The sequence below is a fragment of the Prosopis cineraria genome, unplaced genomic scaffold (genome assembly GCF_029017545.1).
Source record: "Prosopis cineraria cultivar Desert tree isolate PC_DT_omini unplaced genomic scaffold, ASM2901754v1 PC7, whole genome shotgun sequence".
NCBI classification, from domain to species: domain Eukaryota; kingdom Viridiplantae; phylum Streptophyta; class Magnoliopsida; order Fabales; family Fabaceae; genus Prosopis; species Prosopis cineraria.
Genome location: NW_026555338.1, coordinates 24,992,727 through 25,064,815, shown reverse-complemented (window position 1 = coordinate 25,064,815; position 72,089 = coordinate 24,992,727). Strand labels below are relative to the sequence as shown.

Sequence of the window (72,089 nt, the reverse complement as noted above, 5' to 3'; positions counted from 1 at the left end):
CCTTGTCGTTGCTGTTGATAAGGTCCTAGTGGAAGTCGGCCGTCTGGTCCCTATTGTTGTCGGTGCTATAGTCTCAATTGGAGTTTATAGTCTGATCTTGGTGAAAATTGGTCATTCGAATTGTCGATTTTGACTAAGAACGAATTACCAATATGGTCCAATTTTTTTTTAAATTTAAATATAGAATTTAAAATTTAAAATTTTACTTTAAATTTAAAGAAATGATTTTAATATTATAATTTAAAATTTAAAATTTTTTATATAATCTAAGCAAAGAATTTAGAATATATGAATTTTAAATATGAGATTTTAAATTTAAATTTTTAACTTTAATCCACCCATCTAAATACAAACTTATATGATTCAACTTGCCTTGATCTGGAATCATTGGAGCCCAATATGGTTTTTAGAAACTGGTTGGTGTTACCAATGAAAATAAATACATGTTGACTAAAATAAAGAAAAAAACAAATAAATATGCGAACATTTTTTGTGATCATAACAAAAGTATTATAGCACCACACTCCCAAAAAAAAAAATCCTAACCAAGTACAAGAATTTTTCTCTCTCATCAAATGTCCATCAAACTTGTATTGGTGATTTCTAATATCAGACCAAAAATCTACTGAATGAACAAAATTCAAACTATAAGTTGGGGATGATTTTATTTATTTCATGAAGGTCAAGTCTTTCTTTTTTTCCTTGACCTGTTGAAAGCAAAGTCTTTGCCATCAGCTCCACATGAACAAAGTGTATTAGAATAAGAAATGAATCTCAACCTCGTACCATATTCATGTTGACAAATTATTTCAAGTTTTCTTTCTCTTTCACCAATCAAATCATACCTATACACATGGGTTTTTGTAGCAAACACAAGAGAATCTCCATTCATTATTGTAAATCCACGAATACTTGAATCATTCTCAAGCTCCAATCCTTCCAAACTCAGAGTCAAAAACTTTGACCAAGAAGACGATTCATAATTAGTCAAAACCCACAAAGTAAATATGACATTAACTTGGTCCAAACTCACCAAACAAATGTCATCAATATTCAATCTTCCAATTTTGTCCCACTTGAAAATACCAATCTCATCAAGCTTATTACTTTTTGTAACTTCTTTAGGAAAAAGAATCCTTCTTGTCTCACCACTTTCAAAATTGTATGATAACATATAACTTGTCATCACTAAACTATTATAAAACACCATCTTCTTATGTCCAAAAAATGAGCCCTTTTGATCTCTTTCTTTCCACACACCTTCTTTTGGCATGTAAGCTTTACAAACAAAATACTCCGATGCTTTGTCTCTTTTATATTCCAAAAGAATTAATCGATATACCTCATCATTATCACTGCTATGAGGGTTGCATTCAAAGGCAAATGCGAATGTATGAAGATTAATTCCAAGCAAACTTGGTGGTATAGCAATGGAGGAGCATGTTTGTGTGGTTGGATTACAAATAAATAATCCTACTTTTGGAGTTGTATGTCTTATGATTGCACATAGAAGCAATCCATTGCTAGAGAAAACGATTCTCACAGACTTATTGTTAAGAAATTGAAGAAATTTTGTAGGAATACCAGAGGATGATGATGATAATGCATGAAACTCAGTTTTGTAGTCGAAACTATTCGTCCATCTACTGAATGCTTGAATGAAAATGGAAGAATCATCTTGTAGGGTCAAGTTTTGAGTTTGCTTCACTGTGAAACTTGGCTCCTTTGTGAATTCAAGAATTGATTTAGAACATGACTTGAACTTGAAGATGGATTTTGCAGGCAACCATGAGAATATTTCATATATCAGATCTTCAGGTAGCTCCATAGTTTTGATGAGCTGTAAAAATATTGAAGTTTTCTAAAAATAATTATAACAAAATGAGAACTTTGTTTGGCATATATTTGTGACACTGAAACTCAGATATATTATGCTATAATCTAAGTAGTTCAGATATGAGAACAAACATAGATATGATTTAAGGAAGAATTTACATACTTATTCTTATTAAGGTAGCTGTTTTCAATTAAATCATGACATGTATATCTTTTATATATTATTTATTCCAGGATTAATTCTTGTTATTAGTATTATTAACACATTAGTTAGAATCCACTTGTTTTAACTTGATTAGATATGAAAGTATATTTAGTATATTTAATACAACAAGCCAAGAGTTAATACAAAAGTTTCTTAATAATCATCTGAACTGTGTTAAATTCATATAATAGCAAACTAAACACCATTCAAATATTCATAGGCATTTTCCAAAATATCAGGATTTAGATTAGAGTGATATTTTTTTAAAATAAATAAATAAATGGACGTGGAAGGACCTATGTTTTTTTTTTTGGGGGAATTAGAGGGCATCCCTGCTAAAGTTACAAGCAAGATTAAAAATGTAACCTTCCACTTATACTAGAGTAGATTTGGATTTGATAAATGAGCTAAGGATGATTACTCAATGAGTGTTTTAGTTATAGTTGTTGAATTTAATCAATATTTAAAAATTGTCAAGATAAATTTTTCTCTAAAAATTTAAAACAACACAATCAAACCAGTCTTTATTCATGTTGTCCTTCTGAAAATTTGACATTTGATATTTTTTAAATATTATATAACAAAATCTTTAACAACTGTTTGATTAAATCAATTCGTTGTATTGTGATGGAACTTGCATGTCACCCAGCTACAAAGTCATCAGGAACTGTTTTTGGCAGCAACTGAAGAAATAAGCAAAGGTTGAACAAAAGATACCTTGGACGTCGCCACGTGGCTCTTCTCACCGTCGGCCACCTCTTCTTCTTGCATTACTATCGCCGCCGTCATCTTTCTTGCCGTCAAGGCAATGCACCGAAGTGTGCGGAAATTATAATGAGAGAATTATTAAAAAGCACGAGAATGATGAATTCTCCAGTATATATTTATAATCATCAAAACAAAGTAAAGCGATAAAAATTCAATAACATGAGTATCTTTTCTATTTAAAAATACAAAAATTATGTAAAATCAATGATATTTATCAATATTTTAAAATATATAATCATAATGATTAATTTGGGTTTCATCAGATAATTATAAATATGACCAAAAAATATATTGCAAAGAAATACTAAAAAAAATAGTTTATCGCATGGAAGATTTTTCTGTGCTATTGTTGGTGTACATAGCTAGTCTTATGCAAGAATAAATAAATATGCATATTAAAATAATACGTTAGGCTAAGAAATAAATACTAACACAAAACAAAATAACAATGTAGCAGAAAGTAAGAATTCATGACCAAAAAGAAAGTAAGAATTAATAATTCAATTGGTATTCAATTATAAAATACTAAAAATAATTATATGAAGTAATTATATATGTTATGATATCTGTCTTATTAGTTATTATTACCTCAGAGAATCTCGTAGCATTCTTAAGTTATCTACTTCGTTTTCTTTCCTTTGTTTTGTTTTTTCAAATGCTTGATCCCGGCCTTTTCTTATTATTGATGAATATTGGCTCAAATGATATTCTCAATTAATTTCCAAATATTCGTTGGTATTTGTAAATCTTGGAATTCATGAGATTGGATAATATTTATCCTCGCCTATAGGGGTGAAATAATCCAACCTTGATATTATTCAATTCCCTACTTCATAAAATTTAAATAAAACAAGTTGATTTGATATAAGAAGAAAAGCATGCGCGCGCCCCACACACGTATGGACAAAGTTTGTAAAACTTGCAAGTTTAAATAAGCTCGTGATAGAAATATAAACTCAGATCTTAAATTCATAAAAGTTTATTTTCATTAACAAATAATCATTAAAAATATATGCTTAAATAATTAAAATATAAAATATAATTATAATTTAATTTAAATATATTTTAAATATAAATCATTGAAATTAAATCTACATATATTAACAGATTATCATACTCAATATAAAATTTTAAAATAGGACAACTGATTTTTATTGTTTTCTTTTTTATTAATATTAATTTTTATTTTTTTGAGTTTTATTTTTCTTTGTACTGTTTTCTACTGCTTCTATGAAGTTAGTTCTACGCAGTATATACTTAATTTGCTCAACTCTATTAAAAATTGACAAGTTTAATAAATTTAACCGATTATATTTAATCTAAATTTATGAGTAAGTTAACACAATTTTATAAATTAAAAACATAAAAATGATAAATTTGGAGAGTTAACTTGTGAGTTTAACCAAGTTTCATATATTGTGAGTTTATAAGTGAGTTAATATAATTTTATAAATTTAAAATATAAAAATAATAAACTTAATGAGTTAACTCGAGAGTTTAACACTCCTAATATAGACATACACACACTATTTTGAGAAGTTTTCTTTTCTTCTAATTTTCCTTCCCATCTAAAAGAAGGGTTAGGGATGATTTTCAATGTCCTCCTAGGAGAAAAGATTAAATGCATATTCCCTACACCATTAGAAATTTAACATTTTTAATTGTAAAAATTATTAAATTAGACACTATGTTTTAATTTTAATTTGGCCCCCAATTAATAATTCTTATTCATGATGTTTCTAATTCTCTATGATTCTAATTCTGAGGTAAATATATTATATATATATATATATATCTATATCCTTAGAAAAGAGCAAGTTGCATCTAGTTAGACCATTGGAGATCCATGTGCCTGAAGTTATTGGGGATCTAACTTCGGTGCTGATCCTTTTTTTGGACGGATTAGATTTGATAAAATTTTATTTTTATATTTTTAATAAATTATTATTTTAATATGTACATAATTTAAAATAAAAATAATCTTATAATTTTCATTAATAAAAAATATTTTTCTCATACAAGAAATCACATGTTAAAAATTTTAAATTTGAACTATTAAAATCAATGTTAGATAACTCAAATTAAAATTGTCAATAAAGATTGGCTCTATCCTTATAAGGCTGTCTTTTGAGGGCTCAACCATAAGTTCTCTTATTTTAAAATTAGCACTTTTATCAAGCATGCGGCTCTTATTGACAAAGCGTAGGGTTGGACCAAAAAGCCTGCATAACTATTTTTTTTTTCAAAAAACTAAAATTTCTAATTATACTAATATATATAAATTACGAAGTAATTTAATTAAATATCTAAAATATAAATATTTTTAGTCCTTATTGTCATCAATCTTCATTTAGAAATAAAAATTGACCTTTTAGAGCAAGGTTTATTTGAAAGAGGTGGTGCTATTTCAAAAACTCACTAACTTCATCTTTATTTCCTAAAATAAATATTTAACAAGTTATGTCATTCTCATATATTAATTTTGAAGTTTAAGTAAATTAAATAAATAAAGTTACAAAAAAAAATTTATAAGGATATGGCTTAAAGGCCTTTTTATATTAAAATCTTCTATTTTTTCAAGCCTAACCTTAAAACATAATTAACTTAAAAGGGTAGCCTATCAAACCGGACTCTTATTGATGGCTCTAACAATTATAACTAGGTAAGTACCATGGTTCTAGCCTTTTATGTAGGATTTGATATGTCTACTTTTATGCTCATCGCATGATGAATAATTTGGACTATTTAGATTTATAAGTTTTTTTTTATATTTTATTATATATATTAAAATAAAAATTATAAATTTTAATAAATTTACTGTCATTAATCTAGACAATGTAGATTTAATCTGAATAGTCTAATTTAATATTAAATATTTTTATAATTTTTATAAATTAATTATCCAGATTTACTCTGAATAGTCTACATTTAAAGTTTTTAAATTGCAACTTTTTTTTTAATTTTTTAAAGTGTCAGTTTGAAGATTATCTTTATTATTTTTTTAATATTATATATATTAAAATGAAAATTTATAATAAATTATAAAAAAAGTTAATATTAAATCCAAACGCGACTTTGACCTTTCCACATCTTGGCACGCAGGACTTCGACCCAAAGCTCATTAATTAGTTTTAGTATTCAGTTGCCTGCACAATTTGAGAATAAAAGCCTTGTTTTTTAGGATTTAAAAACGAAAATCCAACTTAGGTTTCATAGAACAGATTTAATTATTAAGAAATTTCATGACATTTATAAAATACTTTTAAATTTCAAATTCTATATTTTACAATTTGGCAAAGGACATTTATAATTGCGCAAAGAAAAATGACAACTTGATATTAAATTCATACCCAACTTGTAAATGCCCTTTGTCTAATTATAAATACGTAGGATTTAAAATTTTAAAGTATTTTATACATTTTATGAAATTTCTTGATAATTAAATATGTCCTATGAGACTTAGGTGTGATTTTCTTTGTTTAAATTTCTTTATACCATAGCCTCATTATTGCTTCTAGGCTGTGTATGTAACTTCCTCCCCGTTAGCAAGATATTATCACCATACATACATACATATATTTGGCTTTCCAGGATGAAAGCTTCATGTGGGTTTTATCAATTTACAATTAGCCCACCAAACAGAGACACTTAGAAGCTTTTCCATAGATGAGTGGTTTATATCTCCAAGTATTTTGCCTAAGTGAGAAATTTTGTACCGTTGTGTCATGTCATCATTTGTATTCAATCCAATAAAACTGTACCAATTCAATCAGATAAAATTTTATATATTATTATTTTTGATAATTTTATTTTTGAAATAAAGCACCTCTTTGCTGTTGACTCGAGGCAGTACAGAATTCGATCATTAAGATAATGTCTAATAACATGCAATTGATCTAATTAAGTTTGCTTCGAGCAAAGAGTATCAAATCATTAGCAAAGAATAAATGAGACAAAGGCGTTTCTTGAAAACATGCAATCATCAATTTAAAAAACATCTTATAAATCAAAACGTAGGGAGTATTATCATATAAGTATAAAATATTAGTTTTCATTTAATCATTATATCACCAATTTGATGGTTGCTCTAACTGATTGGATCATGAAAAATATGACCCACTAATCTTTTCCATATTGACATTATTTGATATCCGACTTTTAAAACGTAACAAATGGTTTCTTATGAGGAAATTAGTTTTTTGGTTTCTTTCTCAAAAACAAAAATTAATATATATATCATAGCTGTTAATCCAAAAAACAATCATGCGCGCTTAAGGTGTTAAAGTATTATCATATAAGTATTTAATATTGTTTGGGCCCAAAATAGTATAATCTCATAACTTTCTTATGGTAATATATATATATATATATATATATATAACCCATTAAAAAAAGGTCAAATTATTTTTTTTTTAGATCGATCGATATCCTGAGAAACTAGGGGCATTACCACATTCTATCTAAAATTCCAAACCTTGGTAAATTATTATTATCAACAACGGCCTTATGGATATCTCAGGAATATTTTTAACATATTTATTTAATGTGATTGTATATATATCAGAAATTGAACACGATGGGGATTGCAATAGGGATACTGATTTTTTAGCCAAATTATCTTACTCTTCAGATGTTAACTTATGCTTATTTAATCATCATCCATGCTTTGATTTAGAGGTGAAAGTTTTAGGATAAGCTGATTTAGATCTTTTGATTATTGAACCAAGTGTCCTCGGTGAAAAACAGAAGAAGAAGAAGTCAAATTCTTCCTCTAAATTTAAACTAAAAATCAAGTACAATATTCTTTTACACAGTAATAGCCAGGTCTTTGGCATCAGCTCCACATGGATAAAGAGTATTAGAATAAGGAAAGGATTTCAATCCACAACGAAAATAATGCTTGCCGATTTTTTCAAGTCTTTTTTCTCTTTCACCTACCAAATCGTACCAATACACATAATCTCTCGTAGCAAACGCTAAAGAACCTCCATTATTTATTAGTGTAAATCCACGAACAATAGTGTCCTTCTCCAACCCCATTTCTTCCAAACTCAAAGTCAAAAACATTGACCGAGAACACGATTCATAGTCTTTCAAAACCCAGAAATTAAAGCAAAAGCAATCGTCTTGTACAGAATTACCAAACGAATGTCATCAAATTTTCCACTTGATGACGTTCCAATTTTAACCCTATTAAAAATTTGCAAGTCGCCATAAATCTAATCTATTGAGATCAAACCGGCCGCCGGTTTCTCTGACTTCTTCAGGAAAAAGAACCCTTCTTGTGTCACCGTCCCCAAAATTGTATGATATTATATAATGAAAACTTTCATCAAAATAAGGACAAATCATCATCCTATCATAACCCATAAGTGAGCTTTTTACTCTTTTTTCTTTCCACACGCGTTCTTTTGGTATGTAAGTTTTACACACATGATCTGATGATTCTGATTCTGATTCTTGGTCTTGATAGTATTCAAAAAGAGCAAGTTGATGATGTTCATCATTATGAATATCACCGTCAAAGGCCAATGATATGCATGCATGAGGATAGTTTTCTAGCAAACTAGGTAGTGAAACAATGGAGGAGAATGACTGTGTTTTAGGGTTACAGATAATTAGTTCTCTTTTAGGAAGGATTTCACAGAGAAGCAATCCATGGCTAGACAGAAGGATTCTCACGGTCCTTTTTGTTTCATCATTAAGAAATAGAAGGAAGGTCTTAGGAATACACGATGAAGACGAAGACGATGAAGAATCTTTTCCAGGTAATGCATATATTTCAGTTTTGTGGATGGAATCAGGCCGCCATCCACAGATCATTGAATGAAAATGGAAGAATCATATTGTGAGTTCAAATTTTGAGTATGTTTCACTGTGAAACTGGGATCCTTTGTGAATTCAAGTAGCTTGCGAAATGACTTTTGAAGATGGATTGCACCGGCAACCATGAGAATATTTCTTGTGTCAGATCTTTAGGTAGCTCCATTTATAGTTTTAATGGATGAGCTGTAAAAACATTGAAGTTTTTCTAAAAATAATGATAACAAAATAGGAAATTTGTTTCGCATATTTTTGCGACACTAAAAAAAGAAGAAGATATTTTACACTTCATCTTAGAGAACCATGAAATCCGTAATCAATCCTGCATTGTGCTATAATCTAAATAACACAAATAAGACACCAATCATAAATATGATTAATATATAGTCGTCTGAATACAAGCATTTATTCTTTCTTTCTAATTTATAAGATACTTTCAAATAAAATCACATATATTAATAAAGTTTATTGAATATACTTTACAATTTTATTTATTCAAAATAAAAATATAACCTTTTAAAAATATTCTTCATTTAAGAATATAACAAAGTCTTGCCATTAATATTATCAACGGACACAATTAAGAAAAGGACGAGTGAATTTTCACCCAAAATATAAACTGACACAAGAAAGGACTTGTGTGCTTTCAAATTAGAAGGTTTCAGTGTGTAATGTCACAAACAGATCTAATTCGTATACAAAAGAGCTTGCATGTTATACTAAGTTACATACCATGCCGGTAGCCACGTCGCTCTTCTCACTGTCCGTCAAAAGAAATGAACCGAGATGTGCAGAAATTATAATGAGAGAACTAAGAAGGTGAGAATGATCAACTCTTCATATATATATATATATATATAATCATAACGAAGTAAAGCGATAAAAATTCAATAGCATGCATATCTTTTCTATCTAAAAATATAAAAATTATATAAAATCAATTATCTTTATCTAATATTTAATATATATATATATATAATTTGGGTTTCTTCAGATAAATAAATATGACCAAAAATATATATAGCAAAGAAATACTAAAAAATAGTTTATCGCAAGGAAGATTTTTCTGTGCTGTTGGCATGTACATAGTCTTAAAAGAATATTAAATATGCATATTAAATAATACGCTCGGCTAAGAAATAAATAGTAACACAAAATAACAATGTAGTAGAAATTAAGAATTAATAATTCATTATTTGTATTCAATTATAAATACTAAAAAATAATTATACGAAGTAATTATGTTACGATATCTTCTTACAATCTAATAGAATATCTTAGCTTTCTAAATCACCCGCTTCTTTCTTTCTTTCTTTCTTTCTTTCTTTCTTTCTTTTTTCTGTTGAATTGATCCCTTTTCTTATTGTTGGTCTGAATATTGGCTCAAGTGATATTCTCAATTAATTTTCAAATATTCATTGGTATTTTTAAATCTCGGAACTCATGGGATTGGATATTGATCCTATAGCCTTCAGGGATGAAATAATCAACCTTGATATTATTCAATTCTCTACTTCATAAAATTAATTAAACTATAAAAGGTTAATTTGAGATTCTAGAAAACCTATATCATGATTAACGAAGATATAAGAAGAAATGCGCGCGCGCACACATATACAAACTATTTTATTTTTACAATTACATATATTCATACTATTTTTTATTTTTAATATAAGGTAAATTTAACCAACTTTGTATTTATTAAAAAATAGTGGTTACATCATTAATATTATTTTAAAAGTATGTAACTTTTAAATTTTGTCATCCTTTGCAATTACAAATTATAATAAATGGTTGTATAGGAATTTAAATGATAATAAATAACAGGGGTAAAACAAAAAAAATATTAATTATTCTAATTTTATCTAAGGGCTAAAAAGTTTCAAAGTTTGTCTGACCAAAGAGAGTATAAATTACGGATTTTAGTCAAACAGATGACGTTTTAGGGATTGAAGCCCCCCTGTGAAAGTACGGACATAATTAGCTAGTTACATTCATTATGCATAGATTTTTGTACACAGATATATCATATATATCTAATAGCCACTTTCAAGAAAAAAGATGTCTCCACTTTACGACACTTTACCTATTAGTTAGAGAGGTTTATTGGGTAGTCTTCTATGTGACACATAGACCTTTTAATGAAAATATTAATATAATTAGTATAAGTTTATAGAAAGAGTTCAAGTTAAGAGATTAGTATGTTAAGTGAAAAAACTCTTTATATTTATAAACTTCATTTTACTTGCGAGGCTTAGGATTGATGACAAGTAATCAATGATTCCAATGACTAACTATCTAACTCATCCTTTTATAGAATTCAAATCAAACTTCCAAACCATTATTATATTATATATTTAAGTTTTGTAAATATTTAAAAAAAATTGGCAAGGTTTTTCTTTAAAATAAGACCTCCTAAAATTTCAATAACAATTACGTTTAACTTAAATCTCAAGCAACTTGAAAATTAAATTAAATAAATTTAAACATATAACAATTTCTCTAAATAAATATAGATTTCGTTATACTATCTAGTAATTCATAGCAAAAAATTCATCATAAGAAATTTAATTCATGTAAACAAGTGCAAATTCCATTCCTTTATCCAACATTCATCACAACAAATCTAATTATCTTTCTAGAAAACATTTTACAGAAGAAAAGAATTACATTAGTTATAAAAAAATTAAAACAGCAAAAAGAATCATATATATATATATATATATATTTATAACCAGACAAGAAAATTTTTATAAATCAAATAAAAACTAAAAAAATAATGATACTTACTTTATCTGTTTCTATTTGTAGGAGAACCTATCATTTTTAGCTTTTTTTTAATATAAGCAAAATCATATTTTTTTAATATGCATTTATTACAAACTTCCTAAATTATCCCTTATAATTTTATCATTCATAGTCATACAAAATAATTAATGAAGGCTTGATTGACACAATTAATAAAGGATATTGTAGTCTAATTATTTTATTTTCAGACATAATTAATATAGTTAATTGATTTTTTTAAATTGTATGATATAATTTTTTCTTCTACGATAGAAATAGAGTGAGTATTTGGAATCTATGTTGACGAAAATGCAACCAAAAAACCAACTTCAAGCAACAGCCAACAATGGAGTCAGGAAAAAGCAAGCAAATGGAGACCCAAATCACTAAATAAGCAAATGGAAGAAGGAATAAAGCAAAATGGAGATCCAAATTAAAGAATAAGCTTGACTTATAAAGAGAAATGAGGAAAATGTACTCAAAAGCCCCACAATCACAAAAATGACGAGAGAAATAGCTTCAACACAGGGAAACGGATTGACGGGAGCGGCTATGGCATCAATGGCGCCAGAAATCATGACAGCGGCAGTATACAACAGCTTTGATGGCAACTTTAGTGAAGAACACGAATGGGTTTAGTCAAAGAAGACGCTATGGGTTTTTTAAAACTGACAAAAATGGGAAAACGATGGGTTTGTTTGGCGTGTCTGCGATTTTAAGAAAGAGGGAAACGACGTTGGCTCTACAAGGAAAACAACGTAGTTTCTGTTTTCAACATCGGTTCATTAAGAACTAACATTGAAAACATGACTTTTTTAATTTTTTTAGAAAACGTTTTCAACATTGGTTCTTAATGAACCAACATTGAAAACCATTGTTTCCACATCGATTCCTTTCAGAAACAACGTGGAAATAGAATTTGATGTCGGTTATTAAATAACTAACATCTAGAGCTGAAAATACGGGCGGGGCCTAGCCCATAAGCCTGGCCCTTATGGGCTCGGCCCTTAAAGACCTGAGTCCTAAAGTTCGGTTCTTCATTTCGAACCCCATCTCTCAAACCTGACTCTTATGTGAAGGGCTTAGAGCCAGGCCCGCAAGCCTTTTTTTAAAAAAATAAAAATAAAATTAAATATTATAAATTAATTAAAATATTTTGAAATTAAAAAAAATAAAATCCTCATAATTTTTTAAAAATTAAACAACACATTCAGAAGTCTAGTAATAAAATTTAAATCTTAGTTAAAAAATAATTCATTTTTTATAAATATACAAACATAATAATTATAAAAATAAAAAATATCAAGAATTTTATAAATACACTGATATTTATTAAATTAATTTTAGAATAAATTAAAATTAATAATAATATAATGCGTGTAGGATCAGGTAAGCAGATCATTGGCTTCAAACATATGTTCCACCAAAGAAAATAATAATAATAATAATATAACAGGGCTTGAAGGGCTATCCGAGTCCGAGCCCTTTTTTACAAGGCTTATCAGGGCTAAGTCCTCAAGCCCGATTACTTTAAAAGAAATTTATTTTTAAAGTCCAAACCTTTATTTAAATAGGGCCTCCAGGCCCAGCCCTCCAAGCCCGACCCTTATTCCCGACTCTACCAACATCAAATGTTACATAGTACTTGGGTAAAATTTTTATATATTTACAGTTTTGCCACCATTTTATTTATAACAATGCGTTAAAAAGCGAAGTAATTAAAAAACATAATTTTTAGTAGTGTCTTCACGAGCCATCCAAAGAAGTATTGAATAGTCCATTTACTGACTGCACAAAAACAATATAATTGAAATTGGCATGAGATGAAGCAAATGCTTGTTAACACCTTTCAATGATTTTGGGGCTTAGAGCTTTGTTAGCCAATCCTCTATGTATCATCAATTGACAATATTGTGAATTACACGTGTTGCATGCTTTTCTATTATTTGATATTAATAGATATCATATCTGAGTTGCTTTGCAATGGAATTGTTTCTTTTCTTTTTTTGGTTTCTGCACCATGAGATAATACGCATTATATAGAATAAGAAAAAACTTATATCAATCAATAATTTGTTCATGTTTAGAATATTTTATTCTATTACTTCCTTGCATCTTAAATAATATACTCCCTTCGATGTCTATGACATGGCACTTCTAACTCCCCCATCAAAATTAAAGAAAAAGGGGGTTAAATTAATTTTATTTGAAAATAGAATAAACTTCTTCTAATTTTACCAAATTAGGGTAATATTTAAGTAACAAAATTAATACCCCATCAAGTGTTTTATATTAAAGATCAAAGTATTATTCTAAAATGTGTCTTATAATAAAAACTGGAGGTTCATTTTTTTTTTGTAACAGAAACTATCATTTTTAGCTTTTCTTTTATATAAGCAAAATCATATTTTTTAATAGGTATTTATTACAAACTTCCTAAATTATTCCTCATAATTTTATTATTCATAGTCATAAAAAATAATTAATGAAGACTTGATTGATATAATTAATAAAATGTATTATAGTTTAGTTCTTTTATTTTCAGACACAATTAATACAGTTAATTAATTTTTTTAAACTGTGTGATATAATTTTTTTTCTATAAATAAAAATGGAGGGAGCATTATGTAATTAAAGATCTTTTCTAACATTTATTATGCAAATTACCTAGTTTCACAGATTTTCATAAAATTCAATCAGTTGGGCCGGCATTCTGTTTAAGAAAGGTCACATTCAAAATGTGATAAATTAAAATTAAAATTTTTATTGAAAGATATATTCATATTAATGTTTAATTGTGTCTCAAAGAAAATTATTTTTAATAGAATGATATGTGAGTAATAAATAAAAAAGGTCATGTGTTCCAGTCTCTTATGTGTATACAATTGCCGTCGATCAGGAGAGAGTTGTACAGTGCACACTTGCAGGACCTAACGTGGTTCATTTAGTTTTGCGAGTCGAAGCATGATGCATTTTCTCTGGAAACCAATTAGGTTACATAAAAAAAATGAGCCAGAATAAATACTTGGCAGAATGACGGTAATTTTTTGTTTTGGGTAAAAAATGACAGTAAAGTTTTTAAAGAGAGAATTAATAATAATTAGGTCTTCAATAAAATTACCTGAAAAATTATCTGTAAATATTGATTTAAATAATTGTGAAATTTTAATTATAAACTGAGAGTTATATTTAAAATTAAATGTCTTATTGCATTTGAAACTTTTAAATTTATAATTATTTAAATCTATTTTTACAGCTTATTTTTCCAGAAAATTTTACTAGGACGTAAATGTCATTAATGCCCTCCATTGACAAAATATAAGAGAAAACAAAATTAATGAAAACCTTTCAATAAACAACAACATTGATTACAAAACAACATAACATTCCTTTACTTGAAGGATAAAAAATTAAATCAAATCAGCACTTAACTTGGGTGATGATCAACAAACCCGAAACATTAATGGGGACTAAACACGAGGGATTATTCAATAACTTCACTAACTCAACACAATGACATGTGACCTGGCCTTTATATAGATTTTAGGGACACCATTTAACTAGGTGATCAATCACTAATTACACTAATATTCCAACACCCTCTTTTAGAACTTGACTGTTATTCTCTCAAGATACATCAAACACACAGAAATATACATATAATCATACCGGTAGAAAAAATTAAATTAAATTTCATAAATTCTCAATGTTTTCAAACCAGACCAGATATTAAACCAAAAAGGTTAGCTGTTCATGGTTCGCATAGTTCAACTTGGTTGAATCAATGGTCAAACCAGTAATATAATAATTAAATAAAAAAAATTATATATGTATATAATTATTTAAATATAAGAAATAAATATGAAATTATTATTTAAATTTAAAAAAATTAAATATTTTAAGTTTATCATGACTTAAAAAGTCACATGATATAATATAATATTAAATAATTAAAAAATTGTTCATTTAAAAAAATCAATAAAAAAATAAAAAAGTTTTTTTAATCGTCCGATTCTTGAAAACCGAATTCGATTCCCAACTTAATTCTAGTTCCCAATTTGACCACTGGTCTGAAACGGTCCAATTCCCAAAATGATTTTTATATATTGATTGAACCAGAATCTAGACTGATTTAATTTTAAAATCACTGTAAATTCCTTACTTTATATCATAATAAAATGTTACATAGAACTACATGAAAATAAATCAAACAAAATTCCCAGTCTCAATAATCAAACTACATGTCATGTATACAAATGACTTGTTTTTTTTTTTTTTTAAATCTAATTAAAGCCAAGTCTCTGGCGTTATCTCCACATGACCAAATAGCAATAGAATAATAATAGAAATTCAATTGGACATCTAATTTATGCCGACCAATAATTTTTTCAAGTCTTGTTCCTCTTTTCCCAATCAAATCACACCGATACACATCATCCTCTGTACCGAACACCAAAGAATCATTCATTATTTCAAATCCGCGAACAATAGAATCATTATTAATATTAATCTTCATTCCCATTTCTTCAAAACTCAGTCAAACGCTTTGACCAAGAAGACGATTCATAATCTTTCAAAGCCCAAAGAGCAAAAGCATGATCAACTTCGTCCCAAATCACCAACCATATGTCATCAATACTTGACGATCATGTTCCAACTTTGACCCACTTGATGAAAACACGTACGTCATAGAATAAGTTATCGAGACCAAACAAGGTTTCTGAAACTTCTTTTGGAAAATAAACCCTTCTTAATTCACCATTCAGAAAATTATATGATATCATATAATAAAATATTCCTTGAAAAATAACACAACGTTAGATTTTGCTATGACCATTAAGCAAACCTTTTTCTCTTTCTTTCCACAAACCTTCTTTTGGCTTGTAAGTTTTACACTCAACATAATGCGATCCTCCTTCGTATGGATAGTGTTCAAAAAGAAGTAACTCATAATTATATTCCTCATCAGCAATAGGGTTTTCTTTCAAAGGTGATTAATGATAAGTATGCACGAGGATAATTTTCTTCAAAATATTGAGGTAGAGGAATAATGGAGGAGAATGATTGTGTTGTAGGGTTACAAATGATCAATTCTCTTGTTGGCTTTTTCCAAAAAATTAACCCTCTTTTTGGTTTAACGACTTCACAGAGAAGCAGTCCATTACTAGAGAAAATGATTCTCACGGACCTTTCATTAAGAAATTGAAGAAAGTTTTTAGGGATACCAGACGGCAGCGGCACTAAAGAAAGAGGAAATGATTCTCACGGACCTTTTAGGAATAATGGTGAGTTTCCGGGTAATGCATGTATTTCGGTTTTGTAGTAGGCACTAAAGAATCCAGAGACTACTCCTTGAATGAAAGAGGAAAGAAGAATCATCTTGTAGGGTCAAATTTTGAGTGTACTTCATTACAAAATGTGTCTCATGTTAGCTGTATGGAGGTAAACCAAGAGTTGCTTGAGTCGTGCCAAAGTACATTGTCTTTAATAACTATTCTGGCACACTGAAATAATGGACCAGCAGTTCTTTAGGATTAAATAAACATTTTCTGCATAAGCAAGGCACCAAAATGGCAGCACTAATAGAAAAGAAACTCAGATGAAGCATGCAAACAAGGCAGAGGAGGAAAGAAATTGCTCAAAAACTCAAGAGCTTGGTGACTAGTTTAGTCCACATGCATGCTTATATATAGGTCAAGGTCTTGGACGAATGTTGGAGTAGCAATCATCGGATTAATTCACCATCAAACCTTGAACACACAAATATAAAATACATTTAAACAATTGGGGGGACAAACGCATTTAAGAAATTGATTCATCCATTTAAGAATTCGGTCAAACCCAAAAAACATTTAAGGTTTGAATTCAAACTCTAAGGTTTTTCAGTAATAAATAATTATGTATTTTTTCATAAAAATAATTCAGTAACAAATAATCCAATACCTCTTGGACTTGCATACAAGAAACTTACTTTTCTTCTAAACTCATTTTACAAACTTAATTCATTTCTTAGTATTTATATACTAAAAACAATTTTCATTTAAGCAATGTGGGACTTCTTTACATAATTACTATAACATCTCCTTTATGAATTTATATATAGATTTAGAACATGACTTGAATTTGACGATGTATTTTGCCGGCAACCATGAGAAGATTTCATATACCATATCTTCAGGTAGTTTCATAGTCTTGACAACCTGTAAAACACACACACACACACACACACACACACACACACACACACATATATGCATGGCATGTTAATTTTTCATAAACAAAAAAAAAGCTGTATTTTAGTAAAATAAGTCGATACAATAGTTGTGATTCTAAAAATAATAAGTATGGAAATCACTTTTTCACTCCTTCCACTCTTCCACCTTCATGCATGCCATTTGTATTGTAATAATTAATATAATATATACGACTAAATTTGACTTAACTCGATTTGAATTACTTGATCGTGATGCTCAATTAGTGATGTTTTAGATAGAAGATATATACCTGGCTTGCCGTTGCTTCACTTTCCCCCTCATTAGCCACCTCTCTTCTTGGCATTGCCGTCGACGTTGCCCTCATCTTCCTTATGCTGTCATCGCCGTCGTGGGATGGCAAGAGTTTGCCGGAGCTATCTGCCATGGCGTGTACATGTTCTTTCTGGCAACATTGTAATTATTATGAGAAAGAATTTAAAAGGATGAGTATGAGAATGAATTGTTCCAAATATAGTCCTATGACAAGCTAAGTATAAAACTTCAATACCATGTGTATATCTTTTCTATTTGAAAGTTATTAAAATTAAATAAAATCAATCATTATTACATCTAATATTTAAAAAATATAATCACTCAATTAGGATTTCTTCGGATAAATAAATATTAGCAAAAAAAAAAGTAGTTTATCTTGAAAGATATTAGTTCTTTTTTTAATCGGAGGAAATACTCATGTTCTAAAACAAATTAAATGAATATGCATATTAAAGAGTAATACAATAAGCCTAGAAATAAATACTAACATAGAACAAAAATAGAGTTAAAAAAAGGGGACAAAGAATTGGTATTTTAATTGGAAAATACTAAAAAATTAACCATACAAGTTATTCCGATACCTGTTTTACAAGATCCAATGTAATAATCTTTTGGTATTCTAAAATTTGCATTTGAAATGAATTCATCGGATTGGATTTTGATGCCACTAGGCCTTCAAGGGTGAATTAATCATAACCTTGACATTCTTGAATTCTTTATTCCATAAAATATTTCTTTTTTTTTTGGTTTACCGAACTATTCCAAAAAATAATTCAGACTATTTAAATATGATAAGTATTTGAGAGGACTATGTATGCCTTGATAATTGATAATAAAAAAACTTGTATAAAATTTAAAACTATGGAATATAGTACTGCAATGGTGTACTGGATTAATTATCCAGTATTAAAATTGTGGAAACCTAATTGCAAATTTTAAAAGATCAAGGGAAAATGATAATTACAGACCTTGTAAACATTAATGATAATTAAAGATTGAAATGTTAGAGAAGGGCCGAAATTTTTATTTTCAATTAAAATATTTTTAATTATTTAAATAACCAATATCATAAAATGTCACTTATAAAGATCACTTTTGAATATATAGAAAGTAATGAATAATATATAGTTTCATGAATACATACATTATCACTTATAAATTTTGATAAAGTTAACTGTGAATTTATGGAATGTTAATTGTGAATAGATAAAGTCCATAAAATTTAAAATCATTGATTTACCATTAAGATTATTTATATCTATTCACAACTGACATTCCTTATAATTATAAGTGACATTCCTTTTTTCTTTTAAAGTAGCAATTGACATTCCTTAAATTCACAATTGACATGTGTCTTTAATTATAAGTAATGCATAAATTTATGAGATTGTCTATTTATTTGACAGTTGAATTTCGATAAATTCACTAATGACATTATTCCTAAAATTCACACCTAATTATTGTTAAATTCATATATAATACTATACATAAATTCATAAAACTATATCTATCTATTCATAATTGATTTTTCATTAATTCACATGTAACATTATTTCAATTTACAACTAACTTTAAATCAAGTTACCGTTCCCATTGGTTATTTTGATAATTATTTATATTAATTAAAAATAAAGATTATATTTCTTTCCATGACATTGAATAATTTAAGGTCTTCAATTGTCATTAACATCTTTACAAAATATATAATTATCATTTTCCTAAATTCAATTGCAAATGAGTTATAATCATCACAATTGTTTGCAAAACAACTCAAATCAAAACCCCAAATTGACTATTGTCACTAGTGCAAACGTGAGTTTTAATGACAATTTTTTGCCACAATTTATTAAATAACTGTGATAATATTAAACTTAATGGCAAATACGTAAATAAGTTAAAAAATTAGCATTTATGGCCACAGTTTCATAAAAGAACTGTAGCCATAAATGCCTAAGTGACAATTAAATAAAATTAAATAAATTAATAAAAATTTTTAATTGAAATATATTTTTAATTAAATTTTTAATTATGTGTGAATTCAGAAAAAATTAATTCAGTCTAACTAAATTTGAATAAATTGACCTATTAAATTAAGTTATTAATTATAATTTTGATGTTTTCAAATTAAATTAAGTTATGTAACATTCCTTTTGTTTTTTTATTAAAAAAAATTTTATCACACAATTTAAAAAAAGTTGATTAACCATGATAATTATATTTGAAAATAAAAAAATTAAAATAAAATATCTTATGTTAATCAATTTCAGTCTAACTAAATTTGAATAAATTGACCTATTAAATTAAGTTATTAATTATAATTTTGATGTTTTCAAATTAAATTAAGTTATGTAACATTCCTTTTGTTTTTATATTAAAAAAAATTTTATCGCACAATTTAAAAAAAGTTGATTAACCATGATAATTATATTTGAAAATAAAAAAATTAAACTAAAATATCTTATGTTAATCAATATAAGCATGCGTTAATTATTTTTTATTAATGTAAATTATGAGAGGTGATTTAAAAAATGCATAATAAATGTTTATTGAAATAAGTGATTTTATTTATATAAAAAATAAGTAAAAAGTAGTAATTTTTCCTATAAATAAAAATGGAGAGAGTAAGTTTTAGTTTAGGGGTAAATCCGTCAGATATTAAAACAAAAATTATCTAAGGGGTAGATCAATTACTACCACATAACCTTTCACTACATACCATATACTTTCTATTATGAAAAATGCCTTTTAATTGTGGCAAAAAAATTCTTTTTGCACTAGTGTGTTTGAAAACAGAGGAAGTATGCTATAAACATGTTTAGGCTCAATGAGACATCAATTGATGGGTTTATTATGAAAGTGAAATGATGCTACTCATTTGCACCTTTTCTATGTTTATAGGAACATTAGAATCTTTGTTTTATTATTATTATTTTTTCTGGGCAAAAGATCATTTTATTGCTTTTCTTTGCTTTTAATTTACACACACACATTCAATAAATATACATACCATTTATTCATTTGTTTTCAGTCTTTGCCTTGTCCCTGTGGGTCAATAAAAGGATTATTTATCGAATAACCTTATATGTATCTTAAAAATTATAAAAAGAAAAAGATTTGAACAGAGATCAAAGGCGGGTTGTCATGTTCCCACTAACCGTCAAAACCGTCACTACTGATAGTGGGGACAACAATCCACTGCATCCCACACTAAAACGACCACCCAGTAACATTCCGCCACGTCAGAATTTACACAAAAAAAACCAAGTTAACTGGGCCCACTCATTCAAAATGGTCCGGTACACTCGCAAGTGCACAGTGATTCTACAAAATGATCAACACATGAACAGAACAAAATACAATTCTCGCAATCACCATTTCATGAAATAGAGAGCACTTTCCGAGAAACCCTATTGAGAAGAGGAGGAAAAAGCATTGGAAGAAAGCAGAGCAGAGCTTTGGACTATTTTTTTTTTTTTCCTCTTAGAGATGAAACCGAGAGACTCAGAAATAATGTTTCCAGAAGAGCAAGATGATGATGGAGAGAGAGAGTTCGGTGGAGGAACATACATAAAGAAAGGACCATGGAGTGCTGAAGAAGATGAGATTCTGATGAGACATGTCAAGAAAAACGGTCCAAGAGATTGGAGCTCCATTCGGTCCAAAGGGTTGCTTCCTCGGACCGGAAAATCATGCCGGCTTCGATGGGTTAACAAGCTTAGGCCAAACTTGAAGACGTACGTAAGATGACACCATTTTTGTGGGTATCTCTGTTCTCACATGCATGATCGAACCTTTTGAAGTGGACTAGGTTGTTGTTGCCTTCGTGTTTACTGTCTCTCGTAGTACTGAAGTAGAGCACTTCTTCTTTTGTGATATGTTGGTGTTCTTTTGATAACATTTTTCTGTCTTGGTTTCACTTTTTAGTTGCGTGACAACAAGATTGCTAAACTTTTGTATTTCTTTTCATTAATTTACTGTGTTTCGTTGTGGGGTTTTCTTTACTTTGTTAGAGAAGTGGACTAGAACCATTTTTTTTTTTGGTTGTAGTACGCTTGTTGCCTTCTGCAATATTTTAATAAGCATAATTAAGAACAAGTTGAAATATTGAGAAGTGGCTATTCTTTTGATTACTTTGTATACAACGTTGCTGTGAAGTACTTCTTCTTCTTGTTTCTTTGCTGTTTTTTTTTCTCTTCTTTGATATGTTAATATATTTGTGATATTGTGATCATGAAGGAAAGCCGTACTGAGTTCATAAGAGTATATCAAACACAAGGTATACTTGGACCCTCCCCTCTTATTTTTAATCAATTCGCGTGTGTGAGAGAGAGAGAGAGAGAGAGAGAGAGAGAGAGAGAGAGTGGTCACATCGCATGAAGTGTTTGTCGTGTCTGTGTATGAGATTCTTGTGTAGTATCCGTACAATGTGTTTGGTTGGCAAGAAAATGTGTGTGTTTGGCTAAGAAGCTATTAGTTTCATTACTATAAATCATCTCTTCTTCAAAAACTTGCTTATCTGTCAAACATATAACACAGACTATACTGCTCATATATATATATAATCATATCTCATGCCTATCCTGCATACATGATTTTTTGAGAGTCATTAATTGTTCGAATGAGATAGACAGATTAAAATGAGGTAGAGAGATCTTTTTAATAAGATTAATATGTCTGTTGAAAACAAACAGACACTGATGAATTTATCTGCGTGATTTACTTGTTTGGCTTGCAAGAAAATGATCGGTGTGTGTGTTGTGGTTGAATGAAATTTCTCAGAGGGTGCAAGTTCTCGGCAGAGGAAGAAAGAGTGGTGATAGAATTGCAGGCACAGTTTGGGAACAAGTGGGCCAAAATAGCAACATACTTAGAAGGAAGAACAGACAATGATGTCAAGAATTTCTGGAGTAGCAGAAGAAAGAGGTTGGAGAGAATGTTACAGAAACCATCTCCATCATCAAAGCCACTTAAGAATAACAAAGCAACAAAAAAAGCTCATATTCATCATCGTAATCTACCACAATTTGAAGAGGTATGTATGATGAGGTTGAAACATATGTTTTTACAAAGTAAACGGATAACATGAAACTTCCAATCACTCAAGTTTGGTTGAGTATCGATTTTTGGTCCCTAGATTTCATAATCATACATGATGAGTTCTTAAGGCATGAAAGAGAAATAACACAATAAATTTCAGGGACTCGATTGATAATAATTAAACTTCAAGGATCAAATATATAATTAGAGTAACCTTGAGGTACCAAAAGTTTTAGTCTCCCCAAAAGTTTCAGTGATTTTACAAAGTAAAGGAATAATAAAACTTTTGGCCAAAAAAAAAAAAAATTAGTCCTTGAATATCAAATTTTGTCAATCTAAGTCTTTAAAGTTTCATAACCATACACGATTAGTTCTCAAGAGGTATGAAAAGAAAATAACTTAATGCAATAAATTTTAGAAACTAAATTGATAATTGGGGAAATTTGAGAAACCAAAAGTTTTATCATCTTCAAAGTAACTATAAAAGAAGATCTAAACTTCTAATGATATTATTCTAATTTAGAAGCAAGATTGTGGATTTCAGGTTCCTTCATGCAGTTCAAATCATCTGGAGGAAAACCCATCGGAGAAATTTCAGAATCTGGAAGCACAGGAGGCCATTCCACTACACATGGTTCCATCATTTGAGTCTTCATTAGAGTACTACACATTTTCTCAAGTACTTCCCACTGAGTCCCACCAAGTGGACTATGGCCTCTTGCTGCCGGTCTGCCATGGCCTGATTGATCCAGAGCCATTCGATGCTGTCTTTTTTGATGTTTTCGAACAGCACAAGGTTCCAGAATATGTGTGCAGCAGCAGCAGCAGCAAGAAAGGTGAGAGCAGATTGCCATGTCTTGCATTGGGAGGAATTGCTCAGAGTTCAACCCCAGCAAGTGGCCTCTTTGAGGACTTCCCAAGTGAGATATTTGACTATTTTGAAGACATTCCAGCTTCATTAGAGAAATGAACTGTTCAATTGTCTTAAGTTTCTATGTTCCAATTTCAATGCCTGATGTGGAAATTCAGACCAAATTGTTGTAATTTGCTAAGTTTATTGATTTCACAACTCACAATCTTGTATTGGATACTTGAATTTACCAATTTAGATGCATGAACCATTAATTCAATGGTATCTAATCTAACCTTTCTTGCGGTATTCTGTACTTATGGGGAGCAAGTAAATAGACAACCTACACGAATATCTATGTCAAAATATCAATGGTATGCGTAAATAGATAAATTACTTGAATAAAAACTCTTGTATCCTAGTTGCCAAGTTCCCTAATCAGAATAACATCATTATCCAAATTATTTATCTAATAAAATCATGACAAAGTCCGTAACTATTACTTGAAAAAAAAAATTGAACTATCTATTACGCCTGCTTATTTTTATTTGAAAAGCTAAGCAGATATATAAGAGAATATATACATCCGCATGAATCCATATCATTAAAAGGTAAACCACATTGACCATGACAATTAGCTAAAATCAGTTTCTCTGTTCATTGACTATGAACAATAATCACATATCATTATGAATCCTAGAAATAACCACAATAACACATCCAAGCGATGTATAGTTTAGGGTCATTATTACACCAATTTCTCAAGCAAGACATCAACGAAAGCAGTACAACTCCCTTGCTTTTTATTGCTTTCTAAAGTAAAAGCTGCACAACTATATATATGTATGTATATGTATGTATAAAACTATGAAAATCCAAACCAAGAACAAAAGAACTAAGAAAATCAGAATAACTCCACACTAGCATCAGAAATCCTTCCCCAGCTTGGTGGCCTTCATCCAACTTCAAAAATATAGCTTGATAATATAATGATCTTTGACCAGATTGGAAAGAAAATTCAGGGTTGAAGGAGGGGGGAAAAGAAGCTCCTATTCTATGATATTCACATCATTGAATCCAGTGCAGAAAAAGAAGGAACAGTGTTGTTCATCTCCACACTGTTTCATTTGCATCGGTGAAAATTGCATTATGATGTTCGATGAGGTATTGAACCACCTCAATTGCAGCAAAGTCAACCGGGGTTCCATCATCCAAAGGAATGGGAGAGGATGCATCTAAGTCTTCACCCTCATCTGCACCACAAGATTTAACATAAATTGAAAAAAAGGCCATCAGCAATTATCATTTATTCCATACACCACAAGAAAAAATTATTCCCTACACCACATATTTCTTCAGAAAAAAGTACTTTGATATAAGCAGCAAAAAAAATTAAGCGTAAAATTAACTTCTTATGTATAAGATAAGATCTAGGTTGCATAGATACGGGTACGAGTATCCGATACGATACGGCATGATACGGGGATACGGCAAATTTTCAAAATTTTAGGATACGGGTACGGGAATATTTATAATGTATATTTCAACATTTTATGATGTAAGTATAGGTATTTTGATTTTTAAACAAGAATTTCTAAAGCAATATAAGGATATTTATAGTAATTAACTAAAATATTAAGTGTTTTTTCAAGTTTTTAAGTGATATAGTAAAAATTATTGAAAAAAATCATATAACAAATGTTAGAATATGGGATACGTATGTAGAAGTATCCTACAAGTATCGTATCGGATACGTATCGGATACGGGTACGTTTACTTTTTTGAAGTATCCGTGCTACATAGGATAAGATGAGAATGCAATTTTCAGAGTGCATAAAGTTCAAGTATTACACTTCTTCATGTAAAGTTTTCAATTATTTAACAATCCCCTGAGGAACGAAGAGCCTATACATAGTCAGTCAAATAGATTAAAAAATAAATAAATAATTAAACCTCACTCAGATATTTTGGTTATAAAGAAGAACTTGTTTCACATACTCAAAATTTCAGTAACATGTAAGAAGAAAATCTGGTTCATTAAAAAAATGCTTGTATTATTCCAGCTCTATAATTATTAAGAGATTCACACAGCTTGGGAAGAAAACAAGGGGCGTAAGCGTAACAAGTCCCCAACAGTTTCATTAATATATCTTAATCAAAGCATTTTCCCCTCCCTGATTTCTGCAGCTAGCGATAAAACTTGTTGCATCAAACATGTATAAGACTAGTTTTGATGCCTCATCTCCTTCCGTCTGGCCATACATTAGTTGCACTGCCAATAATAACAATTAATATTCAGTTCAGATGGATATCATTTGCAGGGTTGAATTGATCAGGGCGGTTTCTTGAAATTTCCTATATAACTGGAATCTTTTCTAGATGAAACCATAAATAGACCATTGCAACATTTTCTGTCAACTCAATTAGATTAGATTATAGAAGAAGATTTTTGTTGGCAACATCAGACTCACCATTAAGCATGTCCCAGGAAGCACCAGGTGGTGGATCCAAGCTCTTGTTGGAAGGACGTTTGGTCAGCTGATTCCAATAGTGACGATAAAACTCAGGATTTGACCCCTTTTGCCACATAATAACAGGAGCCATTTCCATTGCAAGGCTGTGAGCATCCATCTGCATAAAGTCAACAGTCACGAGCATACTTATCAAATGGGTATTAGCATCTGAAAACTGGGTGAATGTGCTGGATGTCAAACACTAAATAGAATCAAAGGGTAAGTAATTCATGCATCTAAGAAACTAGTTGTATTTTCTTCACATTTTTAGATGGAAGAAAAACCTAGAGATCATTGAAGAAAAGGTCAAAAGAAACCAAACACAAGAAATTCTCCAAATACTGAAAATAAAGATACTAAACAGAAAAAATATACTCCAATCCTTATGTAAATCAGAAGCAAAAGGACCTAACAAGACCACTAACAGAAATAACAAAGCTAGCAAATGATACTATTTCAGATAAGATCGGAAGATAGAAATATGTTGCTAAAAATTCTGGCATCTGCCACTGCCAAATCCACCACATTAGAGAAGAATCATGCTGACTGTTACCCACCTTCCTCCTCCAGAAGCACCACCAAGAAGGAGGAGGGGTAGAAAGGAAGAAGAAGAAGAAGAACGGAGCCACCTAAGAGAATTACAATATCTGTGACTGTTGTATGAGAGATTTTTTCTCACCACATTGTATTTAGTCAGAGCAAAAGGTAAATTCTTTTAAGGATATAAAATGCCCTCATGTTTATTTTGAAATAGGATTGTCTCTTCAGACTGGCACTTAATGAGTAGTGTTTTTAGGATAATACCATTGATCGACATTCATAGACAGATTATCAGACTTATCCTCTAATACACTCCTGTTCAGTTATGAATAATATTAATTATTTTCATATTCCTAATTCCTAAATATATCGGACAACATTTACACTCTATAGTTATATTGTTTGAAATCAGATTTAACATGTGTTCATTCTCAGGCTTTAATGCCTTTTTATTCCTTTTCTTGAGGATCTAATGCTGTTTTCACCCATTAAATAATATTTAAATACTTTATTTGATTCCTCATTTTGATAGTTGGGTCAACACTTCATCTCCTTTTTTGTGTGATTATAATCGGACCTTAATTAGGAGATGTATTATGCTTTATTAGACTTGAATAATATGAGAATCAGAGCACCAAAATCTTAAATCCTCTATATATCAATAGTCATGACTCTTGCTCTAAAAAACCAACACAACAGTCAAATTTAGTAAGCCCTAAATAAGAATATGAACAAAAGCCTGAAAGTGATACATACATGGAGAATGATAGCTACAAAATAAAAAATACAATACTTTAAGGCAGTTGAAAGACAGACATGTAGAAAGAACTAACTTTTGATTATTGACAAAGCTGCAAAAGTCAGACAATTCTAGTATTAAAAACAATATTAACAACTTCAAAAGCAATAGAGAACAACTTAAGAACAAAAGAGCAGTGGTAGTTCAGCAATGGATATGTGATCCACTTCGTACTTTCTAGGAAATAGGCAGAAGTTTGTTAACTACAGAAACAACAAATGCTAGTTAAGATATGCCTTAACATATTTTCTTTTTCAGTCCATTAACGGATTTTCATTCTTAACATAGAATATCATTCATTGATGTTGCCCACCAAGGGTTCCAGCATACGAAGTGATACAATAATCAATTGCACAACCCAACACATATGTAAGATCCACAATTTATCCCACAATCAGACAAATCACAAACACACACACACACACAGGGTGAGTGAGAGAGATGTATCCTGCCTTATTGAGAAGTGACTTCTGACTAACACGAAGCAATAGTGCAGTTACATACTCCAGAGTCATGTAATTTACACTGGGGAGCTTCTTCAGTACGTTTCTCATTGAATGCACACTGGATCGAGCACCTTTGATCTCATTATAAAGCTCAAGTGTTGTAAGGGGCTCAGGAAGGCTAGCAAGATAATATTTGACAAGAGCTGCTACATCAACTGGGTTTGTACCTTCAGGTACTGATGCAGCTAAATCTGCAACACAATGGTAACAGGATGTCCATTATCCATGTCTAAAAACTACAATAAAATCCACTAGCTAACGGGATGACTTCAGCACCTTGGTTATATAAGTAAACCAACTGTTGAATAACCTTTTTATCCCCTTCAGATTTAAAGAGGTATGGGGAGTTCAACCCTACAAAGAACGAGTAAAAAGAGATTACTATAGCACTGAAACAACAAAAGAATGGCTGTTTGTGCATGCAGACCCTTCCTCTCAAACTAGGTACCTGACAATACAAGATAATCCGCACATTTGACCAATATCTGAGGAATAGGCCTGCAGGATTCGTGCCTCTGTACAGTAACCTCAATAGGAACTCCAAATACTGGAAAAAAATAATTAAGTACCATAATACATGCTGTCAACAATTTTAAACAATGAAAATTATAGCATGATAATAAAGTGTTCTAGACACCAAACAACTTAATAGTTAATCTCCTATGGCACTGCTCTTCTCCAAACTGTAACTCTGTCCCCAAGGTGGCTAATAGAATCAATCAAAGTCATTGAAAAAGCCATGACACAGAGAAAAAACTTACCATCAGTGCTTGCAACTCCCTGCAAAAGAAAATTTAGATTATTTAATTAAATTAATGCATAATTGTAAAGGTAGGACACAGTCAGCTTAAAGTCATTTACCTTCTGCCATCTTTCAATGTCTGTCAATATTGTCTTACTCTTTTGTGCAGTTTTCTTTGCAACCTAATATGCATCAGGAAGCCAAACAAATAAGAAAAAAAGTTAGAAAATAAAGTAAACTAATCACCAAATTAGTGCAGGAAAAATTTACTGAGACAATAATTTATGTAGGACCAGCAAATATTGGATTGAGAGAAAGACAAAGGATAGATAATTTTCAATAAAAATTCCATTTAATCAGTACCCAATCAAGAACAGCTTGAAATCAAGCCAACAGAGAACTAAAAGCTATCAAATATCCAACAGATTGAAAATGAATTCAAGTGACAATCAAGTAACCCACAATTAATCAGAATGCAATCTTTTGACTGAAAGGAATATCTTCATTGAAATCTAAAACTATGAAATCAACAAGAAGATTCCTAAGCTATCCCTATACTGTGATAGTATAAGCATGTTACTTCATGATATCCCTAAGCTAAGTTAGTGGAAGCTCTACCAAACAACACCAACGTCTAGTCATCACCTAAACCAACGAAGGACCTATTATGTTGGCCTCAGATACTATCTAGCAATCTGCAATCTGTAAAAGCCCAAAACCTAAGCTAAAGCAAACAGTTTAAAAGAAAACAATGTGAAGTCTTGGTTCCGCAAACAACCTACTTTCTCAACAATAACAACAACAACAAGAAGCCCTATCTTTCATAGACAGCATAACAAGCAGTACAGAAACAGATTATCAGTTTCGATAATGAAAATTTCAGAGAACAAGTGTTTCAATAGGTTGATCAGTATCACTACTGTATGAAATATAATGATAATATATCAAAATACATAAACCAATTATTGAGCTATATTACCTCTTCAACTTTTGTTTTCCCAACTGCTACCTTATCCTTTGTCCCAGTCAAGCTTCTCCTTAACAATGTACCGGTTGTAGCAGCAGCAGTTATCAATCGGTCCTGGACAGCATGTCTTGTTGATGGCTGCTGAAGAATTGCCCATCGACTTTTGACAACTGAACCAACTCGATCTGCCACATCAGCAACATTACTCTTTGCATCCTTTGTGACCTCCCCAACAAATGCTCCTGCTGACTCCCTAGCCTCTTTTAGTTTGACTCCTGCATTAAAATTACATTTGAGAACAATCAAAGAAATCGAGGCCATAGAGTGAACACGAAAAAGAGAGCATAGATTTAGCTACCTGAGGATGAAAAGAAACCACTGGCCTTCTCTTGCCACTGAGGTGAGAGGGCAGAAGGCATTTGAACAGAACCAAGGGCGAAAATCAACCTCAATGACTATTATTAGTCGATGCTGTTCAGAAGAGAACTCATGAAAATTAAATCAATGGAAATTGGAAAGTACTCACTCATCAACTCAATAACAACTTCTTAACGACTTCAACTAAAAGCAGTGTAATTATTTATTGTTTCACAATATACACACAATGGTGATTGTCAACAGGAAGCTTATCAATTTATATGAATTCATACTATCCAACATAGTCAACTTCTTCACTTTCCCGCCATCTTGCAAGATCATAAGGAGCAAACAGTAAATATTGAAAAGGACTTAACCCCCCAAAAGGTTTGCACTTAAAGACCAAAATCGTTTCTCAAGCAGTTTGCCAGCAGGGAAGACGATAGATACAAAACAAATGAAGACAGCACCATCTCTCTCAGAACCTTTCAAAAAAAAAAAATCTTGATGCGCAGCCTCCCCCAAAACAACACAATCAACAAAAACGGGGGGAAAAAACAGTTTTCCTTTGCATCAAAATCATAATTTCTTCAATAAAAAAAAAAACGCGATCAAGAAGCCGATACGAAAACCCTAAACTTCTAAAACAGTTGAAAAGAATCAATCAAAATTACCTTCGCTAAGAGCTGACTTGAGACACAGCAGCAAGAGAGATCTTGGCAGCTGCTTTTTATGTCTAGAGAGAGGAAGAGGCCATGAGAAAATAAAACCCAAAAGTCGATGCGCGATGAGAGAGAGATTCACTGAGGGAAAAAAATAGTAGTATTAGTAAAAAAAAAATAGTATTCCATCGAGGAGAGAGAGTGAGAGAAAGCGATAGTAGTTGCGACTTTCAAGAGGAGAGAGCTCATGCAAAAGAATTTAGAAGTGGTCAGTGGAGGCGTCGCTGGTTTGATTCAACCAATGACCTGCAACCACGAACCTAAATCTCGTGAACGACGCGTGCTTTGCTTTGCTCTTCTGGATGCTTCAAACTACTTTAACGGTACTTCAGTACTTCTTTTGTTTTTTCACTTAGCCCCGGCCTGCCTTATCGTAAAGTACAAACACCAGCTAGTTAACCAAAATTAACATTTAAGTACCATTAACAAATTGTTTTGATCCAACAATAACAACTTTGCCACACTATCAATAACACACACACGCACGCACACACTCGCTACAGTTTATTAGTCTTTCAAAAATAAAAGCAGAAGCAAATTATAAGGAAGATTGCTAAATAATGTTTCATTTTTATAAGGAAGTCTTCAAGCCCAAGATCACTTTCAATGGCTTCCTTTGTTTAAAATTTAAAAATAAATAATTTTTTGATAGTTTGAAGATTTTATAAAAATATTTATTTTATAAAAAAACCAATATTATTTTATGTTTTGTTACAATAGCAAAAAAGAAATAATTATTAGCTAGTTATTTTTAAATTTTATGATTATTTTTTATTTTATAAAAATAATTTATTATATAATTATTTTAAAATTTTTATGATATTTTTTTTTAATCTCAACTTTTAAAACATTATTTCTCTCATTTACCATATCAAATTATTTTCATAAATTAGTCAAAATAACTTCTTAAATAATTTGAAATATATCATTTTTAAAAGTTTAGGCAAACATTATGAAAATTTAGAAAATAATTTTTTCATGAAATAATAAGTTAAAACAAATAGGCCCAATATCTAATTTTAGATATTTGGTCAAAAGACTTCAACATGTAAGTTATAATTTATATAAAAGGTAAAAGTGCAAAGTTAGCCGTATACTAGTTTTTTATGAGCATCTACTAGTCTAAATTATCTGGGACTTTTAAGTCTCATTCCCCGTGGTTAATATTTTTACAGGAGCGAGTCCGGCCGAGAAAGCACCAAGGTGTAATTATGGTGTATGAGACACCATCTTTTACGTTGCCTCTTATTTTGGATTATACAATGTACTTGTGCCAACTTAGGACATATCTTCTGTGGAGCATGTAAACTCTAATCCTTTTTATTAAAAGTATTTATATGATCATAAGGATTATGTCTGTCCCTCATAGTTTTAAACTGCCTTTTTGGATATTTTAAGACTTGTGTTATGTTTTGGATGTATCATGGTAAGAAAATTTTTCTACCATGATAATGGTTTTAATAATTTGTGAAAAATTAGTTTGTATTTTAAGGGTGTTACATCTCTCCACACGTATTAAATCAAGCTTCCATTTCATTAACATCATTTTTGTGAATATCTTTAGATAATAACTCTTTGAACCATTTTTCATTTTAAGTTGAGACTGAGAATGAAGACAAGATAATTAGAGAAATTGATACGTTATGAGTCTCATAACTATAAAAGTAACTAGTGTTTAGTTTAAAATTAATAAAAGATGTTGAATGGTTCATTTGTTATATAAAAAAACTTCCCAGTGCTCCTCAAAAATAATTCATAACTAAATTTGCACACTTACACATGTTGATGTAGAGTATCACATGTCATTTATGGGCCCCATATAATGCCTACTAACTAAAGTTAATGATAATCCACTGGATGTTCTGTTTTTTAAAGTTGAGGATTTATTTTACATCAGTTAGATAGTTTTAGCTACCAAATGCTCCTAAAAAAGTAGTCTATAGCCAAATTATCTACTTTACCCTTTTATATATATATATATATATATATATATTTATACTCACTATATATATATGATATGATGATATCAATATTTAATATTCATCATTTCTAGGAAACAAATATTAGTTAAAATGCACTTCTAATATTTTAATTTTATATAAATTTTTATTTAATTTCTGATTTCATAAAATATTTTTTAATCATATAACCCTAATATTGTTAGTTTCAAATAATATTTTTATATCAATCATCATTATTTTAAGCAAATTAATTTAATTTAACATTATTTGCAAATATTTTGTTAACACCTAAAAGTTAATCTCAATATTTTTATAAAAATTATTATATTATTAATATTAATTCGTATTAGATTACCAAAAAAAATTTGATGGTTTGTTTTAATAATTAAGAAATCAAAATGATTTTTTTCATAAAGTTAGATGACTATAAAACAGCGCTTGACAGATGTTAGTTTCTTAAATGATGCTCAAATTTTTCAAGAAATACATCTCATGGTTACTGACAGCAGAGATACCTTTGATAACAAAAAAGGACCAAAGATATCTATCCAAAACACAAACGCACATTTATATTATTAATATTAGTATTAATATAAAATTTAAATCATTTTGCACTATTTATGTATAATGCTTTTTTTTCAAAAAAAACACACACACAATTTTCTTAGAACACGGGCAGACTTAACCTTTAGAAATAAGTGTTTAATTATTCATATGTTAGTTTTAATTAAGAGTAAATGTGTATTTTTTATTTTTAAAATATTTTTTTAGGAATACCTTAATATATTAAACTATTTTTTTGACCAATGATATCCTAAGCTATTTGGTGTAATATTTTTATCCCTAAAATAATTAAAATATAGTATTCTCCACTTTAACATTAAATACTTACAAATGTTGGTTTATTCAATAGTCAAACTACCTTTTTTTATATAATATTTTATGATCAGCATTTATTATTTAACATTAAGATAGAAAATGTTATATTTTAATTATTTTAAGAAAAAATATTATGGGAAGTGTGACCCCTGCTAGATAATGCACCATACCCTGTAATTATTGATCATTTGCTAAGTCGAAGGGAGAACAAGTAAACGCGGGTTATGTGTTATGTCAAATAAGCGTCTTCTTCCAACAATATAGGATCTGAATCAAAGAGGCCATCTCATCCCCATGATCAACTTTGTTTCCAAAAAAAAAAATCAATTTTCTCCCTAATCCAGTACAACGATTCCTCCAAATTTCTGAGTTTCTGACGTAGAATTGACGCGAAAATGGATGCCACACACACCATGTTTTGTCGTCAAAACGATTTGATCAACCCTCTTAGCTCATGGGCATGCAAGTGTCCTGCATTCTCGTCATCTCACACTTTTTCAACGTTGTTCTCAAGACTTTCGGTCAGCCAGGACCAATAGCGCAGATTTTGGTAATTCCCTCTTTTTTCCCGATTGGAACTTTTAATTTTGGGATTTTTTTTCCCTCACTGAATCATGGAAGATGGATTTGAATCATTTCATTCGAAATTTGATAGCGTCAATTGCATAGATAGAAAGCTGTACTGTATAGTTTATACTTTATAGTATGTTGTGACCCACTCACATTTTGGCGGGGTCTTTATATCACTGTTTGAAAATGACTCTATCAGCTTGAAATGGAGAGATTCAAGTTCATTGATGATGATGAAATTGTGGGTTGTGTTATTGTTGAACAGGCTGGAGTGGTATTAGGGCCAACAGCATTATCTCATGTTAAGCAAATACAAGAATATTTTTTCCTTCAGAGTTCCACAAATTACTATGAAGTTGTGAGCTTCTTCTGCAGAATCTTCATCACGTTCTTGTTTGGATTAGAGATGAATACTCAATACACAATGCTCAATCTACGTCTAGTCAGCTTGGTAGCCTGTGGTGGTGCTGCTGTGGGAGCCATTTTTGGTTTAGGAGTGTCATTTTATCTGTACAAGCAGTTAACAAACAATGCCCCTTTGCCATACTTTTGCATGATCATTATGCTTATAGTATCATACACAAGCTCTCCCTTGGTGATTCGTTTGGCATCAGAAATGAGGTTGATTGCATCGAACATGGGGCGAATCGCGGTGTCTTCTGCATTAATCATAGAAATGACTTGCTTGTTGTTTTTCAATCTGTTAGTTAACTGGCATACAAAAAGTATTCTGGCTGGATTTGGTTGCTTTCTAATTACTGGGGTGTTGATTCTGATAAACAGGTATTTAGCCTTATGGCTGAATAAGAGACATGCAAACCAAAAGTACCTAAAGGCTCCACAACTTTTACTCATCCTATTCCTTCTTGTAGGGAACTCAATGATTATAGAAATTTGGGGTTTCAACAGTATTATTAGTTGCTTTTTAGTTGGCTTGATGTTTCCAAGGGAAGGTAAAACAGCTAGAACATTGATACATAAACTTGGTTATTCTATTTACAACTTTATACTTCCAGTGTACTTTGGCTACTTAGGCTTTCAGTGTAACCTCATTGCCTTAAGAAACTTGAATGATGTAACCAATGTCGCCATATTGATCTTACTGAGTATTGGCAGTAAGCTTAGTGGCACTCTTCTGGCTTGTCGTTACCTTCAAATTCCTCCAAGTGAAGGTATTTTTCTTGGCTTCATATTGAACACCAGAGGGTATGCTGATCTGCTATTCTTTGGTGCAGCGGCAAAGGGAATAATTGTAAGTTTATGTCTTGACATCATTAAACTCATTCACAGTTAAAATCTCAACTTCAACTACTGATTCATTGGCTCTTCTTTTAATCTGCAGAGTTTTTCTGCAGAAGCTTACAATGTGTTGTTAGTAGCAATAGTGCTTAACACAATTATATCAGAATAATTGTTGCTTCTCTGACCAGAGCTGATGATAAAATGTTTGCAAACCAACATACAACTCTTGAATCACAACAAGTGGAGCATGAGCTTCGAATTCTAGCTTGCGTGTATGATCCTCGTCAAGTGTCTGCTGTACTAGCATTGGTTTTAGCAATAAATGGCTCTAGAACATCACCAGCTACTGTTTACTCAATGCACCTAATAGAGCTTGTAAAGAAGATCAAGTCAAATATGTTATACCACCAAAAAGAAAATGCTGAGCTTAGTGATGACGATGACTATGGTGGCAATGATGTAGTGGAAATTAACGAAGCTATTGACAACTTCACTACTCAAACAAAGATTTTGATCCACCAAAGAAAGGCAGTATCTTCTTTCCCAAGTTTGTATGAAGATGTCTGCAATGATGCAGAAGATTTACATGTAACTATTATTTTGCTTCCTTTTCACAAACACCAACGTATTGATGGAAAATTGGAAAGTGGGAAAGAAGGCATAAGGACTACAAATCAGAAGGTTCTCAGACACGCCCCTTGTTCGGTAGGTGTCATTGTAGAAAGAGGGCTAAGTAGGGTTCCTAGCTTTTCACAGTTAACAGCCTCTGAAGGCATACAAAATGTTGTAACACTTTTCTTTGGAGGTTCAGATGATCGTGAGGCGATTGCTTGGAGCATACGCATCGCACAACACTCAAAAATCAACTTGACAATCATCCGGTTCTTGCTTGCTTCCATGCCACGAAGTGAGACTTCCTCTGAAGAATCAGAAGATCAAGAAATTTTAATGTCATTGTCAGGGCAAGAAACTGTGAACGAGATTGATAATACCTTCATGGTTGATTTCTACAACCGGTACGTGGCATCGGGTCAGATCGGGTATGTGGAGAAGTTTGTGAGTAATGGGGCACAAACAGTTCAAGTTTTCAAAGAAATAGGTGACATGTATTCATTGTTTATAGTAGGAAAGGGTGGAAGAGGGCATTGTTCATTAACAATTGGTATGAGTGACTGGGAGGAGTGTCCAGAACTTGGAATAGTTGGTGATGTTTTGGCATCTTCAGAACTGGCCATTCATGGTTCAGTTTTGGTTGTACAACAGCATAGGGATGTGAAGAAAAACCTGATGAATGATTGATAAATAAAAGTGTAAACTTAGAATTCATAATTTGACATATTCAATTTTGTGTACATACTCTGTATATATAGATATATTAAAGAGGAAGATTTCTATTTTCTTGTGTGTTATTCAGGCAATGCTATATAACCAAAGAAGATGATGGTGATGACTTGAACTGATAGTTTTGTGATCGCTTGGGAAACTTATAGGGACAAAATAGGCTTTATAGCCTTTGCCATAGGATATAGATACGTGATTTTCTCATAAAAATGTATTTAAACAAGTAAACCTCTAACATGTTCCATTGAGTAATTAAGGGGCTTGTTTGATTTTGTTTTTATTTTTATTTTTAAAAACTACTTTATAAATTAAAATATTTAAAACAAAACGAGATAAAAATTCACTTAATTATATTAATTTGAAAACAATTTTAAAGTTATAAAAAGGCTAACAATAGTGGTTTCAATTGGTTTGAACTCTTGGTGAGTTGTAGTGACTTGTATTGGTCTGACAAAACTATATAAGCTTGTTGCTCAGGCTACAGCCTATCTTATTAATCAAAAAAAAAAAATAATGGTTGCCAATAATTAATAGCAATGGTTTATGATAATAATTAATTATGGCTAAAGGTAATTAACAATAGTCAGACATAAATGTATTTCAAAAGTGAAAAAGGAAAACAAAAACTGTTCTAAATTGTTTTCATTTTTGTTTTAAAATTAAAAAATAAAAACAGTTTTAAAAATATATAAATGCAAAACACTTACCCAAATGATTTTTTATTTTTTATTTTTAAAAACCAAAAACAATTTTTAGAAATAGAAATCAAATAGTGCCTTAGTATACCTCAATTTTTAACTTAGTCAAGCTTGATTAACATTTTTTTATTCAATCTCTACACCTATTTTTATCTGGATTAAATTCTTGATTTTTATCCACACCTCATCTACCATTCCGAGTTATGCAAATTTTATTAGAAGAGAAACTTTATATATATATATATATAGTAAATTTTATTCTATTATTAATATTTTTTTTTTGTCAAGCTGTCAATGGTTATACAGATGTTGGGGAATAGTTACAAGGGTGGGTTTGGCCACTCTTTAAATATGTGATTTTAGACTTTGCTCTAGAAGGCTCATAATCATTAGGTTTGTCAGGCGCTTATAGTTTCTTATTCCTAAAACTGGTAATTCAAACAGATTCCGTTTAAAATATTTTAACATATAAAAGTGCTCAAATATTTAAATTATTAAATATTAATTTTTTTTATGTAATTTTAATTTTAAAAAATTATTTTTTTCAATTTTTATCTTAAAAAAAATGAACTCATGTATTTGGGCTTGGTTCAAATTTATTTAAATTTATTCAAGTAGTTTAAATAAACTTTGAGTAAATTTTTTTTTTTAAACTCTCAAACTCGATCTTAATTTTTTATAAGAGGGCTAGGTGGACCCCAAAGTATAAAAGCGTGGGGGTGTAATTTGTTGTAATTGGCTCCTACCAGAAAAAGAAAAAAGACCGTAAAGTAATACTGAAGCAAATTAGGATAGGTTTGTTATGATGTATGAAAGCTCTAGATGAGAATTTAGTGAAGAAAGAATGTATTGGTTGAAAAGAGAGTATATAACTTGGGGAGAGAAACAACTCATATAAAACACAATAAGGCAAGCATGGCCTCGTTAAGTAAAAGCAATATGTAAGTTACTTGTCATAAAATCTAATAATTAAAATGTCCCTATCAACTTAAATAAGTTCACAAATAATATATATATATATATATATATATATCTGTGTGTGTATTGTGAGTTGGTTTCTGGGAATTCCTCTCCTTCTCGGCCATTTTTGTTCCTCTTCCCTTTTTGTATTTTCTTTCTTGTTGATATTCTTGTAATTTCAATTTTTTGTATTTGGAGAGTATTTTTATAGCATTCATACTTTGTATGCTTTATAATATTAATTTTGGGAATTGAATTACTGGAGTTCATGACACGTTATTAAAAAAATTAAATGAGTTAATAATTGAATTTAATCATTTTTAAGCTTCAATTCGTGAATGAAATATTTTTGCATGTATATATTATAGTCAAAGACGCTGACCTCTGAAGTCGAAATTCATAAATTTAAATGAAATTTTCTTTTTCTTTTTATATTTTCACTTATTTTATAATTTTTTATAATATATAAACTTTTCTTTCTCTTATAAAAATAAACTTTATAAAATCCATGAATTTTTCAATTTAGAGGATTTAAATTCTTATCGCGGTTATATCTTCTTGGCTTGCCAAAAGAAAATAGAAAACCAGTAAAAAAGAAAAAAAGAAAGAAACAGGAGAACAGAGAAACAACAGATAAAAACCATGAAATCAAATTAAAAAAAATAATATCTTTTTGGCACAAAACAAGGAAAAAAAAAAAAAAAACAGCGAGAGAGCACCTGAGTGATCGAACTTCATCACGGTCACGGACCTTGCAATTGCATAATCGCCGAAGAAAGACACTAGCGGTCAAACTCCATAGGTACCCTGCCTTTCTTCTTCAAGGTTGCTTCCACAATCTTCTTATGTTATCCATCCTTCTTCGAGCTCCAGAATCAGTGGCTTTTGTTCGAGCTTGCGGTTGAAAGTACGGTTTCTAGGAAGTTCGTCGAAGGGCCACAAACCTCTACGTAATTAGTTTCCATTTTATGATTATATTGATTGATATCAAGGACGTGACTTACTTGAGTCGAATTTGGGTTTGAGTGGTATTTGAATGGATTCTTTTTATTTATTTCGTGGAAAAATTTTAATTCCATGGAAGAAAGTTGCAGTGGATGGTTCAGCTTGTGATTTCACTTTCGGTTGATTGATGGTCTTTGTGTTTTACTTGGGATCTTGTACATACCCAAAGTTATTTTGTAGTTTAAGTGAAAGAATTTTTGTAAATAAGGACTTCTGATATAACTATCTCTGTATATCAGGTGCTTACTTGGTCCTTGCAGGTAAATATCACCAAGAATGGGTCCCTGTTTGAAATCTTCCAATTATACAATCCCCCCCCCCAAAAAAAAGGGAAAAAGCTGAATGTTTTTGTTTGGAAAGGTTTACTGTTTAGTAATTGTGAAATTAACAGATTGGGAGAAAAAATGGACTGAAGAGTGTTTACTGCCCTTGATAAGAGCTATGTTTTTTTGCTCATCAATAAGTTTGTTTGGTTACTTGTGGCCCAAAAAAATATAAAAAGTTTGATTGGTTATCAAGCTCAGCATAGAAGCTATGGAATGTTATTTTAAAAGCTGCTTGTTCAAGTAGGAAATTTTCTTGATTATGATGGCAAGTTGAGATTTTTCATCTTGGAGCATATGTTGTTGCTGAACAACTCTTCATTGAGACTGTTTTTATGAACATTTTTTATATTTATTTTTCTTATCCTGTATTTTGATCTGGAACAAACCTCTAGTTTATATTCATATTTGTTGCAAAAGATGCCTAGGCCTGAGAGGAAGAACTGGGGAAAGAGACATGAATTTGGACTAGGATCAAGTCCTCAACATCTAGCTTATGACATTCTTGAAGATTGGGGTTGGTGTCGTGTAAACTATTTGCTCATTCAAGTTTCCAGATGTATTAATGTAGAATTCTGGCAGACCCCTTTCTTCTTGCATTTAGGTCGTGGCTGATCATGTCTGTGACATACATATAGTATATGGCCTATTTTCCAACAGCACTTACCCTGTCAATGGATTTAGCTAGATCCTACCCTGTCAATGATTTTATGTTTTATTAAAATTTTCTCTTTATCTGGTATGAAGAAGATAGATTTATCCCTGCCAGGCTTTTAAATATTCCATTAATTTGACCAATTTGTGAATTACATTTAATGAAAATTTGTTGTTCATACTTTAATTCTTCCCTTTTGTTTTATCTAATAGTTTTCAACTCTCTACTCCTATTTCCATAGGTTCAAATGTAGTAGACAGGTTTCTATGAGTTGAAAGAAAAGCTTAAATTTTGTGTATGGGGATAGATCTTGAGCAGCCATCTGGAGAATGTCATGAGGAAGACAATAGGAATCTAGTACTTGCTGATGCAGTTGATGGTATAAATAATATCAATGAACCCAGAAGCTCTTTAGAAGTTGTTGGAAATGATAACGAGAATGCAGGGCCAGGTACCAATGCTGAATTATTAAATCATGGAAAGGAAGGGTGCACTGGACAAGGAACCAACTTGAATTCTTCAAAAATACCAGAGCCTCATGATGGAATGGAATTCAATTCAAAGGAGGAAGCATTTTCATATTATAAAGATTATGCAAAATCTGTGGGATTTACAGCTATAATAAAAGCTAGCCGCCGATCTAGAATATCTGGAAAATTTATTGATGCAAAATTTGCATGTAGCAGATATGGAAACAAGCAAGAACCCTGTGCAGCTGAAACTTCGAATTCTCTTTCAAAAACAGATACCATACCAAGTATTCCTGTAAAAAGGAAAAGAGGTAGAGTGAACTTATCTTGGGCAAAAACAGATTGCAAGGCCTGTGTGCATGTCAAAAGAAGGCAAGATGATATATGGATAATCTGCAGTTTCATAAAAGAGCATAACCATGAAATTTTTCCTGACCAAGCCTTTTACTTTGCGGGACATGGGAATCTAGCTCTGAGTAGCAATGGCGATGCATTACAGGTTACTAGGGCTAGAACAAAAAATTTGTGTGTTATGCCGAGAAAATCTGATGGATATAAAAAAGTTGACAATAAGAAAGGTAGCAGTGGAAACCATTCAGGTAATAGACAGCAGTTGGCTTTAGATGAAGCAGATGTCCATGCTCTGCTTGACCATTTTATGTGTATGCAAGATGAGAATCCTAATTTCTTTTATGCAGTAGATCTGAGTGAAGAGCTGCAATTGAGAAGTGTTTTCTGGGTTGATGCAAAAAGTAGGCTTGATTATAGACACTTTGGTGATGTGATTCTTCTTGACACCACGCATATCAAGAATGAATATAAGCTTCCTGTTATTCCCTTTATTGGTGTGAACCACCACTATCAGTTCCTGTTGCTAGGATGTGCAATTGTGTCGGATGAGTCTAAATCAACTTATACATGGGTGCTGCAGGCATGGTTGAGGGCGATGGATGGATGTTCCCCAAAGGTAATACTTACAGACCAAGCCAAAGCTCTAAAAGAAGCTGTTACTGAAGTTCTTCCAGGAGTTCATCATTGTTTTTGTTTGTGGCATATCCTGAGCAAGATTCCAGAAAAGTTAAGTCATGTAACGCGGCAGCATGCAAATTTTATGACGAAATTTAACAAATGCGTGTTGAAGTCTTGGACAAATGAACAATTTGAGAAGCGATGGTGGAAAATGATTAGGAGATTCAATTTAAGTGATGAGAATTGGTTGTGCTCAATTTATGAGGATCGTCAATACTGGATACCTACTTATATGGGAGACACTTTCTTAGCTGGAATGTCTACAAGGAAACGTTCAGAAGCTATAAACTGTTTGTTAGACAAACATGTGCAGAGGAAAACTAAATTGAAAGAGTTTTTAGAGCAATACCAAGTGATATTACGAGGGAAATGTGAAGATGAAGCTAAAGCAGATTTAGAAACTTTTCATAAACAACCAGTATTAAAATCCCCCTCACCTTTTGAGAAACAAATGGTGACATTGTACACACGAACAATATTTAAGAAATTCCAAAGTGAGGTATTGGGAGTTATTGCTTGCCATCCAAAAAAAGAAAGTGAAAATGGACCGATAAAGATGTTTAGGGTTCAAGATTTTGAAGATAATCAACAATTTATCGTCTTGAGGAACAATATAACTTCTGATACATCTTGTTCATGCCGTTTATTTGAATTCAATGGTTTTCTTTGTAGGCATGTAATGATTGTTCTACAAATTTCTGGTGTACATAATATCCCATCTCAGTATATACTAAAACGGTGGACAAAAGAAGCAAAGAATAGACAAATAACAAGAGAGTTGTCTGATGTGGGAGACTCTAGGAGGAAACGCTATACTAATCTATGTCAGCTTGCGTTTGAGCTGGGAGATGAAGGGTCTTTATCACAAGCAAGTTACACTGTTGCTGTAAATGCACTGGAAGAAGCATTGAGAAAATGTGAGAGCATGATCAACTCAACTAAGAGTATCATAGAACCAAGCCTACCAATTCTTCGTTCTAATCATGTGACTATAAGCAACTCTGCTTGTAATATGAATGAAAAGGACAATTCTTTGAAGAAAAGACAGGTCAATCAGAACTCAGTCAATCATCATGCTCATTTTATTTTTGTTTCATTAACTTGACAGTTTTTTCCCGCCAATATTATGTATTAATAGGAACTTCTGGAGCCAAAAATCATTGCTATTGGAATTGATAGCAGCTGGCAGCAAATGGTTGGTACCATATCATTATCTATATAAAAGAAAAATCTGGTTATACTGTTGCATTGCGTTATCAATGCTTTCTCTTTTAAAAAAGTTTGAAATGAATAGCTAGTGAGCTGAATCTTCTTATTGGAAACATCTAGAAGATGCTGATTGTGATATCACATTGTGGAGGAGTTTTTTATGAATTGTGTTCTTTATAGGCCAACTCTACAAGAGCAGCAGGCCTTGATTGTTCTTATGAATCACAACAAAGCATTCAAGAAATGGTATGGCATGGTTTCATTGTTACTGCATGCACTTGTAGTTAAACGTTGTATCATGGTGTGACTATTTTCAAGCCACCGGAAATTTGTAGCTTTTGAAATTTGGGCCCTTTCTGTTAATTTTCTTTCAGGATCAGCTGACCTCAAGATCTCACAACTTGGATGGCTATTATGCCACTCAACATACTGTTTCTGGAATGGTAAGAAATCCTCTACAGCCGTGTATCAAGATATTTATTTCTACTTTTAATACCCAAATTTTGTGTGCTTGATGATCTTGATACTCTGACTGATCTCCGATCTTATGTTTTAGGGGCAATTGAACTCAGTAGCTGCCAATCGTACTGATTATTACAGCAACCATAACATCCAAGGCCTAGTAATGCAAATTTGGCTAGTCTTTGGCGTGTGTTTTCTATATTCTGTATCTTTTTGGGCTTCAACAGTTGAATTTGGATTGATCCATGTTGTAGGGACAACTGAACTCAATCACACATATCCATGATGGCCGCTACCTAACTCCACAAGGGATGGTACGTTATTCTAGTATATTTTCCAAGGAATGGGACTGGCATTCCATCTAATTTAACCTTTTTTAATACTAAGAACTGAAGAAAGGAGAAAATATTTAATTTACTTTCAAATGGCTTATCATTTTCAATGCCTTGTCAACCTTTTAATGTCGAAGGATTCTAGAGTAGACACAGGCCATTATTGCTCTTTGACATTACCTGGTAATATCCCTTGCATCATATCTTATGACTCTTGAATATATGTACAGCTAGGGTATTGGTGGCTATTCTTGCTGTGTATAATTATTATCGTTGTCAGGCATTTCAATGATGACATCCTGCTGCTGATTTATGTTTGTAGGCAGAGTTACCTTTCAGACAACAAACTAACCCGAATTGTTTTGATGTTCAAGATGGCTTGCGAAATGTGGTACTTGAGTTAACTCTGAAATTGTTGTTGCTTTTGTTGTTCTGTTCTTATTCCATCCCCTGACTATTCATAACAGTTGCTTCTACATTGCAGGAACAGTCCTCTGAAGGATCATCACATGTACTTGAGATTGGAGCCAAACAACTCAACTCAAGGCACCTTTTGCAGTAGTTAGGTTGTTAACTGATGATGAGTTGTAGATCGTCATTTATGTTCCGTGTCCTATATTTGTTAAAAGTAAAATGCTAACCCGTTTATCTGATGAGCCTAAATTGGTTTTATCCCATTCTGGCATGGTAGACGCGTAATGCACTGACCTGTATTTTTTTTTTTTTTGAGAGCGAACCACCGACCTGTATTTTATTCTACTTCTTTTAATAGAAAGAGAAATTTTATTAACAAGAGTTATAGAAGATGAGAATGTAACATCTCCAACTGGAGCCCCATAAATAAAGATGAAAAAAAAAATTTAATTTATGGGACAAGATTTTAAATTGAAGTGTAGTAAAGCGCCTCGATCCCGCTTCATTGTAATTCAAGTTATTAAATTATCCTGTAATATTAATCATTAACATTTGCAGGTGAGATGGTCCAGAATAATAACTTTTCGTAGGAACATCTTTTTGTGGTTTCTCTGAGTCTATGAAGCATAGCAGGGATGCAACATTCAAGCATCCTCTGAGAAGATAAAATTAAAAACACAGTCCAAATCGCTGCTTTAATTTTATTTGCATATTGGACGACATTAAAAGGTCCAAGATATGTGAATATGCATTTTCTCTATATGTATCTAAAATTAGACTATTCATTTTACCGCTAACTGATATAGAAGGCTTAATTTAGTTTGTCTATGGACTGGATAATTTTTTTTTTCATACATATTGAATTATTTTCCTCCTATCTTGCTGACGACCTTATTCATACTCTAGCTTTTGGGGGAGATGTTGTGTTTGAGTATTTATTAAGCTTCTATTTATTTTATATATTCTTCTGTCTATATAGGTAATATATATATATATATATATATCTATTAAGTTCATGATTTTCTTGATCTGTAAAATAGTTTTTTTAAGCTCAGTATTGGATGTCATTGAATCACCACCTAGACAAACCTGGGAAAAAGAAGCCTTATCAGTGTGCCATATCTGAGGACCGGAAAAATTTAACTTTAAATGGACACTTTTTTTTACCAGTATCACATACAATCTCGTGCAATAGAAAGCGACTTCCATTGCTCTATTGGATCAAATAATTGTTATGATGAAAACTTTTTTGTGCCAAGTACCCATGGCCTGTTTGGGGGATAGAATGAAATGAAAGGAAGATCTGGTGAAAGAAGTGATTTTGAAGTTGAAAAATAACTATCGTACAATTACTTTGAAAAGTGAAAGAAGTAGAAGCTGTTGAGCAATTAATTACAAGGACATGATATGCATTGTAGCTGAATGAAAAAAAATTCTTTCTTTCATCATGCCTAAACAGCCAAAAAAACTTGGAACTAGAATTTTAAGAGTCAGAGTCCACTCTCTTGTTCTCTCTTATCAATCCCTTCATCCATCATTCTCTTCCAAAACCAATGGTCATGCCACACCTTCTGCATCTGTTCAATGGGCACATTCTTGGTCTCTGGCAGGAGATAGTACACAAACACAGTCATCAGCACCACCCAACCCCCAAAGAAGAAGAAAATCCCAGACTTGAAGTGGCAAAGCATAGCCAGGAATGTCTGAGCAACAATGAAAGTAAAGAGGAAGCTCACTGCCACTGTGATGCTTTGCCCAGCCGACCGAATCTCCAATGGAAAAATCTCACTTGGCACTAACCACCCCAGTGGCCCCCATGACCATCCAAACCCCGCAACATATATGCATATCATCAGCAGAACCAAGTAAGCATGCCCTTTGCTCAATCCTCCATAATCTTTCAGATGAGCTGCTAGTATCCCTCCTACTATGCTCTGTGATGCTAACATCTGAATGCCTCCTATTGCAAACAAGGTTCTCCGGCCAAATTTGTCGACAATGAGCATTGATATGAAGGTCGAGCCTGTGCCTACAATGCCAGTCATGGCAGCAGACAAGAGTGAAGCACTTTCACCTAACCCAATGGTTCTGAAAAGCAAAGGGGCATAGAAGGCTATGACATTGATCCCTGTCACTTGCTGGAAAAATGGTATCGCCACTGCCATGACAAGTTGGGGTCTGTATTTTCGTTTCAAGATAAGCTTGAACGAGTGATCGGTGTTTTTTGATGTTGAACTTGCTTTGATGAGACCATCAAGCTCAGTTTGAACATCATCTATTCCTCGAATTCGTTGAAGTATTAGCTTTGCCTTTTGGTGATCTTTGCTGCGTTGGATTAGGCTATTGGGAGTTTCTGGGAGGAACAGCGCACCTAGTGTGAGGATCAAGGCTGGCACTCCTGCCATGGCAAGTGAGATACGCCAACCCCATCCACCTTGGATCTTCTGTGTGCCATAGTTGATGAAATTAGCACATAAAGCTCCAATTCCAATGCTGAATTGGAATCCATTGTTGATTGCTCCTCTTAGTCTTGGTGGTGCCATTTCTGATAGATATAGAGGAACTGACTGCAGAACAAGTGGAGAAGTAACAAGACATTCTTAGCGTTAAAAAAGGGAGAATCAATGAAAAATTCTTAAAAAAATTTAATATCTGACAAGAATTTTGGACAGGAAGAATACCTCTTAAAATAATGACGTTACTAATTAATTTGTTAATGTTTATTTATCAGAAATCCTTTTAAGAAATTAAGTTTCTTCCAGGATCCTTTATTGATATTCGAAAAAAAAAAAATGATTGGAGCTAGATCATAGCCATGTCTAGTATATCTCATGGGCAAGAGAATTAGGTCGTTTGAATTAAGTGTGTGTTTAATTTTTAATTTATTAAAAGTTTATTTATTGAAAGTTCATTTGGTAAAAGTTAGTTTAATAAAAGTCAGTTATTATAATGAAATTTGTGATTAGATATATTTTTTCAAAAGTCAGTTTAATACACTGAAAGTTGTTTGAATTATGACAGTGAAATGTGCTTTTGAATGTACAATTATTAAAAAGGACATTGATTTATGATGATTTATAATTTTTATTATACAAATGTAATATATTTAAAATATTTAAAAAATATGATAAAGATTTTAAATAATATAAAATTCAATCTATAATGTTAAGAACTTAATCTCTAATTATTTGTACTTTTTTAATTTGTAACTTTAAAAAATATAAAGATTTGTAATTTTTTTATATGTTAATGTTAAAAATTAATATGATTAATTAGTTAATTTATAAGGCTAAAAACTTGATACCTAATTATTATTATTGAAATAATAATTATATTTTTAATGAACTAACTATTTTTTAAATAAAAAAATAAAATATTAAACTTGGGGTGATATGGTAAAATAATATCAACCTTTTCAAATTCACTTTTTGAAAGTTTCATGTTTTCCAGTTAGCAAAAAGTACATTTAACAATATCTGAATTTTTTTTTAAATGGAGTTCTTAAAAAAATTGAAAATTAAACAATATTTGACTTTTGAAAAATAAAAAAAATACTTTCTGAATGTTAAAAGCTACAAATCCAAATGAACCCTAAGCTGTTGAGGTTTTGTGGATGTGAATCTATCTATGGTGAAACATGGAGTTTCCTTCTCGTTGAATCCTCTAAGTTTATATGATATATTGGTATCGATTGATCAGTCTAATCATTAAATTGGGTTAATATAAAATGGTTTCCCTATAACTTCCTCTCTGTTATTGGTACTGCTTAAATCATCATTCTTAAATAAAGGAATCAAAATCTTGATCTTCCCTCCTTGAAGGGACGGGATTGCAAGACGCATAGTAGTATTTCTTCAAAGAGAGAAGAAAAACCGATTGGGATTAATAAAATTTACAATATAAAAAAAATCATAGCTTAATTTTGCTCTAAAACAGACTCACTACAAATATTAAAAGAACAGTAAGTATTAAAATCTTAGCTTAATAAGTTCTAAAAAATTAGTTTCAAATATTGATTAGGATATTTGCAGATAGAAATTCCAATTGCAAACTGAGAATTACATTTATAATTTAAATATTTTATTTAAAAGTAAAACTCCTGAATTTACAATTATTTGAATGAATATTGACAACTTATTTTTCTAAAAATTTTATCAAGAACCTAGAAGTTATTAATTTACTCTTTTAGGATTTAAAGAGTCATTCTCCTAAAAAGATTATGCTTTTATTTTATAACATACATGATGATTAAAGAGACATATATTTTTTTTGGTTATGTTCTAAACATGATGTAGCAATTATGTACTGAAACCTTGTTATTACCTGGTTTGCAAAGCCAACTCCAACGCCAAGCAAAAGACGACCAAGAATGAGCAGATAGACATTAAGAGCTGCGCCACCAATGGCTGCACCAGCAAGAAACGCAGCTCCTCCTGCAGTAATGGAAGGCTTTCTTCCAAAAGCTCTGGTGACGTACGACGCGGCGGCAGAAGTCAGCAGCCCGGCGACGTAGAGCGACGAAGTGAAGGAGGTCAGTAATTGACTGTCAAATTTGCAGTAGTTGCTCAATTCTGTGTCCTCCTCCATCTTCTTGTATACCTCTGGGAAGAACTTCGCCAGAAATGCCTCCATTGATGTCACCCCACCTTCATATTCATTCCTTTTAGTTCATCAAAGCACCCATGCATGCAGATATTGTCATGATGTTGAAAATAGATTTGGGAATTCTCTTTTGCTGTAAGAAAAAGCTTATCTGAGTTTGGCCTAGTCATATATATATGTGTGTGTGTGTGTGTGTGAGAGAGGATTCACTAGGAATATGATTTAGACAGGTTTTGAGACATATGGTATTTAGAAATTAACCGCTAACAAAACCCTCACATTAGTTGAAGGGTGAGCTAAGTCTTGATTGGGCTAATATATATATATATATATATATTTACATATATTCATTCAAATGTTATCAAGTCTAATCAAATAGAGTCCTCTATATTGTGATCTTTCCATCACAAGGTTCGAATATTTGACTTTATTTAAAGAGAAACGAGTCCTTTGTATTCGACACAACCATCATTTTATCTTTTGTTGGCAAGATTTACCTTTCGTCTGTAATGTAAAGAAAATAAAAAGAAATAAAATTATGAAAAAAAAAGACATTTTCTCTTACTAGTATAAAATTTTTCCTTTTAATTTTCCTCATATGAAATCAGAGGAACTTCAAGAAAAAAAAGTAGGTGAAAGAGACTCTCTCGTAACATAAAGCTTTTTCTTTAGTTTTCCTTTCTCTAAGGGGAAATTAAAGAAAAATAACAGCGAAAAATGTCTTTTTTCTCAGTTTTTTTTTCTCCCATATTTTATTTTTTTCACATCCAAAACAGAGGCTTAAGGTTTCTATTTAAAGCAAGAGTCATACCTGATATACCGATGTCATAGCCGAAGATGACACCTCCCATGGCAGCCATCATGCAAGACAAGACAACGAACAACGTTATCTTGCCATTATTCTGTTCATTTCCGTTTGTCACAGCAAAGCTCAGAGCCATGATCAGATTTAGATCAGATCCAACTGAGGAAGACGATGGAGCAGTAGACCACTGGGCTGTCAAAGAACAGCAAGGCCAGTCTCTACTAGATATGTGGATTAATATAAGTTCACTACGATTCTAACAGTATCTTGGTTTGAGTTTTCAATACAATTGCGTGTTTCCTTGACCTGAATGTTACTTTGTCTTCTTTCACTCCATTATTATAATATGTGGCTGGCTTACTTTTCAAAATGAGATTTGATTTGATTGATAAGAGTTAACTGGGATCACTCGAACTCGACAAGAAATTTATACGAGGATATATATAGTATAGGCACGTCATTTGTATCTATCTAATTATAAAACCACCACATATCAAATTCATTTAATGTTATGTGTTATACAGTTATTCTTTAAATTATTTTAATTTAAGAGAGAGAGAGAGAGAGAGTGCAAGGAATTAGAGTCACTCTATATCGAGAAATTTTTACATAGACTTGATGTTCCATGTCATTCATATAATATATTTTATCCCATAAAAAACATGCCATAACAAATAATTGAAAATATAAATTGATTTTATCATGAATAATAATAGGGAGGAAAAAAAGAAATTAAAGAGGCATCATATTAAAAAAAAATATCATTAAAACTAGTAACTTATAAGATTTTATTTGATTGAGTTGATGTAACATGGCATAGTTTTATTGGACAATAGTACATTAGGTTTATGCAAGAATTTCTCATTTATTTCAACTAAAATCATTAAAAATAATGACATTTAAAATTTTATTTGATTGATATAGTATAATTTTATTGGATAAAGTATGAATGAGATGGTATATATTTTTAGACTATGCAAGAATTTCTCCAAATCATAATGTGTTCCAAATCTCTGATTCATTGAACGTGAAAATACAAACTTTGTGTTTGGTTGACCTTAATGTTATTATTTTGTCTTATTTCCCTCCGTAATTGTGTGATTGGCTTACTTTCAAAATGATTGATAAGAGTTCTGAAATCACTCACCATGTTCCAAAATCTCTTTGATTCACTATGTACACATATATTTGTTTCCTAATTTATTGGATGGATTAAGGAAACGTGTATTTTATTATTCAAGATATGTTTTCAAGTATTAATTACTTTTGAAAATTTCACGTTATTTCCTCCTCTAATTTATGATTTTTCATAACTTGTGCAATTCATGGATTAGAGGATGGGTTATCTTTTGTTCATGACTTTTTTTTTTTGAATCAATGTACTAATTCATAGATTTTGGATTATCATTAATTAATTATTGCACCTATCAAGGGATTACTTACTAATTTCAATAGAATCAGTAGTTTTCAGTAATTTTTGATTGTGTACATATGTCTTCTTAATATAGTAGTTATGTTCGAAGCATGATTGAGCGTTAAATATAAATACTTCTTCTAAACTTCTAGCAAATATTTAAATTTTAATTTGTTATGTTTTGAGATATTAATTTTTTTTGCTAGACCCAACCTGAAAAATAAGTAATTGGTGGTGTTGGGTATATGGATTTGCCTTATCAATAACCTTTATTGCGTGAGTCATGTCAAAATATAGGGAACAATTTTTCTTAATTATTAAATTAAATCATTCATTAAACTTTTAAAATATGGGGACAAAAAGGCAAATTTATTTAGCGAAAAGGACTCAAAGAATGGGAGCCTTGATCTTTTGTTTATACGCGGAAAAAAAAAAGAGAAAAAGAAAAACTGAGAAAATATTCTTAAAAATAGGGAAAAAATTTTACTATATATTTTTGAAAATTTCTTTTTTTAATTTTATCTCCACCCTATTTTATTTTCATTTTTCTTTCCATTCAAACAAAGCATAAAAATGCTATGTAGAATCTTGAAAATCACTTAGGTTATGTTTGGTTACTAAAAAGAAATAAAATAGAATGAATTAAAAAATAAAGGTAAAAATAATATGATTAAAATGAATAGTGAATCACATTCATAAAGGAAGGCGGTAATTTAGTTTATAGGATTAAAAATCATGATTTTTATAATTTTTAGAGGGTGTGATAATTCCCACATTTATAATATATATTAATAAGTTTTATCATGTTTACTATAAGAAAAAAGAATGATTTAATTCATTTTTATATCAATTTTTTAATTTATTCTATTCTATTTCTTTTTAGTAACCAAACATGGCTTTAGAGATTCCTAAAACTCATTTGAAGATTTCATAAATCTACCATGAATCTTCTTCACTATAACAATAAAGTATCTACGCCATCAAGAATGTAAGTGGCCAAAACGGAATAGATGATATACAAGTGTGGGGGACCACCAATATACCTCAGGGAAGTTTATATAAACAACTCGAAATTTAATGAATAAAAACAAAATTCAACAAACCAATATGATGTGATCAAGAAAAATGAAACCATTTCACAATCTTGGTCAAAAAAAAAAAAATCACAATTAAACAAAAGCTTCATATGGTGGGCCACAATACACGTGTACACTGTTTACATATTTATCTTCTTTCGAAAACAAACACATCAGCTAATAATTTGACCCAAATAAAAAAAAAAAAACACGCACCAACCAATAAGCGTTTAATTAGTTCTAATAGCGAAGTTACTCTCTCCAAAGCAAAATATATAGAGCACCGTTAATTAATTTGTGATTTTCAAAAAAATATTACTAGTTGAAATCTTTATTTCTTTAAAAATTTGTATATTTTTAATTTTAATCTCATTAAATATTCTATGTAAATATTTGGATAATGATAATTAAAAATTTTAATACATTAATTTTTTTAGAAGGAGTAATAAATGAAATAGGGGTATAATTGAAAAAAATTATAAAAATCATCTAATGCCCCATAATTTGAACTAAGTAAGGCTTTTAGAAAATGCCCTATATTTTGATTCAGAGGGAGCATATACTAGCTTAACCAAAGCTCTTAAATTCTAGTGAGAATATAATAGTATTTTTAGTAGAGCTTCTGTTAGCTAAAAGAATCGTCCCAACCCGACTCAATTTGAACAAGTCAAGTTTTTTAGTTCTAGACACTGGATGTTTTAGCATCAAGGAAAAAAAGACACACACCACGCAAGCTTTTTCATTTACCAATGAAAACGATTATCAGTTCAGCATTTTTTTTTTGGGCCTTTCTCAACTCTTGGTGCTGCTGACTAGGATGTCACGCAAGCAAGGTTCGAAAGAGTTAACACCATTTGTGACACATAAGCTTAGTCTACTTTGATTCACTAATTGTAAGAATGTAATTTTTAAACATAGGAAGTCTTAAGGACTAAGAGTCAAGCTTGAGAGTCATAGTATAACTGATTTGAAAGTTAAAGGATAATGATGTTTAAAATATAATGTATCCTTGTCCTAATCAACAATGAATTACCCTTGTTTTACGTTTAATGGAAATAAACTTGAAAAAAAAAGGTAAAAAGAATTGGAACAAAAATTATGTTTGGGGTGTGTGTATACATATATTAGAAAAAATAAACGGAATCTTGAAGGTATTTTTTCTTATATATGTACCAAATTGATTTTAAAATATGCAATTAAAAAAAAAACAATATTGAACCATTTGTTGAGTACTCTAAGTTTCAGAGGCCAAGTCTTTCTGATTCAATTTCATCATCAGCCATCTCCTGATACGAATTCCTGGATTGTACTGTTTATGCTTCTTTTCAAATTACTTTTATGATAACTAATCTTAAGCATCCATATATATATATACATACATACATACATATATATATATATATATATATATATATATGCTTCCAATTAAATTTCATCTAGTGCCACAGATCTTATATCATTGAATAATATGTAGCAGCATCAATAGTTTTTCTCATGAGTGAGGACATCCACATCCTTGTTTGTGTTGAATAGGCAATCCAACACAAAAGTACCTAAACTTTTAGTCCTTAAACTTTATTTTAATTAATTATTAATTTAGTTCTTGAATTTTGACATGGTACTTAAATTTTGTAATTTATTGAGTTACAGAATTATAGGAATTAAATTATGCAGAGTTAAAAAGCTATTAGAACTATGTTGTTCCTTAGATAGTGAAAAAAAAAAAACTATAAGGATTGAATTGTTTAGAGTTAGAATTCAAGGACCAAATGACAATTAAGAATAAGTTTAGGGACTTAAAATTATATTTTTCTTTTCTTTTCTTTTTTTTTAAAGTACTGATATGCAATGAAGGAATATGTGAGGTCAAGATATGAAGAGATGCGACCTCAAAGATCAGTTGAGAAATGCCATGCACATGATCAGGTGAGAAATGCCATGCACATTGAATAGCTATTCAAAAGAACAAAGAGTGGAATTTGATTCTCAAGTAAAGCCAAATCATTCTCTATTAGTCTGCTTCCATGAGGCTTATGAAAGTTTTGCATCGTTGTTTATTTCCTGCTCCAGGCAATAGAACCTCTTGATCGAAGATCTCAATGACGAAAAAATCAACATCCACACTAATTTTTGTTTCATCACAAGTTCATTCTCTGTAATATAATTAACTTTGATGTTCTCTTAGTAAGATGCACCAATATGATCACCTGTTCAGAAAATAACAAGAACGATGCAAAACAATATCAATTAACTATCGAACAAGATGAAAGACTATGGAGGAAAGCCGTGAAATTTCAAACCACTTTGAGGTCATACAAATGAGGTGAGGACCTATGTTAACCCCTCTCTTGAGATAGGATACAATCTTCCTAACCTTTAACACTTTGCGGCATCCTTTATATAGAACTTAATTAGGTAGTGCAGATAATTTGGACCATTCTAAATAAGCGTGAAAAATATTAGGAGCGAGTTTGGGAGTTCAAAAAAATTTATTTATTTCAGGCTTATCAAGGCCACTCAAATAAGCTCAAAGAAATTTGAGTTTGAATACCCAAATTCTTTATTTTATTATTAATAAAATAAAATTAAAATAAGGTAAAAATTTAAAATCTTAATTTTTAAGATAAAAATTGAAATTGGTTAAAAAATAAAAAATAATTAATTAATATTTAATAATTTGGGTATTCAAGCTAGTCCGAATGAGCTTGAGGGTCGAGATGTTATATGAGATTTTGGTTATATGTTCAGGTATTTTAAATTTAATTTGAATAAGTTTAGCTTAAATAAGCTCGTTTCATTTAAATTATCGACTCTAAACTTTTGGGTCATCAACAAACTAAAGTGATTAACACTAATTGCACATTAATGCTCTAATATATTCCAATGTTATCTTTTGCCTCCAAGACTGACCCGATTGTCCAAACTTGTCTTAAATAGCTTCTTGCGCTAAAGCTTTTAAAATATATTTGTTTGTGCCTTTCCATGTCTTTTAGCCTCTCATCACCATAATGACAGGGGCCAATCGAAATGTCTTTATGGAGTGTAAGCGTCATCTAAATACAACACTGCGGTAATATGAGATCATCTTTGCCATCTTTTTTTTTTTTGGAGTGAAAGAGGAATAACATTAACAAAAATTTATAAGTACAACAAACTAGCAGTCAACGGATTAGGCTTCATGATCCAATGAATTAGTCAGGTCATGGGCCTTAACAATAGAAAAAACTAAATCACAAGCAGATCTAACAATATCTTGAGGAATTTGAGGCTCATCATTGAAAATCCTGTCATTCCCATTAGTCCAAAGTTTCCATCCCTGATGCCGAAGAGATGTCTCCAATGAGTGCTCATGGTTCGTGGATTGAGATTCAAGCGTAACCATTCTTCAAGTGGTTTACTAAAGAAGGCAGCGGTGGTATGTTGCAGGACAACCATTAATCAGCAAAGCTTAGCTTGGGGACATCTACACAAGACGTGGTCAATATCTTCAACATCTTTGCCATCTTTAATAATTGCTTTATTCCATCTATCAGATTTTGATTTTGGAAGCGATCAATAATTACATAAGCAATCTTAAAATTAAGTAGTAACGAAAGGAAAAATTATGTCAAGAAATTAATCCTTTCCAACCGAGCAAAAGAAATGGATATGCCTGCTTTTTATTTGAAATAATTGGAAGACTAACTAATGTGATTAACACTAATTACACATTAATACTGTAATATATTCCAATGAAATCTTTTGCCTCCAAATGTGTATCTTCCAAGACTGACCAGATTGTCCAAACTTGTCTTAGTTAGCTTCTTGTACTAAAGCTTTTAAAATATATTTGTTTGTACCTTTCCATGTCTTTTAGCCTCTCATCACCATAATGACTGGGGCCGATCAAAATGGCTTTGTGGAGTGTAAACATTAGGGTAATATGAGATCATCTTTTCCATCTTCATTAATTGCTTTATTCCATATATCAGGTTGTGATTTTGAAAGCAATCAGTAATGACATAAGCAATCTTAAAATTAAGTAGTAACGAAAGGAAAAATTATGTCAGGAAATTAATACTTCCCAACCAAACAAAGAAACTGAATGTGCGTGATTTTTGTTTGAAATGATTGGATGACAGGTAAATATAAAAAAATGTGAAATTTTAAACGTCATTAACTAATTTATTGAAAAGTATATATTAGTTAAAAATATCTTTTAATTCTTAATAGAAGGAATAGATTAAGACAAGGGTGAAGATAGGGAGACCAAAAAGGCCACGGCCCTCCCTAAGGTAGCTTTGAGTGGCTATTATTTTGTTGAATGAGAAATGTTGTATTGGGCCAGCTAGCCAGGCTCAAGCCCATGGTCTTGCTTCATTGAACAAAGTTTAGTTTATTCTCTTTTACATTAAGCATGTGTATGCATAAAAAAAAAAAAAAAACTTGAATAAGATTGTTGAGTTTCTCCTGATCTCGTTACTAACCTGTCTTTCCACTTCATTTCAGCAGTCATCTTCCATTAAATCTCAATATGTAGTTTTCCTTGAAATTGTGTTTCTACTTTTAATACATGTGGAGTAACATTGCACTACTCTTAACTTAAGGATAACCAACATATTTGAAAAAAAAAATTGAGAGACATGACAAATTAACACTTTAACCATATTATTAATCACATCTCAGAGTTATTACAAGTCTGATGATACACATGATAATCAAATTTCAAAATTATACAATGTTTTAAATCAATCTTCTATATATGCTACTTGAAGGATAGAACAAATGGTTTGAACAAGAGTGAGAATGAGGAGTACAATTACAGCAATAGAAGCAACAATTTGCCAAGGTGTACGACAATAATCGCGTCTCAAAGTTGCCTTCATCTTGTTCCTAGGATCTTGACAAAAGCCATTCAACCTTTTGCAGATATCAAGGTACTCAGAGTTGAAATTCAAATGAATCACATTTTTACAAAGACCATTAAACAACATAGCAACTTCATTGGAATCAACCATAATGTTGTTGACTATGTTGTTGTGAATGAGGAGATCCATATCTTTATTAGTGTTGATTAGGCAATCCAATACAAGAGCATAGTTAGTAATGTATGAAGCATTAAGATAATGACACTGCTCTAATGCTATCATATTTCGAAACAAAAGTTCAGTTCTATCTTCCACAAGAATTTTTGGAATTTCAAGAATGTGTCCTGAAAACTTCAAATCCAATAAGCACTTGCTCATACTATCCTTGAACTTTATACCTGCTTCTTGCAATGCGCTTGCATTGTATAAAAGGACATGGTTCTCAACCTCTCGAAATGAACTCTCTGGAGGCATTGTTCTTTGTACGTTAAACAATCTAAGAAGATCTGTAAAATGCTTTATCCTAAGATCAAGAGTAGGCTCTAAATTTTGGTGGTTATGAAACTTAAAGAATTCATATGTGAGCACACGAAATTCAGGTAGGTTAGTAATGCTAGGGGATAAAGCTTTATTGAATAGCTCTTCAATAATAAATAATGGAAGTTGATTCTCAAGTAAAAGCAAATCTAAAATCAAAGCATTCACTAACCATTGTTGTGACAATTTGGCATCATTATTGATGATTTTGCCTTCCCGACCCTCATAGAACATGATGAAGAGTTCAATGATGAAGCCAGCATCCATTAATGTGAGTTTCACAAGTCCTTGTTCGGTAAGGTTAATGTGCTCTGAATAAGAAGCACGAACTTTCGGCTCTAATTTTTTTACATGACGAACCAAATCATCCAAGCTCACCATGGTTCTTTGTGTAAATCTTTTGACTCTTTGTGTAAATCTTTTGAACATGATTTGCTTGTGTTTTTCCATCTCCAGGAGCCTCTCATTACCATGATGGAAGGGGCCAATTGAAACAACTTGTGGAGTGTAAGCCTTTGGTTTTAGATCACGGATCGGAGGGGGCACTTTGTAAATACAACATTCTGGTAACAAATTGCCATTTCCACTATCTTGAATCATTGTTTTGATGTCAATAGTCACCTCGTCTTCCACCTATATATATGTATGTATGTATGTATGAACTTTGATTTATAAAGCCAAGCAATTAGAAATTGCACCACACGACAACAATAAGTCTTACCTCATTAAGTAATGTTAACTATATGAATTGTATGATGTCATTATACATCTTATCAACAATAAAAAATTACATGATGCCTGAGGAAAAAATACCTGCTGGCTCAAAGATAAAAGAAGAGATAAGAAAAGAATATGAGAAAATGACATTTGGGTCATTTGTGAGGGAATTATAACACATTGATCCCTTGAAATAATGGTCCTCTTGGGATTGACAATTACTCTCTCCATCCCAAGTTACTCCCTTTAGTCTTATTTATAAAGTAGAGAGAAAATAATTTTTTCATCCTATTTATAAGTCACATCATTAAATTTTTATAATAAATTTTCTTTTTTACCTTCCATTAAATGTTGGAAAGAGAAAATCTTTTATTGAAATGTGCACATTTAATAGGGGTAAAATTGAAAACTTATTAAATTTTGAGATAGAGTTAATGAATTTTAAGGTTTTTCTTGATATTGATGAAACATGTTAGAAATAACTTATAAATATGACCAGAGGAGTATTAGACAATTTGAACAAGATTACACATATCAAGAAAGCTTAATAGTGATGAGAAATTTTTAGACAGACAAAGTGCGCCACACCATTTGTGGTCTATTATTTAATTTAAATGCTTTAATTATCTAAATAAAATCTTATATAATGCTAATCATTTTAATTAATTTTATTCTTATAATTGGTCAAGCGTAATTAGTGACTGATGTATGCAAATGATGTTAACAAATTAAAGCTCCTCAAATGAAGAATTCCTTCTCTTCTAAAAAGGTTCTGCTTTTAAAATTATCCGCCTATTATATATAGATATATGACACTTTACTAGTTAATGAATATGAGCTCCTTCTACATTTTCCTTTCCTTCAAGTTTGAGTTTTTCTTTTTGCCTACACTATGAATGGCAGGCAAATGAAAAGCCTCGACATTTGAAGGGCACAAGGGTCAATTTTTTATTTTTTATTCTAGAATATAATTGTGATTTTTATGATCTTTAGTTAACAATAAATGTTATTTCATATATGTCCTTTAGTATAACCGTTTTTAAAGTTGGATAGATAAATGAAATGGGTCCCATATATGATCTCATACTACAATACTCTATATCACCATAAAATTCCGAGCTATATTAATTCAATGAAGTTTACCTGATACATATAATACCAATATCAAGTGTCAATAAAAAGAAATATAAAACAGAAAAAAAGAGAAGCAAAACTTTCCCTCTGTTTTTTTTTAAATTAAAGGTCGTAAAGAAAAATAGATAGTTTATTTACATAGAGCAAACTCAAGGTACAACCATAAGTTAAATTTCAATAAACAAAAATGAAAAAGGAAAAAGATTAATATTCGAATGCTAACAAGTTGTTTGGAATAGTAGAGAAGAAAGCAAGTTTAAACTAATGAGTTTGCACCAGATATTACGCTGTATCTGGCGTGCTATTAGTGCTTCCTGAAAGCAAGATACTTTTAGAGTTTAATTTGAAATGTTATTTGGAATCTGGAAATTTTCTTGGAAAGAATGAGACATTGAACCTCAGATAATGTGCTAAGTGAATGACTTAACACGTCATACAAGATAGTCTAGCTGTCCAGGGGAAGAGAAAACTCTACAAATAACATGCTAATCAGTGGCGGAGCTAGGACTTTTAGCTAGAGAAGTTAGGATATTATTTAAATATTAATTAATTAATTTTTTGTCAAAATTAATTTTTAATTATATATAAATTACATATCTTATAACAAGAGCTTGACAGTAATTTTTAAAAAATTATTTTAATTCCACGTTACATAAATTTGATTTATATTGTTTAACTGGAGATCATTACTCTTTCAAGCTCTAATGACAATTTCACCATAATGTAAATCATATTTTAAAATGAATATCTTTAATTAATTAAAATGTTAAAGAAACACAAATTTAAAATAATATTAGAACAAAAAATAATATAAAAATAAAATATTAAAAAAAAATTCTCTCCATTACTTTGTTTGCCAAATATCCTCATCTCCTCAATTTCACGTCAATCACTCATGCCAGTGGCTCCATGGATTCGGATCATCTCCCTACTCTCTCTCAATACATTTCTTTATATCCAATCTCAACCATTCATTTAACTATTGTTTTGATTCAATGGCGTGAGATTGCAAATTATAGCATTAAAATACATATAATATTCATTTAATGGTTATCATTAATAAGTATTGTGATCTTATTTTCAAAAATATTTAAGTGATGATAGTAAATAACCTTTTTATTTTAATGCTATAATTAGCAATCTCACACCATTAAACCAAAATAATAGTTAAATGAATGGTAAAAATTGTGTATGGAGAGAAGTATTGAAAGAGAGTATGGAGAGGATTCAAATCCCACATAGATATTAGAGGGTGCAAAATCAAAACATATGGAAGGGCATGATCTAAAACTAATATATAAGCACTTTAGTTTGCAAAATCTTAGGGGGTGCATTTGCCCACCCTTAGAGATATGTAGATCCGCTAGTGATGCTAATTAATTACTTCTTTTGATTTTATTTATAAGACACATTTTAAAAATAATTTTTGGTTCAAAATATATAATACTTTATAATAATTAAACCACATTTTTTCAATTTCACCCCTCTTTGGTTAGTGTGAAGATAGTTAATGTAATTGTATTATTATTTAAAGTTAAGGGTAAAAATAGAAGTAAGTATCACTTTTTTATGATATCAAGAAAAAATTAACTTTTTTAATATACATGAAATGATTAAAAGTGTTTTATAATAAGAATTAGAAAGAATGGAGTGCCTAGCTAGCGTGTGATTTGGTGAACCCGAGTGGAAAACTCAGTTTTTCAAGGGAATTACATGCTAAGTATGAAGGACCTAGCACGCTAATTGAAAGGTCATACAAGAAATTCAAAGTGGATGGCATGCTATCTAGCTGGATAGCGCATTAATTATAATTCATGAGATTACTGACATACTAATTTCGTGGCCAATGCACTTTTTTTTTTTTTTTATAGTGAGAGAATGAGGCACATAAGCTCTGTATGAGATCTGAACTAAGAAACAAAGCAACTTATAGTTGTGCTTTTCTCATTCCATAGCGGGTATGAGGCCTCTAATACCCTCACCTTTCTAATGTCTTAGCTTTTCAATTCGTTTTCTTTTCTTTCAATCATTGATCAAAGAAAATAAATCAAAAAACTACATGATTTTGAAGATATTTTTCTTTAAAAAATCATAGAAAATACAAAACTCCACTAGTTCATCATCATAAGCTATCAAAATATCTCACGTGCATCTTAGGTAGAGTCTAAAAATTGAAAGAAAGAAGAAAAACAATTGAAAGGTTGTAACATTACAAAGAGCGTTATAAAATGAGTAATTATATAGAGGCCCCAAGCTCATAGATATAACATTTATTTACGTATATCCCACATATCTTTTCGATTCATCACAACTAGTAAAAATGAAATGAAATGCTAAAGAATCTATAATACCATACATATATAGGCATCAAACAGTAGCAATCTTACTTGTTGTGGAGGTTGTTGATGAATTTCCTCCAGTTCTTGAGTAATATCCGACATGGTCCTGTCCTGCGACTCCGTTTCCTGGAAAAGAATATGAGAATGTAAGATCTTCTTCACCGAAGCAACTTGGCTGATACTTGAGACTGGAATCTGGGGTCTTTTATAGTTTTTTTCCGCGAAGGAGTTGGCCTCCACACTATTTTTAAGTTCAAAGACATTTAGGACCCTAAACTCATTATTTGTGCAATGTGTCTCTCTAACTTTTGAAAATATTATAGTCTGATATTTACCATTAACAAAAGTAACTTTAACTATTAATTTATTAGAAAATAATAGAAAAGAACGTACAAAATTACATAGAATGATAAAAAAAATTTATAATAAAGGACCCAAAATTTACAAAAATGACCAAGAAAATTTCATTGGTTCCTTTTTGTAATTTTATTGGCCCTTTTTTGTCATTTTCTAGACAAATTATGATCAAAGTTAACTTTTTCAACTGTAAGAGCCACATTACACTATTTTTAAAAATTGGAGGAGCACATTGCACAAATAATAAGTTTAGGGTCCTAAAACCTCCTGGATTTACAATTTGTTCTTTTACCCCAAAAAAATGGACCCTGAAACTTGTTTCATGCTTCAATCCAAGCGAGATCCCGGTTAATAGAAAGAACAAAGTCATTTTCTAACCAACAAAGGTTGGAACAGTTGGCAAGAATTTGACCCAAAACTCATGAGATCAAATTCTATTATCAATATAAGAACTTTGTTGGTGAAAAATTTGTAAGATCTTTGTAAGTATTCTTCGAGCTTTAAGGCACATCCTAACCCCATATGAGCTCTCAAAACTAATTCAACTCAATTATTTTTGTTAAAAAAAAGTCATTCTTCATTGTACAGTAACATGATAAATAACTTTTGTGACTGAAATGCCCTAGCACCTATTTCAAATTTTCTAATGAGACCGATGATCCCTGCTATACTCTCCTTCTCCTCCTCTTCTTTTAATATTCTAAAATTTAGTATTTGTAAATCGTACTCTTAAATTTATATCTGAGTTATGTTGCTTATTATTAACTAAAAAGATTTCGAGCAAAATACTTTGACCACGCTTTCAATTTACCTTAATTACACCCTTTTATTTAAAAAACATACAGCTTAATTAACCCAATCTATTAACTCCATTAGAAATATTCTAAAATAAATTCTATAAACTCATTTTCAAATTATAAATTTAGGAGCCTTAATTACAAACAGCATACTTCAATTTCAAATGTAAATTTCATTTTGCATCAAATCTTTGGATTTTTAACTTTGATCCGCGGTCTTATATCCATCTTCATTGCAATTTCATCAAAGTGTTACTGACATGGAGCATAGAGACAAAGAGAAGGGCTTAAAGTAACCATGTTAATTTCATATTAATGGTAGAACCAGATTGTCACGAGTATGATTGTTTAAGGGTTAAAATACACAGAAAAAGAACAAGTTTGTGATTCAAATCACTCCTGGGCCTATAATGTAGGGTTCATATTACCATTTAACCCTTCTTTCTTTCTGATTTGCTTGACCTTTTTTAGTTTTTTGTCTTTATAAAATTATAGATTTAATTGTACAAATTTTGATCCTACATAAATAAATATCTATTTGGGTTTTGACAACCAACCATATGTAATTAACAACAGCCCATTAAATTATTAAATTTTATTGAACTTTAGGGGTAATTAGATCTTTTCTCCTAACATCTTATTTTTAGATAGGCACCTTGGGGGTGTGGTGAAATTTCAGATTTTTAAGGTCCTTCTTGATGTAAAAACTCTCCAGGCATCCATTGATGATATTTTTCTAAAAATTTATTTACTTAACCTTATATACTTAAGATGTTAGTAAAAAAAAAAAAAACCTTATATACTTAAGATGCTTGTTTTCAATTAGATTAATACATGTAGATCTTTTTTATATATTATTTATTCTCTAACAAATTATTGTTATTAATATTTTTAATACATTAAAATCTAGTTGTTTTAATTTAATTGGACAAAAATATATTAACTATATAAAACTAAGTACACAAGTCTTGCCCTAAAATATATATTTAACAAGGACAAGATTAAGAAATTTTTAAATTTTTAAAAATAATTAATAATTTTTAAAAAAATTAATTTCAATAAAATATATTGGAAGCAACTTATAGAATTCAAATTAATATTAAACAATTTAATTGGATAAAATTTTAATTTATTTTGTTATATAAGAAGTAAGGTATTAATTGGATAAATTTGAGAACTGTTGGTTGGATAAATAGAAAACAGTTTCTCCTTCTCATCCTTATCCTAAGGATTTCATGTTTCTCAATATAATACAGTTTAGCTAAAATACAAATTCTGAAAAAAAAAACAATAGAATTTAAATCAAACAGAGGTGGTCCTGCTCTCTGCAGTTATTAGCATAGAAAAGAAAAGAAAAGAAAAGAACTGAGATTGTGAAATACTCCCTTGGGATCATAATATATTACGTTTTCAAAAGCCTCACTTAATGCTAAATATATGGCATTGTATAGGTTATATATATATATATATATATTTTCAATTTTATACTCACTTCATTATATTTCACTCAAATAATTAATAATATTGTTTTGAATAGATCAAATATTATATTTATTTCACTCAACAATTGGAAAGATGTTAAAAATTGTAGAAAATTAAAATTTTAACTAACTTTTTTAAAAAATATAAATTAATTGATTCCATGTATCGATAATTCAAGCTTACGCTAGTAGACATGTGACAAACATGTGTTTAAATTGAGATGCTGACGTGGTTGAGGTGATCACTTCATGTAGGATGGCGCAGGGATGGAATAAGATAAGGGCGCAGCAAGCCTGGCTTTTCTAAATTCTAATATTACTTTGGGAGAATTTCATATTAGCAACATGGGTGTGACTTAATTAAAAATTAACATGGGTGTGACTTAATTAAAAATTAAGATCAAATAAATTTAAAAATATTTCACAAGATGTTGAAGTGCCTTTAATAGAAATGAAAAGATAAAAGAACTGAATATAAATCATTGCTTAATATGACTCTTTAAATATATAACATGACTTGTTAAATCCTTAAGAATTTACACAATATCTAACAAGAAGCATTTATCAATTTTTTTTCAAATTATTCCTATAAAGTCAATGTTTATTTTCACTAGATAAATTTGTTTCATAAACTATAGGGAAACTTAGTCAAAATTTCTTTATTTCAGGCATAATTATTTTGTTTAACCAGCATTCTGAAATTGGGTGAATTAATTATTTTCTTCTATAATTCAAAACAGGAGTAATTTAATAATTTATAACAAATCATAATAGATGTAATGCAAGTTAGATCATTGACAATAAGCAATGTAATGAACTCATCACGTAACATAATAAAATTAACAAGTAATATATGTAGTACCGCACCTCCTTTATAGAAAGAAGTCATTTTCTTAATATTCATTGCTTAGATAATATGTTCCTTATTGTTGGCATCCCATTAAATGTGGATCAATGTCTTCTTCAACTTTTTAAACGGACCATAATGCACGATTAAACCCGTGAGTTTTACAACTCAATTTTATATAATATTTTTAAATAATTTACAATTCATCTTTAAAAATTTACTACTTGATCATTTTTTATCCTATTCTGTAATTTTAGAGATCATTTTTCTTTTATTTTCTAATCAACAGATAGTTAAAATTAACTTTTATTAATTGATCAGGTTATGCAGTTTTTAAAAGTTGAAAAGAAATATTATATCAAAAATGAGTATAGGATACGAGAAGTTTCTAGATCTATAATTTAAGGGGCCAATTTACTCTTTGACCATTTTCTATTTTACATTTACACCCAAAAATTATAGAAACATAATTTTTTTATAGAAATTATGTTTTATTTTTTTAAAAAAATTAAACCGTGAAACTTTCTTCATACTTCAATTCAAGCTAAGAACCCACTTAGCAGAAAGAACAAAGAAGTCATTTTCGGACATTTATTGGTTAGCTAACATGTTCCTCACTGGGTCATGTTGGATCAAAGTCTTTTTCGTCATCCAAGCCAGTTACATCCACAATGAATTCATATTAGCACCATGGATGTAACTTAATTAAAAATTAAGATCAAATAAATTTAAAAATACATCACAGGCTATTGAGACTGAAATAAAAATAATTTTGTAAGATACATGACTGAAGCACACTTAATATCAATGAAAAGATAAGACAATTGGATGTGCTGAATTATCACGGCTTAACATATGACTTATTAAATTAAATATATAATATGACTTGTTAAATTCCTTAGAATTCACATACTTCTCTGGTCATATTTATAGAACAGAGAAAGAAGGCAAGTTTTGGTATTTAAAGGAAACTTCACTATTTTTTATATTCATTTTTAGCTTTTTATCCATTATTAAATGCTAGGAAAATTATTAAAAATAGTTCTTTTTATCTTTGTTAAGGATAGATGTGGAAAATTATTAAATTTTAAGACAAAGTTAATAAGGTTTAAAGCTTTCTCGTGTACTAGTAAAATATGTTGAAAGTGATTTATAAATACAACCAGAGATAGTAATATATAATAAGAAGCATTTATCACAGTCTTCCCAAATTGACCCCATATATTCAAAGTTTTATTTCCACTAGCCAAATTTGTTTCATTAATTATAGGGACAATTTAGTGCAGATCTTTTAATTTTAGATATAATTATTATACTTAATAACCATTATTAAAGTGTGTAAATTGATTATTTTTTCCTATAAAATAAACTAATAGATGTAGCACAAATAATTTATAACAAGTCATAACTTGCAATAGATGTAACACAAATTAGATTATTAACAAAAAACAATGTAATTAACTCATCAAGTAATGTAACAGAATTAACAAGCAATGTAATACCACACCCGCTTAACAAAAAAAAAAAGTCATTTTCTTTATATTCATTGCTGAGCTAATATGTTCACCACTAGTGGCATTCCATTAAATGAGGATCAAAGTCTTCATCAATTGACACATTGTCTTATCCAAAAATCACATAACTTAAGAAATTTTTTAAATGGATCCTAATGTACGACTAAATCCAGGAAATTTTCAATTCAATTTTATGTAATATTTTTAAATAATTTACACTTCATTGTTAACATTTTACTACTCAATTATTTTTTATATTTTTTTATAATTTTAAATATCATTTTTCTGTCAAAATTAACTTTTGTTAACATGTCATGTTACATAATTTTCAAAATTGAAAGGGCACATTGTACTGAAAATGAATTCACGATTTGATGAGCTTCTCCTATACCTATAATTGAGGGAGCCAAGATACTCTTTTACCCGTTTTTATTTTATATTTACACCCAAGAATTATTGAAACATCATTTTTTTAATAGAAATCATGTTGTATTTTGTTTTTTTGTTTTTTAAATTGGATCGTGAAACTTTCTTCACACTTCAATTCAAGCTACTTAATAGAAAAAAAAAAAAGTCATTTGTTGTACATCTATTGCTTAGCTAATATGTTGCTCACTGGGTCATGTTAGCAAAGAATTTCATATTAGCATCATGGATGTTCTTAATTAAAAATTAAGATCAAATAAATTTAACAGTACACCACAGGTTGTTGAGACTAAATGAAAATAATTTTGAAAGACAAATGACTAATTTTCACTTAACATAAATGAAGAGATAAGATAATTGAATGTGCTGCATTATCACTGCTTAACATATGACTTGTTAAATGTATAACATGACTTGTCAAATCTATAAAAATTTACATACTTGTCTAGTCATATTTATAGGGTAGAGAGGGAAGATGGATTTTGATCCTATTTATAGGGAACTTCACTATTTTTTTTATGTTCATTTTTATATTTTTTCCCTTATTAAATGCTAGGAAAATTATTAAAAATAGTTCTTTTTGTCTTTTCTAGGGATAGATTTGGAAAGCTAATAAATTTTAAGGAAAAGTTAATGATGATTAAGGCTTTTCTTAATACCGATGAAACATGCTGGAAGTGACTCATAAATAGAATCAGAGGAAGTAATATGTAACAAGAAGCATTTATCACATTTTTTTCCAAATTGTCCTCATAAAGTCATTGTTTTATTTTCATTAGCCAAATTTTTTTCATTAATTATGGGGAAGGTTTAGCCCAAATCTTTTAATTTTAAACATAATTATTATACTTAACCAATATTTTTAAAATGTGTGAAATGATTATTTTTCTTCAATATTTGAAAACAGAGGCGTACGTTAATAATTTATAACAAGTCGTAATAAATGTAACACAAATTAGATAATTGACAATAAGCAACAAAATGAACTCAAGTATTATAAGAGAATAAACAGTAATGTAACACCACAACCACTTAGTCGAAATAAGTCATTTTTTGTGAATTCATTTCTCAACTAATATGTTCATCATTGGTGGCATTCCATTAAATGTGGGTCAAAAGTCTTCATCAATTCACATATTCTCTTATCCAAAAATCATGTCATCAACCAAAAATAGTGGGTGACTAGCATGCAGTATGAATCATATCACATATCTCATAAGTCTTAAATCAAGAAATCTTTTCATTTCTATAATGTAATTAGCCTTATATTGAAATTATGATATTCTTAATAGTATATATTATAACCAAAATTTTCAATATTTTTATAGAAATTTTTGCATAACCTCTCCTATAAATAAAACCTCTCAAAAATTTTACGATACAATATTTTACACAAAATATCATATCATTCAGGAACTTAGCTTCTTCCAACCAACATCAAAAGTATATAACAAAATGAAACCCTAGCTATAGCTTATGTTGAGCACCTAATAGATTAGATAATTGACAATAAAAAATGTAATGAACTCATCAAGTAATGCAAGAGAATAAACAAGTAATGTGATACCACAACCACTTAGTAGAAAGAAGTCATTTTCTCTAACTTCATTTCTCAGCTAATATGTTCGTCACTGGCGGCATTCCATTAAATGCGGATCAAAGTCTTCATCAATTGACACATTCTCTTATCCAAAAATTGTATCACCCACCAAAAATATAGGGTGACTAACATGGTGTGTGAACCATATCACATATCTCCAAAGTCTTAAATCAAAATTTTTTTCCATTTTGTAAATTTAATTAACCTTGTATTGAAATTATCATATCCTTAACAATATATATTATAACAAAATTTTCAATATTTTTGTTGAAATTTCAACAGAACCTTCCCTATAAATAAGATCTTCTGAAAATTTCACAATACAATATTATACAAAACATCATATCATTCAAGAGCTTAGCTCCTTTTAGCCAGCAAAAAGAGCATGTAACAAAATAAAAACCCTAGCTATAGCCTATGTGAAGCACTTAACAAATTAGATAATTGACAATAAACAATGTAATAAACTCATCAAGTAATGCAAGAGAATTAACAAGTATTGTGATACCACAACCACTAAGCAAAAAGAGGTCATTTTCCATAAATTCATTTCTCAACTAATATGGTCATTACCGGTGGCATTCCATTAAATGTGGATCAAAGTCTCCATCAATTCACACATTCTCTTATCTTATAATCGTGTCTCCCTTAAAACATAGAGGGTGAAAGGAATGGGATGTGAATCATAACATATATATCTGAAGCTTTAAATCAAGAAATCTTTCCATTTCTAAAGCATAACTAACCTTATATTGAAATTATGATATCCTTAGCAATATATATTACAATAAAAGTTTTAATATTTTCATAGAAATTTTGACAGAACCTCCTCTGTAAATAGGACCTCCTAAAAATTTTACAATATGATGTTTTACAATAAATATCATATCATTCAGGAGTTTGGCTCCTTCCAGCTAGTAGACAGAGTATATAACAAAATAGAAAACCCTAACTATAGCTTGTGTGGAGCACCTAACAAGTTAGATAATTGACAATAAATAACATAATGAACTCATCAAGTAACGCAAGAGAATTAACAGATAATGTGATACCACACCTACTTAGCAGAAAGAAGTCATTTTCTATAAATTCATTTCTCAACTAACATGGTCATCACTGGTGACATTCCATTAAATGTGGATAAAAGTCTTCATCAATTGACACTTTCTCTTAGCCAAAAATCATGTCACCTCCTAAACTTAGAGGGTGAATGGCACTGAGTGTGAACCACATCACATATCTCCTAAGTATTAAATCAGTTTTCCATTTCTAAAGCATAATTAACCTTATATTGAAATTATGATATCCTTAACAATATATATTAGAACAAATGTTTCAATATTTTTGTTGAATTTTGCCAAAGCCTTCCCTTTAAATAAGACCTCTCAAAAATTCTATAATACAATGTTTTACACATAAAATCATATCATTTAGGAGCTTAGCTCCTTCTAACCAATAGACAGAGTATGTAACAAAATAAAAATTTTAGTTATAGCCTATGTGCAGCACCTAAAAAGTTAGATAATTGACAATAAACAATGTAATGAACTCATCAAGTAATGCAAGAGAATTAATAGGTAATGTGATACCACAACCACTAAGCAAAAAGAAGTCATTTTCTATAAATTCATTTCTCAACTAATACTGTCATTACTGATGGCATTCCATTAAATGTGGATCAAAGTCTCCATCAAATCACACATTCTCTTGTCCTATAATTGTGTCACCCCCTAAAAATAGAGGGTGAATGGAACATGATGTGAACCATATGATGTATATCCTAAACTTTAAATTGAGAAATCTTTCCATTTTTAAAGCATAATTAACTTATATTAAAATTATGATATCCTTAATAATATATATTATAACAAAAGTTTCAATATTTTTATAGAAATTTTGGCAAAACCTCTCTTGTAAATAGGACCTCTCAAAAATTTTACAAGACTATGTTTTATAATAAATATCATATCATACCAATTCTGAATTATTAAATCATGGAAATGAAGGGTGCACTGGACAAGGAACCAACTTGAATTCTTCAAAAATACCAGAGCCTCATGATGGAATGGAATTCGATTCGAAGGAGGAAGCGTTTTCATATTATAAAGATTATGCAAGATCCGTGGGATTTACAGCTACAATAAAAGCTATCTGTCGATCTAGAATATCTGGAAAATTTATTGATGTAAAATTTGCATGTACCATATATGGAAACAAGCAAGAACCCTGCGCAGCTGAAACTTCGAATTCTCTTTCAAATACAGATAACATACCAGGTATTCCTGTAAAAAGGAAAAGAGGTAGAGTGAATTTATGTTGGGCAAAAATAGATTGCAAGGCCTGCGTGCATGTCAAAAGAAGGCAAGATGATATATGGATAATCTACAGTCTTATGAAAGAACATAACCATGAAATTTTTCCTGGCCAAGCCTTTTACTTTGGGGGATATGGGAATCTAGCTCCGAGTTGCAATGGTCATGCATTACAGGTTATTAAGGCTAGAACAAAAAAATATGTGTGTTAGAGTGCCGAGAAAATCTGATGGATATAAAAAAGTTGACACTAAAAAAGGTAGCAGTGGACGCCATTCAGGTAATAAACAGCAGTTGGCTTTAGATGAAGCATATGTCCATGCTCTGCTTGACCATTTTATGTGCATATGCAAGATGTGAATCCTAATTTCTTTTATACAATAGATCTGAATGAAGAGTAGCAAATAAGAAGTGTTTTTTGGGTTGATGCAAAAAGTAGGCTTGATTATAGACACTTTGGTGATGTGATTCTTCTTGACACCACGCATATCAAGAATGAATATAAGCTTCTTGTTATTCCCTTTATTGATGTGAACCACCACTATCAGTTCCTATTGTTAGGACATGCAATTGTGCCTGATGAGTCTAAATAACTTATACATGACTGTTGCAGTCATGGTTGAGGGAAATGGATGGATGTTCTCCAAAGGTAATACTTACAGACCAAGCCAAAGCTCTAAAAGAATATGTTACCGAAGTTCTTCCAGGAGTTTTTCATTGTTTGTTTGTGGTATATCCTGAGCAAGATTCCAGAA

General features: G+C 30.5%; 6 protein-coding genes across 9 annotated transcripts; 3 read left to right on the top strand and 3 right to left on the bottom strand.

The window, feature by feature from the left end:
* Positions 1–21,432: 21,432 nt before the first annotated feature.
* LOC129316628 (MYB-like transcription factor EOBI) lies at positions 21,433–23,953 on the top strand. The gene is made up of 3 exons (XM_054961037.1): positions 21,433–21,680; positions 22,726–22,978; positions 23,528–23,953. The coding sequence occupies exons 1-3, from the start codon at positions 21,433–21,435 to the stop codon at positions 23,951–23,953; spliced, it is 927 nt and encodes a 308-aa protein (XP_054817012.1).
* A 449-nt stretch (positions 23,954–24,402) lies between these two features.
* On the bottom strand, positions 24,403–31,185 carry LOC129314864 (uncharacterized Rho GTPase-activating protein At5g61530-like). 2 transcript variants are annotated; one of them, XM_054958349.1, is made up of 10 exons: positions 30,932–31,179; positions 30,259–30,371; positions 29,913–30,175; positions 29,053–29,115; positions 28,953–28,971; positions 28,640–28,738; positions 28,468–28,545; positions 28,138–28,382; positions 26,305–26,464; positions 24,403–25,086 (listed from the first exon to the last, which is right to left on the bottom strand). In XM_054958349.1, exons 2-10 carry the CDS (start codon positions 30,317–30,319, stop codon positions 24,941–24,943), a joined length of 1,134 nt encoding a protein of 377 aa, XP_054814324.1. In that variant the 5' UTR covers positions 30,320–30,371; positions 30,932–31,179; the 3' UTR covers positions 24,403–24,940. The 2 variants fall into 2 exon arrangements, with proteins under 2 accessions (XP_054814324.1, XP_054814325.1); XM_054958350.1 differs by lacking the exon at positions 24,403–25,086 and adding an exon at positions 25,844–26,105 and having other exon boundaries at positions 30,932–31,185.
* A 3,029-nt stretch (positions 31,186–34,214) lies between these two features.
* On the top strand, positions 34,215–36,930 carry LOC129315131 (cation/H(+) antiporter 2-like). Its single transcript, XM_054958689.1, is given in 5 exon segments — positions 34,215–34,266; positions 34,269–34,369; positions 34,655–35,645; positions 35,745–35,792; positions 35,795–36,930. Coding segments are annotated over 5 exon segments (2,328 nt in total).
* Positions 36,931–39,326: 2,396 nt separating this feature from the next.
* Positions 39,327–45,005, top strand: LOC129315780 (protein FAR-RED IMPAIRED RESPONSE 1-like). 3 transcript variants are annotated; one of them, XM_054959823.1, is made up of 9 exons: positions 39,327–39,432; positions 40,855–43,160; positions 43,251–43,307; positions 43,502–43,567; positions 43,696–43,764; positions 43,878–43,943; positions 44,038–44,097; positions 44,438–44,506; positions 44,583–45,005. In XM_054959823.1, exons 2-9 carry the CDS (start codon positions 40,911–40,913, stop codon positions 44,679–44,681), a joined length of 2,736 nt encoding a protein of 911 aa, XP_054815798.1. In that variant the 5' UTR covers positions 39,327–39,432; positions 40,855–40,910; the 3' UTR covers positions 44,682–45,005. The 3 variants fall into 3 exon arrangements, with proteins under 3 accessions (XP_054815798.1, XP_054815801.1, XP_054815797.1); XM_054959826.1 differs by having other exon boundaries at positions 39,329–39,580; positions 44,600–45,005; XM_054959822.1 differs by having other exon boundaries at positions 39,329–39,580.
* Positions 45,006–45,757: 752 nt separating this feature from the next.
* LOC129314843 (hexose carrier protein HEX6) lies at positions 45,758–50,115 on the bottom strand. The gene is made up of 3 exons (XM_054958284.1): positions 49,943–50,115; positions 48,853–49,175; positions 45,758–47,096 (listed from the first exon to the last, which is right to left on the bottom strand). The coding sequence occupies exons 1-3, from the start codon at positions 50,070–50,072 to the stop codon at positions 46,020–46,022; spliced, it is 1,530 nt and encodes a 509-aa protein (XP_054814259.1). The 5' UTR covers positions 50,073–50,115; the 3' UTR covers positions 45,758–46,019.
* Positions 50,116–57,056: 6,941 nt separating this feature from the next.
* Positions 57,057–62,206, bottom strand: LOC129315004 (UPF0481 protein At3g47200-like). Its single transcript, XM_054958493.1, has 2 exons — positions 62,049–62,206; positions 57,057–58,443 (listed from the first exon to the last, which is right to left on the bottom strand). Exons 1-2 carry the CDS (start codon positions 62,100–62,102, stop codon positions 57,154–57,156), a joined length of 1,344 nt encoding a protein of 447 aa, XP_054814468.1. The 5' UTR covers positions 62,103–62,206; the 3' UTR covers positions 57,057–57,153.
* Positions 62,207–72,089: the final 9,883 nt, after the last annotated feature.

Bases quoted from the DNA above. Each gene is read 5' to 3' on its own strand.
- LOC129316628 (XM_054961037.1), top strand. From the start codon at position 21,433: ATGAAACCGAGAGACTCAGAAATAATGTTTCCAGAAGAGCAAGATGAT. The intron at 21,681-22,725 runs GTACGTAAGATG...GAAATTTCTCAG, and splicing joins CTTAGGCCAAACTTGAAGAC to AGGGTGCAAGTTCTCGGCAG. The intron at 22,979-23,527 runs GTATGTATGATG...TGTGGATTTCAG, and splicing joins ATCTACCACAATTTGAAGAG to GTTCCTTCATGCAGTTCAAA.
- LOC129314864 (XM_054958349.1), bottom strand. From the start codon at position 30,319: ATGCCTTCTGCCCTCTCACCTCAGTGGCAAGAGAAGGCCAGTGGTTTC. The intron at 29,116-29,912 runs GTAATATAGCTC...GATGCATATTAG, and splicing joins GGAAAACAAAAGTTGAAGAG to GTTGCAAAGAAAACTGCACA. The intron at 25,087-26,304 runs GTGAGTCTGATG...CTTGTGGTGCAG, and splicing joins TTCCTGGGACATGCTTAATG to ATGAGGGTGAAGACTTAGAT.
- LOC129315780 (XM_054959823.1), top strand. From the start codon at position 40,911: ATGGGGATAGATCTTGAGCAGCCATCTGGAGAATGTCATGAGGAAGAC. The intron at 43,568-43,695 runs GTATGGCATGGT...ATTTTCTTTCAG, and splicing joins AACAAAGCATTCAAGAAATG to GATCAGCTGACCTCAAGATC. The intron at 43,765-43,877 runs GTAAGAAATCCT...CTTATGTTTTAG, and splicing joins AACATACTGTTTCTGGAATG to GGGCAATTGAACTCAGTAGC.
- LOC129314843 (XM_054958284.1), bottom strand. From the start codon at position 50,072: ATGGCTCTGAGCTTTGCTGTGACAAACGGAAATGAACAGAATAATGGC. The intron at 49,176-49,942 runs GTATGACTCTTG...ATGAATATGAAG, and splicing joins CTATGACATCGGTATATCAG to GTGGGGTGACATCAATGGAG. The intron at 47,097-48,852 runs GTAATAACAAGG...CTTGTTCTGCAG, and splicing joins GAGTTGGCTTTGCAAACCAG to TCAGTTCCTCTATATCTATC.
- LOC129315004 (XM_054958493.1), bottom strand. From the start codon at position 62,102: ATGTCGGATATTACTCAAGAACTGGAGGAAATTCATCAACAACCTCCA. The intron at 58,444-62,048 runs GTAAGATTGCTA...ACATATATATAG, and splicing joins ATCAACAACCTCCACAACAA to GTGGAAGACGAGGTGACTAT.